We start from the raw sequence: 72,089 nt of genomic DNA, 5'->3' as shown, positions 1-72,089 counted from the left end.
TTTGTGAAGGTCGGAGAGACTTGCAAGTAGGCTCTACCCCCACTAAATGGGGTAGCGCGCATCGATCGGTACCATCCCCGAGCTTCTCCGACTTTCGGAAGGGTTAGGGTTAGGGTTAGGGATGAAAGCACATAGGAGAAAGAGATATTCTTGAATAACTTTTTTTGTGAAGGTCGGAGAGACTTGGAAAGTGGTTGCATCTGGACTAATTTGGGTCCTGCGGATCGATTGGTACCATCCCCGAGCTTGTACGACCTTCGGAAGAGGTCGACCGACGAAATTCCCCCAAATCTGAGGAGATATTCTTGAATAACTTTTTTTGTGAAGGTCGGAGAGACTTGCAAGTAGGCTCTACCCCCACTAAATGGGGTAGCGCGCATCGATCGGTACCATCCTTGAGCTTCTCCGACTTTCGGAAGGGTTAGGGTTAGGGTTAGGGATGAAAGCACATAGGAGAAAGAGATATTCTTGAATAACTTTTTTTGTGAAGGTCGGAGAGACTTGCAAGTAGGCTCTACCCCCACTAAATGGGGTAGCGCGCATCGATCGGTACCATCCTTGAGCTTCTCCGACTTTCGGAAGGGTTAGGGTTAGGGTTAGGGATGAAAGCACATAGGAGAAAGAGATATTCTTGAATAACTTTTTTTGTGAAGGTCGGAGAGACTTGCAAGTAGGCTGTACCCCCACTAAATGGGGTAGCGCGCATCGATCGGTACCATCCCCGAGCTTCTCCGACTTTCGGAAGGGTTAGGGTTAGGGTTAGGGATGAAAGCACATAGGAGAAAGAGATATTCTTGAATAACTTTTTTTGTGAAGGTCGGAGAGACTTGCAAGTAGGCTCTACCCCCACTAAATGGGGTAGCGCGCATCGATCGGTACCATCCTTGAGCTTCTCCGACTTTCGGAAGGGTTAGGGTTAGGGTTAGGGATGAAAGCACATAGGAGAAAGAGATATTCTTGAATAACTTTTTTTGTGAAGGTCGGAGAGACTTGCAAGTAGGCTCTACCCCCACTAAATGGGGTAGCGCGCATCGATCGGTACCATCCTTGAGCTTCTCCGACTTTCGGAAGGGTTAGGGTTAGGGTTAGGGATGAAAGCACATAGGAGAAAGAGATATTCTTGAATAACTTTTTTTGTGAAGGTCGGAGAGACTTGCAAGTAGGCTCTACCCCCACTAAATGGGGTAGCGCGCATCGATCGGTACCATCCCCGAGCTTCTCCGACTTTCGGAAGGGTTAGGGTTAGGGTTAGGGATGAAAGCACATAGGAGAAAGAGATATTCTTGAATAACTTTTTTTGTGAAGGTCGGAGAGACTTGGAAAGTGGTTGCATCTGGACTAATTTGGGTCCTGCGGATCGATTGGTACCATCCCCGAGCTTGTACGACCTTCGGAAGAGGTCGACCGACGAAATTCCCCCAAATCTGAGGAGATATTCTTGAATAACTTTTTTTGTGAAGGTCGGAGAGACTTGCAAGTAGGCTCTACCCCCACTAAATGGGGTAGCGCGCATCGATCGGTACCATCCTTGAGCTTCTCCGACTTTCGGAAGGGTTAGGGTTAGGGATGAAAGCACATAGGAGAAAGAGATATTCTTGAATAACTTTTTTTGTGAAGGTCGGAGAGACTTGCAAGTAGGCTCTACCCCCACTAAATGGGGTAGCGCGCATCGATCGGTACCATCCCCGAGCTTCTCCGACTTTCGGAAGGGTTAGGGTTAGGGTTAGGGATGAAAGCACATAGGAGAAAGAGATATTCTTGAATAACTTTTTTTGTGAAGGTCGGAGAGACTTGCAAGTAGGCTCTACCCCCACTAAATGGGGTAGCGCGCATCGATCGGTACCATCCCCGAGCTTCTCCGACTTTCGGAAGGGTTAGGGTTAGGGTTAGGGATGAAAGCACATAGGAGAAAGAGATATTCTTGAATAACTTTTTTTGTGAAGGTCGGAGAGACTTGCAAGTAGGCTCTACCCCCACTAAATGGGGTAGCGCGCATCGATCGGTACCATCCTTGAGCTTCTCCGACTTTCGGAAGGGTTAGGGTTAGGGTTAGGGATGAAAGCACATAGGAGAAAGAGATATTCTTGAATAACTTTTTTTGTGAAGGTCGGAGAGACTTGCAAGTAGGCTCTACCCCCACTAAATGGGGTAACGCGCATCGATCAGTACCATCCCCGAGCTTCTCCGACTTTCGGAAGGGTTAGGGTTAGGGTTAGGGATGAAAGCACATAGGAGAAAGAGATATTCTTGAATAACTTTTTTTGTGAAGGTCGGAGAGACTTGGAAAGTGGTTGCATCTGGACTAATTTGGGTCCTGCGGATCGATTGGTACCATCCCCGAGCTTGTACGACCTTCGGAAGAGGTCGACCGACGAAATTCCCCCAAATCTGAGGAGATATTCTTGAATAACTTTTTTTGTGAAGGTCGGAGAGACTTGCAAGTAGGCTCTACCCCCACTAAATGGGGTAGCGCGCATCGATCGGTACCATCCTTGAGCTTCTCCGACTTTCGGAAGGGTTAGGGTTAGGGTTAGGGATGAAAGCACATAGGAGAAAGAGATATTCTTGAATAACTTTTTTTGTGAAGGTCGGAGAGACTTGCAAGTAGGCTCTACCCCCACTAAATGGGGTAGCGCGCATCGATCGGTACCATCCTTGAGCTTCTCCGACTTTCGGAAGGGTTAGGGTTAGGGTTAGGGATGAAAGCACATAGGAGAAAGAGATATTCTTGAATAACTTTTTTTGTGAAGGTCGGAGAGACTTGCAAGTAGGCTGTACCCCCACTAAATGGGGTAGCGCGCATCGATCGGTACCATCCCCGAGCTTCTCCGACTTTCGGAAGGGTTAGGGTTAGGGTTAGGGATGAAAGCACATAGGAGAAAGAGATATTCTTGAATAACTTTTTTTGTGAAGGTCGGAGAGACTTGCAAGTAGGCTCTACCCCCACTAAATGGGGTAGCGCGCATCGATCGGTACCATCCTTGAGCTTCTCCGACTTTCGGAAGGGTTAGGGTTAGGGTTAGGGATGAAAGCACATAGGAGAAAGAGATATTCTTGAATAACTTTTTTTGTGAAGGTCGGAGAGACTTGCAAGTAGGCTCTACCCCCACTAAATGGGGTAGCGCGCATCGATCGGTACCATCCTTGAGCTTCTCCGACTTTCGGAAGGGTTAGGGTTAGGGTTAGGGATGAAAGCACATAGGAGAAAGAGATATTCTTGAATAACTTTTTTTGTGAAGGTCGGAGAGACTTGCAAGTAGGCTCTACCCCCACTAAATGGGGTAGCGCGCATCGATCGGTACCATCCCCGAGCTTCTCCGACTTTCGGAAGGGTTAGGGTTAGGGTTAGGGATGAAAGCACATAGGAGAAAGAGATATTCTTGAATAACTTTTTTTGTGAAGGTCGGAGAGACTTGGAAAGTGGTTGCATCTGGACTAATTTGGGTCCTGCGGATCGATTGGTACCATCCCCGAGCTTGTACGACCTTCGGAAAAGGTCGACCGACGAAATTCCCCCAAATCTGAGGAGATATTCTTGAATAACTTTTTTTGTGAAGGTCGGAGAGACTTGCAAGTAGGCTCTACCCCCACTAAATGGGGTAGCGCGCATCGATCGGTACCATCCTTGAGCTTCTCCGACTTTCGGAAGGGTTAGGGTTAGGGTTAGGGATGAAAGCACATAGGAGAAAGAGATATTCTTGAATAACTTTTTTTGTGAAGGTCGGAGAGACTTGCAAGTAGGCTCTACCCCCACTAAATGGGGTAGCGCGCATCGATCGGTACCATCCCCGAGCTTCTCCGACTTTCGGAAGGGTTAGGGTTAGGGTTAGGGATGAAAGCACATAGGAGAAAGAGATATTCTTGAATAACTTTTTTTGTGAAGGTCGGAGAGACTTGGAAAGTGGTTGCATCTGGACTAATTTGGGTCCTGCGGATCGATTGGTACCATCTCCGAGCTTGTACGACCTTCGGAAGAGGTCGACCGACGAAATTCCCCCAAATCTGAGGAGATATTCTTGAATAACTTTTTTTGTGAAGGTCGGAGAGACTTGCAAGTAGGCTCTACCCCCACTAAATGGGGTAGCGCGCATCGATCGGTACCATCCTTGAGCTTCTCCGACTTTCGGAAGGGTTAGGGTTAGGGTTAGGGATGAAAGCACATAGGAGAAAGAGATATTCTTGAATAACTTTTTTTGTGAAGGTCGGAGAGACTTGCAAGTAGGCTCTACCCCCACTAAATGGGGTAGCGCGCATCGATCGGTACCATCCTTGAGCTTCTCCGACTTTCGGAAGGGTTAGGGTTACGGTTAGGGATGAAAGCACATAGGAGAAAGAGATATTCTTGAATAACTTTTTTTGTGAAGGTCGGAGAGACTTGCAAGTAGGCTCTACCCCCACTAAATGGGGTAGCGCGCATCGATCGGTACCATCCTTGAGCTTCTCCGACTTTCGGAAGGGTTAGGGTTAGGGTTAGGGATGAAAGCACATAGGAGAAAGAGATATTCTTGAATAACTTTTTTTGTGAAGGTCGGAGAGACTTGCAAGTAGGCTCTACCCCCACTAAATGGGGTAGCGCGCATCGATCGGTACCATCCTTGAGCTTCTCCGACTTTCGGAAGGGTTAGGGTTAGGGTTAGGGATGAAAGCACATAGGAGAAAGAGATATTCTTGAATAACTTTTTTTGTGAAGGTCGGAGAGACTTGCAAGTAGGCTCTACCCCCACTAAATGGGGTAGCGCGCATCGATCGGTACCATCCCCGAGCTTCTCCGACTTTCGGAAGGGTTAGGGTTAGGGATGAAAGCACATAGGAGAAAGAGATATTCTTGAATAACTTTTTTTGTGAAGGTCGGAGAGACTTGCAAGTAGGCTCTACCCCCACTAAATGGGGTAGCGCACATCGATCGGTACCATCCTTGAGCTTCTCCGACTTTCGGAAGGGTTAGGGTTAGGGTTAGGGATGAAAGCACATAGGAGAAAGAGATATTCTTGAATAACTTTTTTTGTGAAGGTCGGAGAGACTTGCAAGTAGGCTCCACCCCCACTAAATGGGGTAGCGCGCATCGATCGGTACCATCCTTGAGCTTCTCCGACTTTCGGAAGGGTTAGGGTTAGGGTTAGGGATGAAAGCACATAGGAGAAAGAGATATTCTTGAATAACTTTTTTTGTGAAGGTCGGAGAGACTTGCAAGTAGGCTCTACCCCCACTAAATGGGGTAGCGCGCATCGATCGGTACCATCCCCGAGCTTCTCCGACTTTCGGAAGGGTTAGGGTTAGGGTTAGGGATGAAAGCACATAGGAGAAAGAGATATTCTTGAATAACTTTTTTTGTGAAGGTCGGAGAGACTTGGAAAGTGGTTGCATCTGGACTAATTTGGGTCCTGCAGATCGATTGGTACCATCCCCGAGCTTGTACGACCTTCGGAAGAGGTCGACCAACGAAATTCCCCCAAATCTGAGGAGATATTCTTGAATAACTTTTTTTGTGAAGGTCGGAGAGACTTGCAAGTAGGCTCTACCCCCACTAAATGGGGTAGCGCGAATCGATCGGTACCATCCTTGAGCTTCTCCGACTTTCGGAAGGGTTAGGGTTAGGGTTAGGGATGAAAGCACATAGGAGAAAGAGATATTCTTGAATAACTTTTTTTGTGAAGGTCGGAGAGACTTGCAAGTAGGCTCTACCCCCACTAAATGGGGTAGCGCGCATCGATCGGTACCATCCTTGAGCTTCTCCGACTTTCGGAAGGGTTAGGGTTAGGGTTAGGGATGAAAGCACATAGGAGAAAGAGATATTCTTGAATAACTTTTTTTGTGAAGGTCGGAGAGACTTGCAAGTAGGCTGTACCCCCACTAAATGGGGTAGCGCGCATCGATCGGTACCATCCCCGAGCTTCTCCGACTTTCGGAAGGGTTAGGGTTAGGGTTAGGGATGAAAGCACATAGGAGAAAGAGATATTCTTGAATAACTTTTTTTGTGAAGGTCGGAGAGACTTGCAAGTAGGCTCTACCCCCACTAAATGGGGTAGCGCGCATCGATCGGTACCATCCTTGAGCTTCTCCGACTTTCGGAAGGGTTAGGGTTAGGGTTAGGGATGAAAGCACATAGGAGAAAGAGATATTCTTGAATAACTTTTTTTGTGAAGGTCGGAGAGACTTGCAAGTAGGCTCTACCCCCACTAAATGGGGTAGCGCGCATCGATCGGTACCATCCCCGAGCTTCTCCGACTTTCGGAAGGGTTAGGGTTAGGGTTAGGGATGAAAGCACATAGGAGAAAGAGATATTCTTGAATAACTTTTTTTGTGAAGGTCGGAGAGACTTGGAAAGTGGTTGCATCTGGACTAATTTGGGTCCTGCAGATCGATTGGTACCATCCCCGAGCTTGTACGACCTTCGGAAGAGGTCGACCGACGAAATTCCCCCAAATCTGAGGAGATATTCTTGAATAACTTTTTTTGTGAAGGTCGGAGAGACTTGCAAGTAGGCTCTACCCCCACTAAATGGGGTAGCGCGAATCGATCGGTACCATCCTTGAGCTTCTCCGACTTTCGGAAGGGTTAGGGTTAGGGTTAGGGATGAAAGCACATAGGAGAAAGAGATATTCTTGAATAACTTTTTTTGTGAAGGTCGGAGAGACTTGCAAGTAGGCTCTACCCCCACTAAATGGGGTAGCGCGCATCGATCGGTACCATCCTTGAGCTTCTCCGACTTTCGGAAGGGTTAGGGTTAGGGTTAGGGATGAAAGCACATAGGAGAAAGAGATATTCTTGAATAACTTTTTTTGTGAAGGTCGGAGAGACTTGCAAGTAGGCTGTACCCCCACTAAATGGGGTAGCGCGCATCGATCGGTACCATCCCCGAGCTTCTCCGACTTTCGGAAGGGTTAGGGTTAGGGTTAGGGATGAAAGCACATAGGAGAAAGAGATATTCTTGAATAACTTTTTTTGTGAAGGTCGGAGAGACTTGCAAGTAGGCTCTACCCCCACTAAATGGGGTAGCGCGCATCGATCGGTACCATCCTTGAGCTTCTCCGACTTTCGGAAGGGTTAGGGTTAGGGTTAGGGATGAAAGCACATAGGAGAAAGAGATATTCTTGAATAACTTTTTTTGTGAAGGTCGGAGAGACTTGCAAGTAGGCTCTACCCCCACTAAATGGGGTAGCGCGCATCGATCGGTACCATCCTTGAGCTTCTCCGACTTTCGGAAGGGTTAGGGTTAGGGTTAGGGATGAAAGCACATAGGAGAAAGAGATATTCTTGAATAACTTTTTTTGTGAAGGTCGGAGAGACTTGCAAGTAGGCTCTACCCCCACTAAATGGGGTAGCGCGCATCGATCGGTACCATCCCCGAGCTTCTCCGACTTTCGGAAGGGTTAGGGTTAGGGTTAGGGATGAAAGCACATAGGAGAAAGAGATATTCTTGAATAACTTTTTTTGTGAAGGTCGGAGAGACTTGGAAAGTGGTTGCATCTGGACTAATTTGGGTCCTGCGGATCGATTGGTACCATCCCCGAGCTTGTACGACCTTCGGAAGAGGTCGACCGACGAAATTCCCCCAAATCTGAGGAGATATTCTTGAATAACTTTTTTTGTGAAGGTCGGAGAGACTTGCAAGTAGGCTCTACCCCCACTAAATGGGGTAGCGCGCATCGATCGGTACCATCCTTGAGCTTCTCCGACTTTCGGAAGGGTTAGGGTTAGGGTTAGGGATGAAAGCACATAGGAGAAAGAGATATTCTTGAATAACTTTTTTTGTGAAGGTCGGAGAGACTTGCAAGTAGGCTCTACCCCCACTAAATGGGGTAGCGCGCATCGATCGGTACCATCCCCGAGCTTCTCCGACTTTCGGAAGGGTTAGGGTTAGGGTTAGGGATGAAAGCACATAGGAGAAAGAGATATTCTTGAATAACTTTTTTTGTGAAGGTCGGAGAGACTTGGAAAGTGGTTGCATCTGGACTAATTTGGGTCCTGCGGATCGATTGGTACCATCCCCGAGCTTGTACGACCTTCGGAAGAGGTCGACCGACGAAATTCCCCCAAATCTGAGGAGATATTCTTGAATAACTTTTTTTGTGAAGGTCGGAGAGACTTGCAAGTAGGCTCTACCCCCACTAAATGGGGTAGCGCGCATCGATCGGTACCATCCTTGAGCTTCTCCGACTTTCGGAAGGGTTAGGGTTAGGGTTAGGGATGAAAGCACATAGGAGAAAGAGATATTCTTGAATAACTTTTTTTGTGAAGGTCGGAGAGACTTGCAAGTAGGCTCTACCCCCACTAAATGGGGTAGCGCGCATCGATCGGTACCATCCTTGAGCTTCTCCGACTTTCGGAAGGGTTAGGGTTAGGGTTAGGGATGAAAGCACATAGGAGAAAGAGATATTCTTGAATAACTTTTTTTGTGAAGGTCGGAGAGACTTGCAAGTAGGCTCTACCCCCACTAAATGGGGTAGCGCGCATCGATCGGTACCATCCCCGAGCTTCTCCGACTTTCGGAAGGGTTAGGGTTAGGGTTAGGGATGAAAGCACATAGGAGAAAGAGATATTCTTGAATAACTTTTTTTGTGAAGGTCGGAGAGACTTGGAAAGTGGTTGCATCTGGACTAATTTGGGTCCTGCGGATCGATTGGTACCATCCCCGAGCTTGTACGACCTTCGGAAGAGGTCGACCGACGAAATTCCCCCAAATCTGAGGAGATATTCTTGAATAACTTTTTTTGTGAAGGTCGGAGAGACTTGCAAGTAGGCGCTTCCCCCACTAAATGGGGTAGCGCACATCGATCAGTACCATCCTTGAGCTTCTCCGAATTTCGGAAGGGTTAGGGTTAGGGATGAAAGCACATAGGAGAAAGAGATATTCTTGAATAACTTTTTTTGTGAAGGTCGGAGAGACTTGCAAGTAGGCTCTACCCCCACTAAATGGGGTAGCGCGCATCGATCGGTACCATCCTTGAGCTTCTCCGACTTTCGGAAGGGTTAGGGTTAGGGTTAGGGATGAAAGCACATAGGAGAAAGAGATATTCTTGAATAACTTTTTTTGTGAAGGTCGGAGAGACTTGCAAGTAGGCTCTACCCCCACTAAATGGGGTAGCGCGCATCGATCGGTACCATCCCCGAGCTTCTCCGACTTTCGGAAGGGTTAGGGTTAGGGTTAGGGATGAAAGCACATAGGAGAAAGAGATATTCTTGAATAACTTTTTTTGTGAAGGTCGGAGAGACTTGGAAAGTGGTTGCATCTGGACTAATTTGGGTCCTGCGAATCGATTGGTACCATCCCCGAGCTTGTACGACCTTTGGAAGAGGTCGACCGACGAAATTCCCCCAAATCTGAGGAGATATTCTTGAATAACTTTTTTTGTGAAGGTCGGAGAGACTTGCAAGTAGGCTCTACCCCCACTAAATGGGGTAGCGCAAATCGATCGGTACCATCCTTGAGCTTCTCCGACTTTCGGAAGGGTTAGGGTTAGGGTTAGGGATGAAAGCACATAGGAGAAAGAGATATTCTTGAATAACTTTTTTTGTGAAGGTCGGAGAGACTTGCAAGTAGGCTCTACCCCCACTAAATGGGGTAGCGCGCATCGATCGGTACCATCCTTGAGCTTCTCCGACTTTCGGAAGGGTTAGGGTTAGGGTTAGGGATGAAAGCACATAGGAGAAAGAGATATTCTTGAATAACTTTTTTTGTGAAGGTCGGAGAGACTTGCAAGTAGGCTCTACCCCCACTAAATGGGGTAGCGCGCATCGATCGGTACCATCCCCGAGCTTCTCCGACTTTCGGAAGGGTTAGGGTTAGGGTTAGGGATGAAAGCACATAGGAGAAAGAGATATTCTTGAATAACTTTTTTTGTGAAGGTCGGAGAGACTTGGAAAGTGGTTGCATCTGGACTAATTTGGGTCCTGCGGATCGATTGGTACCATCCCCGAGCTTGTACGACCTTCGGAAGAGGTCGACCGACGAAATTCCCCCAAATCTGAGGAGATATTCTTGAATAACTTTTTTTGTGAAGGTCGGAGAGACTTGCAAGTAGGCTCTACCCCCACTAAATGGGGTAGCGCGCATCGATCGGTACCATCCTTGAGCTTCTCCGACTTTCGGAAGGGTTAGGGTTAGGGTTAGGGATGAAAGCACATAGGAGAAAGAGATATTCTTGAATAACTTTTTTTGTGAAGGTCGGAGAGACTTGGAAAGTGGTTGCATCTGGACTAATTTGGGTCCTGCAGATCGATTGGTACCATCCCCGAGCTTTTACGACCTTCGGAAGAGGTCGACCGACAGAATTCCCCCAAATCTGAGGAGATATTCTTGAATAACTTTTTTTGTGAAGGTCGGAGAGACTTGCAAGTAGGCTCTACCCCCACTAAATGGGGTAGCGCGCATCGATCGGTACCATCATTGAGCTTCTCCGACTTTCGGAAGGGTTAGGGTTAGGGTTAGGGATGAAAGCACATAGGAGAAAAAGATATTCTTGAATAACTTTTTTTGTGAAGGTCGGAGAGACTTGCAAGTAGGCTCTACCCCCACTAAATGGGGTAGCGCGCATCGATCGGTACACTCCCCGAGCTTCTCCGACTTTCGGAAGGGTTAGGGTTAGGGTTAGGGATGAAAGCACATAGGAGAAAGAGATATTCTTGAATAACTTTTTTTGTGAAGGTCGGAGAGACTTGGAAAGTGGTTGCATCTGGACTAATTTGGGTCCTGCAGATCGATTGGTACCATCCCCGAGCTTGTACGACCTTTGGAAGAGGTCGACCGACGAAATTCCCCCAAATCTGAGGAGATATTCTTGAATAACTTTTTTTGTGAAGGTCGGAGAGACTTGCAAGTAGGCTCTACCCCCACTAAATGGGGTAGCGCGCATCGATCGGTACCATCCTTGAGCTTCTCCGACTTTCGGAAGGGTTAGGGTTAGGGTTAGGGATGAAAGCACATAGGAGAAAGAGATATTCTTGAATAACTTTTTTTGTGAAGGTCGGAGAGACTTGCAAGTAGGCTCTACCCCCACTAAATGGGGTAGCGCGCATCGATCGGTACCATCCTTGAGCTTCTCCGACTTTCGGAAGGGTTAGGGTTAGGGATGAAAGCACATAGGAGAAAGAGATATTCTTGAATAACTTTTTTTGTGAAGGTCGGAGAGACTTGCAAGTAGGCTCTACCCCCACTAAATGGGGTAGCGCGCATCGATCGGTACCATCCCCGAGCTTCTCCGACTTTCGGAAGGGTTAGGGTTAGGGATGAAAGCACATAGGAGAAAGAGATATTCTTGAATAACTTTTTTTGTGAAGGTCGGAGAGACTTGGAAAGTGGTTGCATCTGGACTAATTTGGGTCCTGCAGATCGATTGGTACCATCCCCGAGCTTGTACGACCTTCGGAAGAGGTCGACCGACAGAATTCCCCCAAATCTGAGGAGATATTCTTGAATAACTTTTTTTGTGAAGGTCGGAGAGACTTGCAAGTAGGCTCTACCCCCACTAAATGGGGTAGCGCGCATCGATCGGTACCATCCTTGAGCTTCTCCGACTTTCGGAAGGGTTAGGGTTAGGGATGAAAGCACATAGGAGAAAGAGATATTCTTGAATAACTTTTTTTGTGAAGGTCGGAGAGACTTGCAAGTAGGCTCTACCCCCACTAAATGGAGTAGCGCGCATCGATCGGTACCATCCCCGAGCTTCTCCGACTTTCGGAAGGGTTAGGGTTAGGGTTAGGGATGAAAGCACATAGGAGAAAGAGATATTCTTGAATAACTTTTTTTGTGAAGGTCGGAGAGACTTGGAAAGTGGTTGCATCTGGACTAATTTGGGTCCTGCGGATCGATTGGTACCATCCCCGAGCTTGTACGACCTTCGGAAGAGGTCGACCGACGAAATTCCCCCAAATCTGAGGAGATATTCTTGAATAACTTTTTTTGTGAAGGTCGGAGAGACTTGCAAGTAGGCTCTACCCTTACTAAATGGGGTAGCGCGCATCGATCGGTACCATCCTTGAGCTTCTCCGACTTTCGGAAGGGTTAGGGTTAGGGTTAGGGATGAAAGCACATAGGAGAAAGAGATATTCTTGAATAACTTTTTTTGTGAAGGTCGGAGAGACTTGGAAAGTGGTTGCATCTGGACTAATTTGGGTCCTGCGGATCGATTGGTACCATCCCCGAGCTTGTACGACCTTCGGAAGAGGTCGACCGACGAAATTCCCCCAAATCTGAGGAGATATTCTTGAATAACTTTTTTTGTGAAGGTCGGAGAGACTTGCAAGTAGGCGCTTCCCCCACTAAATGGGGTAGCGCACATCGATCAGTACCATCCTTGAGCTTCTCCGAATTTCGGAAGGGTTAGGGTTAGGGATGAAAGCACATAGGAGAAAGAGATATTCTTGAATAACTTTTTTTGTGAAGGTCGGAGAGACTTGCAAGTAGGCTCTACCCCCACTAAATGGGGTAGCGCGCATCGATCGGTACCATCCTTGAGCTTCTCCGACTTTCGGAAGGGTTAGGGTTAGGGTTAGGGATGAAAGCACATAGGAGAAAGAGATATTCTTGAATAACTTTTTTTGTGAAGGTCGGAGAGACTTGCAAGTAGGCTCTACCCCCACTAAATGGGGTAACGCGCATCGATCGGTACCATCCCCGAGCTTCTCCGACTTTCGGAAGGGTTAGGGTTAGGGTTAGGGATGAAAGCACATAGGAGAAAGAGATATTCTTGAATAACTTTTTTTGTGAAGGTCGGAGAGACTTGGAAAGTGGTTGCATCTGGACTAATTTGGGTCCTGCGAATCGATTGGTACCATCCCCGAGCTTGTACGACCTTTGGAAGAGGTCGACCGACGAAATTCCCCCAAATCTGAGGAGATATTCTTGAATAACTTTTTTTGTGAAGGTCGGAGAGACTTGCAAGTAGGCTCTACCCCCACTAAATGGGGTAGCGCGCATCGATCGGTACCATCCTTGAGCTTCTCCGACTTTCGGAAGGGTTAGGGTTAGGGTTAGGGATGAAAGCACATAGGAGAAAGAGATATTCTTGAATAACTTTTTTTGTGAAGGTCGGAGAGACTTGCAAGTAGGCTCTACCCCCACTAAATGGGGTAGCGCGCATCGATCGGTACCATCCTTGAGCTTCTCCGACTTTCGGAAGGGTTAGGGTTAGGGTTAGGGATGAAAGCACATAGGAGAAAGAGATATTCTTGAATAACTTTTTTTGTGAAGGTCGGAGAGACTTGCAAGTAGGCTCTACCCCCACTAAATGGGGTAGCGCGCATCGATCGGTACCATCCCCGAGCTTCTCCGACTTTCGGAAGGGTTAGGGTTAGGGTTAGGGATGAAAGCACATAGGAGAAAGAGATATTCTTGAATAACTTTTTTTGTGAAGGTCGGAGAGACTTGGAAAGTGGTTGCATCTGGACTAATTTGGGTCCTGCGGATCGATTGGTACCATCCCCGAGCTTGTACGACCTTCGGAAGAGGTCGACCGACGAAATTCCCCCAAATCTGAGGAGATATTCTTGAATAACTTTTTTTGTGAAGGTCGGAGAGACTTGCAAGTAGGCTCTACCCCCACTAAATGGGGTAGCGCGCATCGATCGGTACCATCCTTGAGCTTCTCCGACTTTCGGAAGGGTTAGGGTTAGGGTTAGGGATGAAAGCACATAGGAGAAAGAGATATTCTTGAATAACTTTTTTTGTGAAGGTCGGAGAGACTTGGAAAGTGGTTGCATCTGGACTAATTTGGGTCCTGCAGATCGATTGGTACCATCCCCGAGCTTTTACGACCTTCGGAAGAGGTCGACCGACAGAATTCCCCCAAATCTGAGGAGATATTCTTGAATAACTTTTTTTGTGAAGGTCGGAGAGACTTGCAAGTAGGCTCTACCCCCGCTAAATGGGGTAGCGCGCATCGATCGGTACCATCCTTGAGCTTCTCCGACTTTCGGAAGGGTTAGGGTTAGGGTTAGGGATGAAAGCACATAGGAGAAAGAGATATTCTTGAATAACTTTTTTTGTGAAGGTCGGAGAGACTTGCAAGTAGGCTCTACCCCCACTAAATGGGGTAGCGCGCATCGATCGGTACCATCCCCGAGCTTCTCCGACTTTCGGAAGGGTTAGGGTTAGGGTTAGGGATGAAAGCACATAGGAGAAAGAGATATTCTTGAATAACTTTTTTTGTGAAGGTCGGAGAGACTTGGAAAGTGGTTGCATCTGGACTAATTTGGGTCCTGCGAATCGATTGGTACCATCCCCGAGCTTGTACGACCTTTGGAAGAGGTCGACCGACGAAATTCCCCCAAATCTGAGGAGATATTCTTGAATAACTTTTTTTGTGAAGGTCGGAGAGACTTGCAAGTAGGCTCTACCCCCACTAAATGGGGTAGCGCGCATCGATCGGTACCATCCTTGAGCTTCTCCGACTTTCGGAAGGGTTAGGGTTAGGGTTAGGGATGAAAGCACATAGGAGAAAGAGATATTCTTGAATAACTTTTTTTGTGAAGGTCGGAGAGACTTGCAAGTAGGCTCTACCCCCACTAAATGGGGTAGCGCGCATCGATCGGTACCATCCTTGAGCTTCTCCGACTTTCGGAAGGGTTAGGGTTAGGGTTAGGGATGAAAGCACATAGGAGAAAGAGATATTCTTGAATAACTTTTTTTGTGAAGGTCGGAGAGACTTGCAAGTAGGCTCTACCCCCACTAAATGGGGTAGCGCGCATCGATCGGTACCATCCCCGAGCTTCTCCGACTTTCGGAAGGGTTAGGGTTAGGGTTAGGGATGAAAGCACATAGGAGAAAGAGATATTCTTGAATAACTTTTTTTGTGAAGGTCGGAGAGACTTGGAAAGTGGTTGCATCTGGACTAATTTGGGTCCTGCGGATCGATTGGTACCATCCCCGAGCTTGTACGACCTTCGGAAGAGGTCGACCGACGAAATTCCCCCAAATCTGAGGAGATATTCTTGAATAACTTTTTTTGTGAAGGTCGGAGAGACTTGCAAGTAGGCTCTACCCCCACTAAATGGGGTAGCGCGCATCGATCGGTACCATCCTTGAGCTTCTCCGACTTTCGGAAGGGTTAGGGTTAGGGTTAGGGATGAAAGCACATAGGAGAAAGAGATATTCTTGAATAACTTTTTTTGTGAAGGTCGGAGAGACTTGGAAAGTGGTTGCATCTGGACTAATTTGGGTCCTGCAGATCGATTGGTACCATCCCCGAGCTTTTACGACCTTCGGAAGAGGTCGACCGACAGAATTCCCCCAAATCTGAGGAGATATTCTTGAATAACTTTTTTTGTGAAGGTCGGAGAGACTTGCAAGTAGGCTCTACCCCCACTAAATGGGGTAGCGCGCATCGATCAGTACCATCATTGAGCTTCTCCGACTTTCGGAAGGGTTAGGGTTAGGGTTAGGGATGAAAGCACATAGGAGAAAAAGATATTCTTGAATAACTTTTTTTGTGAAGGTCGGAGAGACTTGCAAGTAGGCTCTACCCCCACTAAATGGGGTAGCGCACATCGATCGGTACCATCCCCGAGCTTCTCCGACTTTCGGAAGGGTTAGGGTTAGGGTTAGGGATGAAAGCACATAGGAGAAAGAGATATTCTTGAATAACTTTTTTTGTGAAGGTCGGAGAGACTTGGAAAGTGGTTGCATCTGGACTAATTTGGGTCCTGCAGATCGATTGGTACCATCCCCGAGCTTGTACGACCTTTGGAAGAGGTCGACCGACGAAATTCCCCCAAATCTGAGGAGATATTCTTGAATAACTTTTTTTGTGAAGGTCGGAGAGACTTGCAAGTAGGCTCTACCCCCACTAAATGGGGTAGCGCGCATCGATCGGTACCATCCTTGAGCTTCTCCGACTTTCGGAAGGGTTAGGGTTAGGGTTAGGGATGAAAGCACATAGGAGAAAGAGATATTCTTGAATAACTTTTTTTGTGAAGGTCGGAGAGACTTGCAAGTAGGCTCTACCCCCACTAAATGGGGTAGCGCGCATCGATCGGTACCATCCTTGAGCTTCTCCGACTTTCGGAAGGGTTAGGGTTAGGGATGAAAGCACATAGGAGAAAGAGATATTCTTGAATAACTTTTTTTGTGAAGGTCGGAGAGACTTGCAAGTAGGCTCTACCCCCACTAAATGGGGTAGCGCGCATCGATCGGTACCATCCCCGAGCTTCTCCGACTTTCGGAAGGGTTAGGGTTAGGGATGAAAGCACATAGGAGAAAGAGATATTCTTGAATAACTTTTTTTGTGAAGGTCGGAGAGACTTGGAAAGTGGTTGCATCTGGACTAATTTGGGTCCTGCAGATCGATTGGTACCATCCCCGAGCTTGTACGACCTTCGGAAGAGGTCGACCGACAGAATTCCCCCAAATCTGAGGAGATATTCTTGAATAACTTTTTTTGTGAAGGTCGGAGAGACTTGCAAGTAGGCTCTACCCCCACTAAATGGGGTAGCGCGCATCGATCGGTACCATCCTTGAGCTTCTCCGACTTTCGGAAGGGTTAGGGTTAGGGATGAAAGCACATAGGAGAAAGAGATATTCTTGAATAACTTTTTTTGTGAAGGTCGGAGAGACTTGCAAGTAGGCTCTACCCCCACTAAATGGGGTAGCGCGCATCGATCGGTACCATCCCCGAGCTTCTCCGACTTTCGGAAGGGTTAGGGTTAGGGTTAGGGATGAAAGCACATAGGAGAAAGAGATATTCTTGAATAACTTTTTTTGTGAAGGTCGGAGAGACTTGGAAAGTGGTTGCATCTGGACTAATTTGGGTCCTGCGGATCGATTGGTACCATCCCCGAGCTTGTACGACCTTCGGAAGAGGTCGACCGACGAAATTCCCCCAAATCTGAGGAGATATTCTTGAATAACTTTTTTTGTGAAGGTCGGAGAGACTTGCAAGTAGGCTCTACCCTTACTAAATGGGGTAGCGCGCATCGATCGGTACCATCCTTGAGCTTCTCCGACTTTCGGAAGGGTTAGGGTTAGGGTTAGGGATGAAAGCACATAGGAGAAAGAGATATTCTTGAATAACTTTTTTTGTGAAGGTCGGAGAGACTTGGAAAGTGGTTGCATCTGGACTAATTTGGGTCCTGCGGATCGATTGGTACCATCCCCGAGCTTGTACGACCTTCGGAAGAGGTCGACCGACGAAATTCCCCCAAATCTGAGGAGATATTCTTGAATAACTTTTTTTGTGAAGGTCGGAGAGACTTGCAAGTAGGCGCTTCCCCCACTAAATGGGGTAGCGCACATCGATCAGTACCATCCTTGAGCTTCTCCGAATTTCGGAAGGGTTAGGGTTAGGGATGAAAGCACATAGGAGAAAGAGATATTCTTGAATAACTTTTTTTGTGAAGGTCGGAGAGACTTGCAAGTAGGCTCTACCCCCACTAAATGGGGTAGCGCGCATCGATCGGTACCATCCTTGAGCTTCTCCGACTTTCGGAAGGGTTAGGGTTAGGGTTAGGGATGAAAGCACATAGGAGAAAGAGATATTCTTGAATAACTTTTTTTGTGAAGGTCGGAGAGACTTGCAAGTAGGCTCTACCCCCACAAAATGGGGTAGCGCGCATCGATCGGTACCATCCCCGAGCTTCTCCGACTTTCGGAAGGGTTAGGGTTAGGGTTAGGGATGAAAGCACATAGGAGAAAGAGATATTCTTGAATAACTTTTTTTGTGAAGGTCGGAGAGACTTGGAAAGTGGTTGCATCTGGACTAATTTGGGTCCTGCGAATCGATTGGTACTATCCCCGAGCTTGTACGACCTTTGGAAGAGGTCGACCGACGAAATTCCCCCAAATCTGAGGAGATATTCTTGAATAACTTTTTTTGTGAAGGTCGGAGAGACTTGCAAGTAGGCTCTACCCCCACTAAATGGGGTAGCGCGCATCGATCGGTACCATCCTTGAGCTTCTCCGACTTTCGGAAGGGTTAGGGTTAGGGTTAGGGATGAAAGCACATAGGAGAAAGAGATATTCTTGAATAACTTTTTTTGTGAAGGTCGGAGAGACTTGCAAGTAGGCTCTACCCCCACTAAATGGGGTAGCGCGCATCGATCGGTACCATCCTTGAGCTTCTCCGACTTTCGGAAGGGTTAGGGTTAGGGTTAGGGATGAAAGCACATAGGAGAAAGAGATATTCTTGAATAACTTTTTTTGTGAAGGTCGGAGAGACTTGCAAGTAGGCTCTACCCCCACTAAATGGGGTAGCGCGCATCGATCGGTACCATCCCCGAGCTTCTCCGACTTTCGGAAGGGTTAGGGTTAGGGTTAGGGATGAAAGCACATAGGAGAAAGAGATATTCTTGAATAACTTTTTTTGTGAAGGTCGGAGAGACTTGGAAAGTGGTTGCATCTGGACTAATTTGGGTCCTGCGGATCGATTGGTACCATCCCCGAGCTTGTACGACCTTCGGAAGAGGTCGACCGACGAAATTCCCCCAAATCTGAGGAGATATTCTTGAATAACTTTTTTTGTGAAGGTCGGAGAGACTTGCAAGTAGGCTCTACCCTTACTAAATGGGGTAGCGCGCATCGATCGGTACCATCCTTGAGCTTCTCCGACTTTCGGAAGGGTTAGGGTTAGGGTTAGGGATGAAAGCACATAGGAGAAAGAGATATTCTTGAATAACTTTTTTTGTGAAGGTCGGAGAGACTTGGAAAGTGGTTGCATCTGGACTAATTTGGGTCCTGCGGATCGATTGGTACCATCCCCGAGCTTGTACGACCTTCGGAAGAGGTCGACCGACGAAATTCCCCCAAATCTGAGGAGATATTCTTGAATAACTTTTTTTGTGAAGGTCGGAGAGACTTGCAAGTAGGCGCTTCCCCCACTAAATGGGGTAGCGCACATCGATCAGTACCATCCTTGAGCTTCTCCGAATTTCGGAAGGGTTAGGGTTAGGGATGAAAGCACATAGGAGAAAGAGATATTCTTGAATAACTTTTTTTGTGAAGGTCGGAGAGACTTGCAAGTAGGCTCTACCCCCACTAAATGGGGTAGCGCGCATCGATCGGTACCATCCTTGAGCTTCTCCGACTTTCGGAAGGGTTAGGGTTAGGGTTAGGGATGAAAGCACATAGGAGAAAGAGATATTCTTGAATAACTTTTTTTGTGAAGGTCGGAGAGACTTGCAAGTAGGCTCTACCCCCACTAAATGGGGTAGCGCGCATCGATCGGTACCATCCCCGAGCTTCTCCGACTTTCGGAAGGGTTAGGGTTAGGGTTAGGGATGAAAGCACATAGGAGAAAGAGATATTCTTGAATAACTTTTTTTGTGAAGGTCGGAGAGACTTGGAAAGTGGTTGCATCTGGACTAATTTGGGTCCTGCGAATCGATTGGTACCATCCCCGAGCTTGTACGACCTTTGGAAGAGGTCGACCGACGAAATTCCCCCAAATCTGAGGAGATATTCTTGAATAACTTTTTTTGTGAAGGTCGGAGAGACTTGCAAGTAGGCTCTACCCCCACTAAATGGGGTAGCGCGCATCGATCAGTACCATCCTTGAGCTTCTCCGACTTTCGGAAGGGTTAGGGTTAGGGTTAGGGATGAAAGCACATAGGAGAAAGAGATATTCTTGAATAACTTTTTTTGTGAAGGTCGGAGAGACTTGCAAGTAGGCTCTACCCCCACTAAATGGGGTAGCGCGCATCGATCGGTACCATCCTTGAGCTTCTCCGACTTTCGGAAGGGTTAGGGTTAGGGTTAGGGATGAAAGCACATAGGAGAAAGAGATATTCTTGAATAACTTTTTTTGTGAAGGTCGGAGAGACTTGCAAGTAGGCTCTACCCCCACTAAATGGGGTAGCGCGCATCGATCGGTACCATCCCCGAGCTTCTCCGACTTTCGGAAGGGTTAGGGTTAGGGTTAGGGATGAAAGCACATAGGAGAAAGAGATATTCTTGAATAACTTTTTTTGTGAAGGTCGGAGAGACTTGGAAAGTGGTTGCATCTGGACTAATTTGGGTCCTGCGGATCGATTGGTACCATCCCCGAGCTTGTACGACCTTCGGAAGAGGTCGACCGACGAAATTCCCCCAAATCTGAGGAGATATTCTTGAATAACTTTTTTTGTGAAGGTCGGAGAGACTTGCAAGTAGGCTCTACCCCCACTAAATGGGGTAGCGCGCATCGATCGGTACCATCCTTGAGCTTCTCCGACTTTCGGAAGGGTTAGGGTTAGGGTTAGGGATGAAAGCACATAGGAGAAAGAGATATTCTTGAATAACTTTTTTTGTGAAGGTCGGAGAGACTTGGAAAGTGGTTGCATCTGGACTAATTTGGGTCCTGCAGATCGATTGGTACCATCCCCGAGCTTTTACGACCTTCGGAAGAGGTCGACCGACAGAATTCCCCCAAATCTGAGGAGATATTCTTGAATAACTTTTTTTGTGAAGGTCGGAGAGACTTGCAAGTAGGCTCTACCCCCGCTAAATGGGGTAGCGCGCATCGATCGGTACCATCCTTGAGCTTCTCCGACTTTCGGAAGGGTTAGGGTTAGGGTTAGGGATGAAAGCACATAGGAGAAAGAGATATTCTTGAATAACTTTTTTTGTGAAGGTCGGAGAGACTTGCAAGTAGGCTCTACCCCCACTAAATGGGGTAGCGCGCATCGATCGGTACCATCCCCGAGCTTCTCCGACTTTCGGAAGGGTTAGGGTTAGGGTTAGGGATGAAAGCACATAGGAGAAAGAGATATTCTTGAATAACTTTTTTTGTGAAGGTCGGAGAGACTTGGAAAGTGGTTGCATCTGGACTAATTTGGGTCCTGCGAATCGATTGGTACCATCCCCGAGCTTGTACGACCTTTGGAAGAGGTCGACCGACGAAATTCCCCCAAATCTGAGGAGATATTCTTGAATAACTTTTTTTGTGAAGGTCGGAGAGACTTGCAAGTAGGCTCTACCCCCACTAAATGGGGTAGCGCGCATCGATCGGTACCATCCTTGAGCTTCTCCGACTTTCGGAAGGGTTAGGGTTAGGGTTAGGGATGAAAGCACATAGGAGAAAGAGATATTCTTGAATAACTTTTTTTGTGAAGGTCGGAGAGACTTGCAAGTAGGCTCTACCCCCACTAAATGGGGTAGCGCGCATCGATCGGTACCATCCTTGAGCTTCTCCGACTTTCGGAAGGGTTAGGGTTAGGGTTAGGGATGAAAGCACATAGGAGAAAGAGATATTCTTGAATAACTTTTTTTGTGAAGGTCGGAGAGACTTGCAAGTAGGCTCTACCCCCACTAAATGGGGTAGCGCGCATCGATCGGTACCATCCCCGAGCTTCTCCGACTTTCGGAAGGGTTAGGGTTAGGGTTAGGGATGAAAGCACATAGGAGAAAGAGATATTCTTGAATAACTTTTTTTGTGAAGGTCGGAGAGACTTGGAAAGTGGTTGCATCTGGACTAATTTGGGTCCTGCGGATCGATTGGTACCATCCCCGAGCTTGTACGACCTTCGGAAGAGGTCGACCGACGAAATTCCCCCAAATCTGAGGAGATATTCTTGAATAACTTTTTTTGTGAAGGTCGGAGAGACTTGCAAGTAGGCTCTACCCCCACTAAATGGGGTAGCGCGCATCGATCGGTACCATCCTTGAGCTTCTCCGACTTTCGGAAGGGTTAGGGTTAGGGTTAGGGATGAAAGCACATAGGAGAAAGAGATATTCTTGAATAACTTTTTTTGTGAAGGTCGGAGAGACTTGGAAAGTGGTTGCATCTGGACTAATTTGGGTCCTGCAGATCGATTGGTACCATCCCCGAGCTTTTACGACCTTCGGAAGAGGTCGACCGACAGAATTCCCCCAAATCTGAGGAGATATTCTTGAATAACTTTTTTTGTGAAGGTCGGAGAGACTTGCAAGTAGGCTCTACCCCCACTAAATGGGGTAGCGCGCATCGATCAGTACCATCATTGAGCTTCTCCGACTTTCGGAAGGGTTAGGGTTAGGGTTAGGGATGAAAGCACATAGGAGAAAAAGATATTCTTGAATAACTTTTTTTGTGAAGGTCGGAGAGACTTGCAAGTAGGCTCTACCCCCACTAAATGGGGTAGCGCACATCGATCGGTACCATCCCCGAGCTTCTCCGACTTTCGGAAGGGTTAGGGTTAGGGTTAGGGATGAAAGCACATAGGAGAAAGAGATATTCTTGAATAACTTTTTTTGTGAAGGTCGGAGAGACTTGGAAAGTGGTTGCATCTGGACTAATTTGGGTCCTGCAGATCGATTGGTACCATCCCCGAGCTTGTACGACCTTTGGAAGAGGTCGACCGACGAAATTCCCCCAAATCTGAGGAGATATTCTTGAATAACTTTTTTTGTGAAGGTCGGAGAGACTTGCAAGTAGGCTCTACCCCCACTAAATGGGGTAGCGCGCATCGATCGGTACCATCCTTGAGCTTCTCCGACTTTCGGAAGGGTTAGGGTTAGGGTTAGGGATGAAAGCACATAGGAGAAAGAGATATTCTTGAATAACTTTTTTTGTGAAGGTCGGAGAGACTTGCAAGTAGGCTCTACCCCCACTAAATGGGGTAGCGCGCATCGATCGGTACCATCCTTGAGCTTCTCCGACTTTCGGAAGGGTTAGGGTTAGGGATGAAAGCACATAGGAGAAAGAGATATTCTTGAATAACTTTTTTTGTGAAGGTCGGAGAGACTTGCAAGTAGGCTCTACCCCCACTAAATGGGGTAGCGCGCATCGATCGGTACCATCCCCGAGCTTCTCCGACTTTCGGAAGGGTTAGGGTTAGGGATGAAAGCACATAGGAGAAAGAGATATTCTTGAATAACTTTTTTTGTGAAGGTCGGAGAGACTTGGAAAGTGGTTGCATCTGGACTAATTTGGGTCCTGCAGATCGATTGGTACCATCCCCGAGCTTGTACGACCTTCGGAAGAGGTCGACCGACAGAATTCCCCCAAATCTGAGGAGATATTCTTGAATAACTTTTTTTGTGAAGGTCGGAGAGACTTGCAAGTAGGCTCTACCCCCACTAAATGGGGTAGCGCGCATCGATCGGTACCATCCTTGAGCTTCTCCGACTTTCGGAAGGGTTAGGGTTAGGGATGAAAGCACATAGGAGAAAGAGATATTCTTGAATAACTTTTTTTGTGAAGGTCGGAGAGACTTGCAAGTAGGCTCTACCCCCACTAAATGGGGTAGCGCGCATCGATCGGTACCATCCCCGAGCTTCTCCGACTTTCGGAAGGGTTAGGGTTAGGGTTAGGGATGAAAGCACATAGGAGAAAGAGATATTCTTGAATAACTTTTTTTGTGAAGGTCGGAGAGACTTGGAAAGTGGTTGCATCTGGACTAATTTGGGTCCTGCGGATCGATTGGTACCATCCCCGAGCTTGTACGACCTTCGGAAGAGGTCGACCGACGAAATTCCCCCAAATCTGAGGAGATATTCTTGAATAACTTTTTTTGTGAAGGTCGGAGAGACTTGCAAGTAGGCTCTACCCTTACTAAATGGGGTAGCGCGCATCGATCGGTACCATCCTTGAGCTTCTCCGACTTTCGGAAGGGTTAGGGTTAGGGTTAGGGATGAAAGCACATAGGAGAAAGAGATATTCTTGAATAACTTTTTTTGTGAAGGTCGGAGAGACTTGGAAAGTGGTTGCATCTGGACTAATTTGGGTCCTGCGGATCGATTGGTACCATCCCCGAGCTTGTACGACCTTCGGAAGAGGTCGACCGACGAAATTCCCCCAAATCTGAGGAGATATTCTTGAATAACTTTTTTTGTGAAGGTCGGAGAGACTTGCAAGTAGGCGCTTCCCCCACTAAATGGGGTAGCGCACATCGATCAGTACCATCCTTGAGCTTCTCCGAATTTCGGAAGGGTTAGGGTTAGGGATGAAAGCACATAGGAGAAAGAGATATTCTTGAATAACTTTTTTTGTGAAGGTCGGAGAGACTTGCAAGTAGGCTCTACCCCCACTAAATGGGGTAGCGCGCATCGATCGGTACCATCCTTGAGCTTCTCCGACTTTCGGAAGGGTTAGGGTTAGGGTTAGGGATGAAAGCACATAGGAGAAAGAGATATTCTTGAATAACTTTTTTTGTGAAGGTCGGAGAGACTTGCAAGTAGGCTCTACCCCCACTAAATGGGGTAGCGCGCATCGATCGGTACCATCCCCGAGCTTCTCCGACTTTCGGAAGGGTTAGGGTTAGGGTTAGGGATGAAAGCACATAGGAGAAAGAGATATTCTTGAATAACTTTTTTTGTGAAGGTCGGAGAGACTTGGAAAGTGGTTGCATCTGGACTAATTTGGGTCCTGCGAATCGATTGGTACTATCCCCGAGCTTGTACGACCTTTGGAAGAGGTCGACCGACGAAATTCCCCCAAATCTGAGGAGATATTCTTGAATAACTTTTTTTGTGAAGGTCGGAGAGACTTGCAAGTAGGCTCTACCCCCACTAAATGGGGTAGCGCGCATCGATCGGTACCATCCTTGAGCTTCTCCGACTTTCGGAAGGGTTAGGGTTAGGGTTAGGGATGAAAGCACATAGGAGAAAGAGATATTCTTGAATAACTTTTTTTGTGAAGGTCGGAGAGACTTGCAAGTAGGCTCTACCCCCACTAAATGGGGAAGCGCGCATCGATCGGTACCATCCTTGAGCTTCTCCGACTTTCGGAAGGGTTAGGGTTAGGGTTAGGGATGAAAGCACATAGGAGAAAGAGATATTCTTGAATAACTTTTTTTGTGAAGGTCGGAGAGACTTGCAAGTAGGCTCTACCCCCACTAAATGGGGTAACGCGCATCGATCGGTACCATCCCCGAGCTTCTCCGACTTTCGGAAGGGTTAGGGTTAGGGTTAGGGATGAAAGCACATAGGAGAAAGAGATATTCTTGAATAACTTTTTTTGTGAAGGTCGGAGAGACTTGGAAAGTGGTTGCATCTGGACTAATTTGGGTCCTGCGGATCGATTGGTACCATCCCCGAGCTTGTACGACCTTCGGAAGAGGTCGACCGACGAAATTCCCCCAAATCTGAGGAGATATTCTTGAATAACTTTTTTTGTGAAGGTCGGAGAGACTTGCAAGTAGGCTCTACCCCCACTAAATGGGGTAGCGCGCATCGATCGGTACCATCCTTGAGCTTCTCCGACTTTCGGAAGGGTTAGGGTTAGGGTTAGGGATGAAAGCACATAGGAGAAAGAGATATTCTTGAATAACTTTTTTTGTGAAGGTCGGAGAGACTTGCAAGTAGGCTCTACCCCCACTAAATGGGGTAGCGCGCATCGATCGGTACCATCCTTGAGCTTCTCCGACTTTCGGAAGGGTTAGGGTTAGGGATGAAAGCACATAGGAGAAAGAGATATTCTTGAATAACTTTTTTTGTGAAGGTCGGAGAGACTTGGAAAGTGGTTGCATCTGGACTAATTTGGGTCCTGCAGATCGATTGGTACCATCCCCGAGCTTTTACGACCTTCGGAAGAGGTCGACCGACAGAATTCCCCCAAATCTGAGGAGATATTCTTGAATAACTTTTTTTGTGAAGGTCGTAGAGACTTGCAAGTAGGCTCTACCCCCACTAAATGGGGTAGCGCGCATCGATCGGTACCATCATTGAGCTTCTCCGACTTTCGGAAGGGTTAGGGTTAGGGTTAGGGATGAAAGCACATAGGAGAAAAAGATATTCTTGAATAACTTTTTTTGTGAAGGTCGGAGAGACTTGCAAGTAGGCTCTACCCCCACTAAATGGGGTAGCGCGCATCGATCGGTACCATCCCCGAGCTTCTCCGACTTTCGGAAGGGTTAGGGATGAAAGCACATAGGAGAAAGAGATATTCTTGAATAACTTTTTTTGTGAAGGTCGGAGAGACTTGGAAAGTGGTTGCATCTGGACTAATTTGGGTCCTGCAGATCGATTGGTACCATCCCCGAGCTTGTACGACCTTTGGAAGAGGTCGACCGACGAAATTCCCCCAAATCTGAGGAGATATTCTTGAATAACTTTTTTTGTGAAGGTCGGAGAGACTTGCAAGTAGGCTCTACCCCCACTAAATGGGGTAGCGCGCATCGATCGGTACCATCCTTGAGCTTCTCCGACTTTCGGAAGGGTTAGGGTTAGGGTTAGGGATGAAAGCACATAGGAGAAAGAGATATTCTTGAATAACTTTTTTTGTGAAGGTCGGAGAGACTTGCAAGTAGGCTCTACCCCCACTAAATGGGGTAGCGCGCATCGATCGGTACCATCCTTGAGCTTCTCCGACTTTCGGAAGGGTTAGGGTTAGGGATGAAAGCACATAGGAGAAAGAGATATTCTTGAATAACTTTTTTTGTGAAGGTCGGAGAGACTTGCAAGTAGGCTCTACCCCCACTAAATGGGGTAGCGCGCATCGATCGGTACCATCCCCGAGCTTCTCCGACTTTCGGAAGGGTTAGGGTTAGGGATGAAAGCACATAGGAGAAAGAGATATTCTTGAATAACTTTTTTTGTGAAGGTCGGAGAGACTTGGAAAGTGGTTGCATCTGGACTAATTTGGGTCCTGCAGATCGATTGGTACCATCCCCGAGCTTGTACGACCTTCGGAAGAGGTCGACCGACAGAATTCCCCCAAATCTGAGGAGATATTCTTGAATAACTTTTTTTGTGAAGGTCGGAGAGACTTGCAAGTAGGCTCTACCCCCACTAAATGGGGTAGCGCGCATCGATCGGTACCATCCTTGAGCTTCTCCGACTTTCGGAAGGGTTAGGGTTAGGGATGAAAGCACATAGGAGAAAGAGATATTCTTGAATAACTTTTTTTGTGAAGGTCGGAGAGACTTGCAAGTAGGCTCTACCCCCACTAAATGGGGTAGCGCGCATCGATCGGTACCATCCCCGAGCTTCTCCGACTTTCGGAAGGGTTAGGGTTAGGGTTAGGGATGAAAGCACATAGGAGAAAGAGATATTCTTGAATAACTTTTTTTGTGAAGGTCGGAGAGACTTGGAAAGTGGTTGCATCTGGACTAATTTGGGTCCTGCGGATCGATTGGTACCATCCCCGAGCTTGTACGACCTTCGGAAGAGGTCGACCGACGAAATTCCCCCAAATCTGAGGAGATATTCTTGAATAACTTTTTTTGTGAAGGTCGGAGAGACTTGCAAGTAGGCTCTACCCTTACTAAATGGGGTAGCGCGCATCGATCGGTACCATCCTTGAGCTTCTCCGACTTTCGGAAGGGTTAGGGTTAGGGTTAGGGATGAAAGCACATAGGAGAAAGAGATATTCTTGAATAACTTTTTTTGTGAAGGTCGGAGAGACTTGGAAAGTGGTTGCATCTGGACTAATTTGGGTAGCGCGCATCGATCGGTACCATCCCCGAGCTTCTCCGACTTTCGGAAGGGTTAGGGTTAGGGTTAGGGATGAAAGCACATAGGAGAAAGAGATATTCTTGAATAACTTTTTTTGTGAAGGTCGGAGAGACTTGGAAAGTGGTTGCATCTGGACTAATTTGGGTCCTGCAGATCGATTGGTACCATCCCCGAGCTTGTACGACCTTTGGAAGAGGTCGACCGACGAAATTCCCCCAAATCTGAGGAGATATTCTTGAATAACTTTTTTTGTGAAGGTCGGAGAGACTTGCAAGTAGGCTCTACCCCCACTAAATGGGGTAGCGCGCATCGATCGGTACCATCCTTGAGCTTCTCCGACTTTCGGAAGGGTTAGGGTTAGGGTTAGGGATGAAAGCACATAGGAGAAAGAGATATTCTTGAATAACTTTTTTTGTGAAGGTCGGAGAGACTTGCAAGTAGGCTCTACCCCCACTAAATGGGGTAGCGCGCATCGATCGGTACCATCCTTGAGCTTCTCCGACTTTCGGAAGGGTTAGGGTTAGGGATGAAAGCACATAGGAGAAAGAGATATTCTTGAATAACTTTTTTTGTGAAGGTCGGAGAGACTTGCAAGTAGGCTCTACCCCCACTAAATGGGGTAGCGCGCATCGATCGGTACCATCCCCGAGCTTCTCCGACTTTCGGAAGGGTTAGGGTTAGGGATGAAAGCACATAGGAGAAAGAGATATTCTTGAATAACTTTTTTTGTGAAGGTCGGAGAGACTTGGAAAGTGGTTGCATCTGGACTAATTTGGGTCCTGCAGATCGATTGGTACCATCCCCGAGCTTGTACGACCTTCGGAAGAGGTCGACCGACAGAATTCCCCCAAATCTGAGGAGATATTCTTGAATAACTTTTTTTGTGAAGGTCGGAGAGACTTGCAAGTAGGCTCTACCCCCACTAAATGGGGTAGCGCGCATCGATCGGTACCATCTTTGAGCTTCTCCGACTTTCGGAAGGGTTAGGGTTAGGGATGAAAGCACATAGGAGAAAGAGATATTCTTGAATAACTTTTTTTGTGAAGGTCGGAGAGACTTGCAAGTAGGCTCTACCCCCACTAAATGGGGTAGCGCGCATCGATCGGTACCATCCCCGAGCTTCTCCGACTTTCGGAAGGGTTAGGGTTAGGGTTAGGGACGAAAGCACATAGGAGAAAGAGATATTCTTGAATAACTTTTTTTGTGAAGGTCGGAGAGACTTGGAAAGTGGTTGCATCTGGACTAATTTGGGTCCTGCGGATCGATTGGTACCATCCCCGAGCTTGTACGACCTTCGGAAGAGGTCGACCGACGAAATTCCCCCAAATCTGAGGAGATATTCTTGAATAACTTTTTTTGTGAAGGTCGGAGAGACTTGCAAGTAGGCTCTACCCTTACTAAATGGGGTAGCGCGCATCGATCGGTACCATCCTTGAGCTTCTCCGACTTTCGGAAGGGTTAGGGTTAGGGTTAGGGATGAAAGCACATAGGAGAAAGAGATATTCTTGAATAACTTTTTTTGTGAAGGTCGGAGAGACTTGGAAAGTGGTTGCATCTGGACTAATTTGGGTCCTGCGGATCGATTGGTACCATCCCCGAGCTTGTACGACCTTCGGAAGAGGTCGACCGACGAAATTCCCCCAAATCTGAGGAGATATTCTTGAATAACTTTTTTTGTGAAGGTCGGAGAGACTTGCAAGTAGGCGCTTCCCCCACTAAATGGGGTAGCGCACATCGATCAGTACCATCCTTGAGCTTCTCCGAATTTCGGAAGGGTTAGGGTTAGGGATGAAAGCACATAGGAGAAAGAGATATTCTTGAATAACTTTTTTTGTGAAGGTCGGAGAGACTTGCAAGTAGGCTCTACCCCCACTAAATGGGGTAGCGCGCATCGATCGGTACCATCCTTGAGCTTCTCCGACTTTCGGAAGGGTTAGGGTTAGGGTTAGGGATGAAAGCACATAGGAGAAAGAGATATTCTTGAATAACTTTTTTTGTGAAGGTCGGAGAGACTTGCAAGTAGGCTCTACCCCCACTAAATGGGGTAGCGCGCATCGATCGGTACCATCCCCGAGCTTCTCCGACTTTCGGAAGGGTTAGGGTTAGGGTTAGGGATGAAAGCACATAGGAGAAAGAGATATTCTTGAATAACTTTTTTTGTGAAGGTCGGAGAGACTTGGAAAGTGGTTGCATCTGGACTAATTTGGGTCCTGCGAATCGATTGGTACTATCCCCGAGCTTGTACGACCTTTGGAAGAGGTCGACCGACGAAATTCCCCCAAATCTGAGGAGATATTCTTGAATAACTTTTTTTGTGAAGGTCGGAGAGACTTGCAAGTAGGCTCTACCCCCACTAAATGGGGTAGCGCGCATCGATCGGTACCATCCTTGAGCTTCTCCGACTTTCGGAAGGGTTAGGGTTAGGGTTAGGGATGAAAGCACATAGGAGAAAGAGATATTCTTGAATAACTTTTTTTGTGAAGGTCGGAGAGACTTGCAAGTAGGCTCTACCCCCACTAAATGGGGTAGCGCGCATCGATCGGTACCATCCTTGAGCTTCTCCGACTTTCGGAAGGGTTAGGGTTAGGGTTAGGGATGAAAGCACATAGGAGAAAGAGATATTCTTGAATAACTTTTTTTGTGAAGGTCGGAGAGACTTGCAAGTAGGCTCTACCCCCACTAAATGGGGTAGCGCGCATCGATCGGTACCATCCCCGAGCTTCTCCGACTTTCGGAAGGGTTAGGGTTAGGGTTAGGGATGAAAGCACATAGGAGAAAGAGATATTCTTGAATAACTTTTTTTGTGAAGGTCGGAGAGACTTGGAAAGTGGTTGCATCTGGACTAATTTGGGTCCTGCGGATCGATTGGTACCATCCCCGAGCTTGTACGACCTTCGGAAGAGGTCGACCGACGAAATTCCCCCAAATCTGAGGAGATATTCTTGAATAACTTTTTTTGTGAAGGTCGGAGAGACTTGCAAGTAGGCTCTACCCCCACTAAATGGGGTAGCGCGCATCGATCGGTACCATCCTTGAGCTTCTCCGACTTTCGGAAGGGTTAGGGTTAGGGTTAGGGATGAAAGCACATAGGAGAAAGAGATATTCTTGAATAACTTTTTTTGTGAAGGTCGGAGAGACTTGCAAGTAGGCTCTACCCCCACTAAATGGGGTAGCGCGCATCGATCGGTACCATCCTTGAGCTTCTCCGACTTTCGGAAGGGTTAGGGTTAGGGATGAAAGCACATAGGAGAAAGAGATATTCTTGAATAACTTTTTTTGTGAAGGTCGGAGAGACTTGGAAAGTGGTTGCATCTGGACTAATTTGGGTCCTGCAGATCGATTGGTACCATCCCCGAGCTTTTACGACCTTCGGAAGAGGTCGACCGACAGAATTCCCCCAAATCTGAGGAGATATTCTTGAATAACTTTTTTTGTGAAGGTCGTAGAGACTTGCAAGTAGGCTCTACCCCCACTAAATGGGGTTGCGCGCATCGATCGGTACCATCCTTGAGCTTCTCCGACTTTCGGAAGGGTTAGGGTTAGGGTTAGGGATGAAAGCACATAGGAGAAAAAGATATTCTTGAATAACTTTTTTTGTGAAGGTCGGAGAGACTTGGAAAGTGGTTGCATCTGGACTAATTTGGGTCCTGCGAATCGATTGGTACTATCCCCGAGCTTGTACGACCTTTGGAAGAGGTCGACCGACGAAATTCCCCCAAATCTGAGGAGATATTCTTGAATAACTTTTTTTGTGAAGGTCGGAGAGACTTGCAAGTAGGCTCTACCCCCACTAAATGGGGTAGCGCGCATCGATCGGTACCATCCTTGAGCTTCTCCGACTTTCGGAAGGGTTAGGGTTAGGGTTAGGGATGAAAGCACATAGGAGAAAGAGATATTCTTGAATAACTTTTTTTGTGAAGGTCGGAGAGACTTGCAAGTAGGCTCTACCCCCACTAAATGGGGTAGCGCGCATCGATCGGTACCATCCTTGAGCTTCTCCGACTTTCGGAAGGGTTAGGGTTAGGGTTAGGGATGAAAGCACATAGGAGAAAGAGATATTCTTGAATAACTTTTTTTGTGAAGGTCGGAGAGACTTGCAAGTAGGCTCTACCCCCACTAAATGGGGTAGCGCGCATCGATCGGTACCATCCCCGAGCTTCTCCGACTTTCGGAAGGGTTAGGGTTAGGGTTAGGGATGAAAGCACATAGGAGAAAGAGATATTCTTGAATAACTTTTTTTGTGAAGGTCGGAGAGACTTGGAAAGTGGTTGCATCTGGACTAATTTGGGTCCTGCGGATCGATTGGTACCATCCCCGAGCTTGTACGACCTTCGGAAGAGGTCGACCGACGAAATTCCCCCAAATCTGAGGAGATATTCTTGAATAACTTTTTTTGTGAAGGTCGGAGAGACTTGCAAGTAGGCTCTACCCCCACTAAATGGGGTAGCGCGCATCGATCGGTACCATCCTTGAGCTTCTCCGACTTTCGGAAGGGTTAGGGTTAGGGTTAGGGATGAAAGCACATAGGAGAAAGAGATATTCTTGAATAACTTTTTTTGTGAAGGTCGGAGAGACTTGCAAGTAGGCTCTACCCCCACTAAATGGGGTAGCGCGCATCGATCGGTACCATCCTTGAGCTTCTCCGACTTTCGGAAGGGTTAGGGTTAGGGATGAAAGCACATAGGAGAAAGAGATATTCTTGAATAACTTTTTTTGTGAAGGTCGGAGAGACTTGGAAAGTGGTTGCATCTGGACTAATTTGGGTCCTGCAGATCGATTGGTACCATCCCCGAGCTTTTACGACCTTCGGAAGAGGTCGACCGACAGAATTCCCCCAAATCTGAGGAGATATTCTTGAATAACTTTTTTTGTGAAGGTCGTAGAGACTTGCAAGTAGGCTCTACCCCCACTAAATGGGGTTGCGCGCATCGATCGGTACCATCCTTGAGCTTCTCCGACTTTCGGAAGGGTTAGGGTTAGGGTTAGGGATGAAAGCACATAGGAGAAAAAGATATTCTTGAATAACTTTTTTTGTGAAGGTCGGAGAGACTTGCAAGTAGGCTCTACCCCCACTAAATGGGGTAGCGCGCATCGATCGGTACCATCCCCGAGCTTCTCCGACTTTCGGAAGGGTTAGGGTTAGGGTTAGGGATGAAAGCACATAGGAGAAAGAGATATTCTTGAATAACTTTTTTTGTGAAGGTCGGAGAGACTTGGAAAGTGGTTGCATCTGGACTAATTTGGGTCCTGCAGATCGATTGGTACCATCCCCGAGCTTGTACGACCTTTGGAAGAGGTCGACCGACGAAATTCCCCCAAATCTGAGGAGATATTCTTGAATAACTTTTTTTGTGAAGGTCGGAGAGACTTGCAAGTAGGCTCTACCCCCACTAAATGGGGTAGCGCGCATCGATCGGTACCATCCTTGAGCTTCTCCGACTTTCGGAAGGGTTAGGGTTAGGGTTAGGGATGAAAGCACATAGGAGAAAGAGATATTCTTGAATAACTTTTTTTGTGAAGGTCGGAGAGACTTGCAAGTAGGCTCTACCCCCACTAAATGGGGTAGCGCGCATCGATCGGTACCATCCTTGAGCTTCTCCGACTTTCGGAAGGGTTAGGGTTAGGGATGAAAGCACATAGGAGAAAGAGATATTCTTGAATAACTTTTTTTGTGAAGGTCGGAGAGACTTGCAAGTAGGCTCTACCCCCACTAAATGGGGTAGCGCGCATCGATCGGTACCATCCCCGAGCTTCTCCGACTTTCGGAAGGGTTAGGGTTAGGGATGAAAGCACATAGGAGAAAGAGATATTCTTGAATAACTTTTTTTGTGAAGGTCGGAGAGACTTGGAAAGTGGTTGCATCTGGACTAATTTGGGTCCTGCAGATCGATTGGTACCATCCCCGAGCTTGTACGACCTTCGGAAGAGGTCGACCGACAGAATTCCCCCAAATCTGAGGAGATATTCTTGAATAACTTTTTTTGTGAAGGTCGGAGAGACTTGCAAGTAGGCTCTACCCCCACTAAATGGGGTAGCGCGCATCGATCGGTACCATCCTTGAGCTTCTCCGACTTTCGGAAGGGTTAGGGTTAGGGATGAAAGCACATAGGAGAAAGAGATATTCTTGAATAACTTTTTTTGTGAAGGTCGGAGAGACTTGCAAGTAGGCTCTACCCCCACTAAATGGGGTAGCGCGCATCGATCGGTACCATCCCCGAGCTTCTCCGACTTTCGGAAGGGTTAGGGTTAGGGTTAGGGATGAAAGCACATAGGAGAAAGAGATATTCTTGAATAACTTTTTTTGTGAAGGTCGGAGAGACTTGGAAAGTGGTTGCATCTGGACTAATTTGGGTCCTGCGGATCGATTGGTACCATCCCCGAGCTTGTACGACCTTCGGAAGAGGTCGACCGACGAAATTCCCCCAAATCTGAGGAGATATTCTTGAATAACTTTTTTTGTGAAGGTCGGAGAGACTTGCAAGTAGGCTCTACCCTTACTAAATGGGGTAGCGCGCATCGATCGGTACCATCCTTGAGCTTCTCCGACTTTCGGAAGGGTTAGGGTTAGGGTTAGGGATGAAAGCACATAGGAGAAAGAGATATTCTTGAATAACTTTTTTTGTGAAGGTCGGAGAGACTTGGAAAGTGGTTGCATCTGGACTAATTTGGGTAGCGCGCATCGATCGGTACCATCCCCGAGCTTCTCCGACTTTCGGAAGGGTTAGGGTTAGGGTTAGGGATGAAAGCACATAGGAGAAAGAGATATTCTTGAATAACTTTTTTTGTGAAGGTCGGAGAGACTTGGAAAGTGGTTGCATCTGGACTAATTTGGGTCCTGCAGATCGATTGGTACCATCCCCGAGCTTGTACGACCTTTGGAAGAGGTCGACCGACGAAATTCCCCCAAATCTGAGGAGATATTCTTGAATAACTTTTTTTGTGAAGGTCGGAGAGACTTGCAAGTAGGCTCTACCCCCACTAAATGGGGTAGCGCGCATCGATCGGTACCATCCTTGAGCTTCTCCGACTTTCGGAAGGGTTAGGGTTAGGGTTAGGGATGAAAGCACATAGGAGAAAGAGATATTCTTGAATAACTTTTTTTGTGAAGGTCGGAGAGACTTGCAAGTAGGCTCTACCCCCACTAAATGGGGTAGCGCGCATCGATCGGTACCATCCTTGAGCTTCTCCGACTTTCGGAAGGGTTAGGGTTAGGGATGAAAGCACATAGGAGAAAGAGATATTCTTGAATAACTTTTTTTGTGAAGGTCGGAGAGACTTGCAAGTAGGCTCTACCCCCACTAAATGGGGTAGCGCGCATCGATCGGTACCATCCCCGAGCTTCTCCGACTTTCGGAAGGGTTAGGGTTAGGGATGAAAGCACATAGGAGAAAGAGATATTCTTGAATAACTTTTTTTGTGAAGGTCGGAGAGACTTGGAAAGTGGTTGCATCTGGACTAATTTGGGTCCTGCAGATCGATTGGTACCATCCCCGAGCTTGTACGACCTTCGGAAGAGGTCGACCGACAGAATTCCCCCAAATCTGAGGAGATATTCTTGAATAACTTTTTTTGTGAAGGTCGGAGAGACTTGCAAGTAGGCTCTACCCCCACTAAATGGGGTAGCGCGCATCGATCGGTACCATCTTTGAGCTTCTCCGACTTTCGGAAGGGTTAGGGTTAGGGATGAAAGCACATAGGAGAAAGAGATATTCTTGAATAACTTTTTTTGTGAAGGTCGGAGAGACTTGGAAAGTGGTTGCATCTGGACTAATTTGGGTCCTGCGGATCGATTGGTACCATCCCCGAGCTTGTACGACCTTCGGAAGAGGTCGACCGACGAAATTCCCCCAAATCTGAGGAGATATTCTTGAATAACTTTTTTTGTGAAGGTCGGAGAGACTTGCAAGTAGGCTCTACCCCCACTAAATGGGGTAGCGCGCATCGATCGGTACCATCCTTGAGCTTCTCCGACTTTCGGAAGGGTTAGGGTTAGGGTTAGGGATGAAAGCACATAGGAGAAAGAGATATTCTTGAATAACTTTTTTTGTGAAGGTCGGAGAGACTTGGAAAGTGGTTGCATCTGGACTAATTTGGGTCCTGCAGATCGATTGGTACCATCCCCGAGCTTTTACGACCTTCGGAAGAGGTCGACCGACAGAATTCCCCCAAATCTGAGGAGATATTCTTGAATAACTTTTTTTGTGAAGGTCGGAGAGACTTGCAAGTAGGCTCTACCCCCACTAAATGGGGTAGCGCGCATCGATCAGTACCATCATTGAGCTTCTCCGACTTTCGGAAGGGTTAGGGTTAGGGTTAGGGATGAAAGCACATAGGAGAAAAAGATATTCTTGAATAACTTTTTTTGTGAAGGTCGGAGAGACTTGCAAGTAGGCTCTACCCCCACTAAATGGGGTAGCGCACATCGATCGGTACCATCCCCGAGCTTCTCCGACTTTCGGAAGGGTTAGGGTTAGGGTTAGGGATGAAAGCACATAGGAGAAAGAGATATTCTTGAATAACTTTTTTTGTAAAGGTCGGAGAGACTTGCAAGTAGGCTCTACCCCCACTAAATGGGGTAGCGCGCATCGATCGGTACCATCCCCGAGCTTCTCCGACTTTCGGAAGGGTTAGGGTTAGGGTTAGGGATGAAAGCACATAGGAGAAAGAGATATTCTTGAATAACTTTTTTTGTGAAGGTCGGAGAGACTTGGAAAGTGGTTGCATCTGGACTAATTTGGGTCCTGCGGATCGATTGGTACCATCCCCGAGCTTGTACGACCTTCGGAAGAGGTCGACCGACGAAATTCCCCCAAATCTGAGGAGATATTCTTGAATAACTTTTTTTGTGAAGGTCGGAGAGACTTGCAAGTAGGCTCTACCCCCACTAAATGGGGTAGCGCGCATCGATCGGTACCATCCTTGAGCTTCTCCGACTTTCGGAAGGGTTAGGGTTAGGGTTAGGGATGAAAGCACATAGGAGAAAGAGATATTCTTGAATAACTTTTTTTGTGAAGGTCGGAGAGACTTGCAAGTAGGCTCTACCCCCACTAAATGGGGTAGCGCGCATCGATCGGTACCATCCTTGAGCTTCTCCGACTTTCGGAAGGGTTAGGGTTAGGGATGAAAGCACATAGGAGAAAGAGATATTCTTGAATAACTTTTTTTGTGAAGGTCGGAGAGACTTGGAAAGTGGTTGCATCTGGACTAATTTGGGTCCTGCAGATCGATTGGTACCATCCCCGAGCTTTTACGACCTTCGGAAGAGGTCGACCGACAGAATTCCCCCAAATCTGAGGAGATATTCTTGAATAACTTTTTTTGTGAAGGTCGTAGAGACTTGCAAGTAGGCTCTACCCCCACTAAATGGGGTTGCGCGCATCGATCGGTACCATCCTTGAGCTTCTCCGACTTTCGGAAGGGTTAGGGTTAGGGTTAGGGATGAAAGCACATAGGAGAAAAAGATATTCTTGAATAACTTTTTTTGTGAAGGTCGGAGAGACTTGCAAGTAGGCTCTACCCCCACTAAATGGGGTAGCGCGCATCGATCGGTACCATCCCCGAGCTTCTCCGACTTTCGGAAGGGTTAGGGTTAGGGTTAGGGATGAAAGCACATAGGAGAAAGAGATATTCTTGAATAACTTTTTTTGTGAAGGTCGGAGAGACTTGGAAAGTGGTTGCATCTGGACTAATTTGGGTCCTGCAGATCGATTGGTACCATCCCCGAGCTTGTACGACCTTTGGAAGAGGTCGACCGACGAAATTCCCCCAAATCTGAGGAGATATTCTTGAATAACTTTTTTTGTGAAGGTCGGAGAGACTTGCAAGTAGGCTCTACCCCCACTAAATGGGGTAGCGCGCATCGATCGGTACCATCCTTGAGCTTCTCCGACTTTCGGAAGGGTTAGGGTTAGGGTTAGGGATGAAAGCACATAGGAGAAAGAGATATTCTTGAATAACTTTTTTTGTGAAGGTCGGAGAGACTTGCAAGTAGGCTCTACCCCCACTAAATGGGGTAGCGCGCATCGATCGGTACCATCCTTGAGCTTCTCCGACTTTCGGAAGGGTTAGGGTTAGGGATGAAAGCACATAGGAGAAAGAGATATTCTTGAATAACTTTTTTTGTGAAGGTCGGAGAGACTTGCAAGTAGGCTCTACCCCCACTAAATGGGGTAGCGCGCATCGATCGGTACCATCCCCGAGCTTCTCCGACTTTCGGAAGGGTTAGGGTTAGGGATGAAAGCACATAGGAGAAAGAGATATTCTTGAATAACTTTTTTTGTGAAGGTCGGAGAGACTTGGAAAGTGGTTGCATCTGGACTAATTTGGGTCCTGCAGATCGATTGGTACCATCCCCGAGCTTGTACGACCTTCGGAAGAGGTCGACCGACAGAATTCCCCCAAATCTGAGGAGATATTCTTGAATAACTTTTTTTGTGAAGGTCGGAGAGACTTGCAAGTAGGCTCTACCCCCACTAAATGGGGTAGCGCGCATCGATCGGTACCATCCTTGAGCTTCTCCGACTTTCGGAAGGGTTAGGGTTAGGGATGAAAGCACATAGGAGAAAGAGATATTCTTGAATAACTTTTTTTGTGAAGGTCGGAGAGACTTGCAAGTAGGCTCTACCCCCACTAAATGGGGTAGCGCGCATCGATCGGTACCATCCCCGAGCTTCTCCGACTTTCGGAAGGGTTAGGGTTAGGGTTAGGGATGAAAGCACATAGGAGAAAGAGATATTCTTGAATAACTTTTTTTGTGAAGGTCGGAGAGACTTGGAAAGTGGTTGCATCTGGACTAATTTGGGTCCTGCGGATCGATTGGTACCATCCCCGAGCTTGTACGACCTTCGGAAGAGGTCGACCGACGAAATTCCCCCAAATCTGAGGAGATATTCTTGAATAACTTTTTTTGTGAAGGTCGGAGAGACTTGCAAGTAGGCTCTACCCTTACTAAATGGGGTAGCGCGCATCGATCGGTACCATCCTTGAGCTTCTCCGACTTTCGGAAGGGTTAGGGTTAGGGTTAGGGATGAAAGCACATAGGAGAAAGAGATATTCTTGAATAACTTTTTTTGTGAAGGTCGGAGAGACTTGGAAAGTGGTTGCATCTGGACTAATTTGGGTAGCGCGCATCGATCGGTACCATCCCCGAGCTTCTCCGACTTTCGGAAGGGTTAGGGTTAGGGTTAGGGATGAAAGCACATAGGAGAAAGAGATATTCTTGAATAACTTTTTTTGTGAAGGTCGGAGAGACTTGGAAAGTGGTTGCATCTGGACTAATTTGGGTCCTGCAGATCGATTGGTACCATCCCCGAGCTTGTACGACCTTTGGAAGAGGTCGACCGACGAAATTCCCCCAAATCTGAGGAGATATTCTTGAATAACTTTTTTTGTGAAGGTCGGAGAGACTTGCAAGTAGGCTCTACCCCCACTAAATGGGGTAGCGCGCATCGATCGGTACCATCCTTGAGCTTCTCCGACTTTCGGAAGGGTTAGGGTTAGGGTTAGGGATGAAAGCACATAGGAGAAAGAGATATTCTTGAATAACTTTTTTTGTGAAGGTCGGAGAGACTTGCAAGTAGGCTCTACCCCCACTAAATGGGGTAGCGCGCATCGATCGGTACCATCCTTGAGCTTCTCCGACTTTCGGAAGGGTTAGGGTTAGGGATGAAAGCACATAGGAGAAAGAGATATTCTTGAATAACTTTTTTTGTGAAGGTCGGAGAGACTTGCAAGTAGGCTCTACCCCCACTAAATGGGGTAGCGCGCATCGATCGGTACCATCCCCGAGCTTCTCCGACTTTCGGAAGGGTTAGGGTTAGGGATGAAAGCACATAGGAGAAAGAGATATTCTTGAATAACTTTTTTTGTGAAGGTCGGAGAGACTTGGAAAGTGGTTGCATCTGGACTAATTTGGGTCCTGCAGATCGATTGGTACCATCCCCGAGCTTGTACGACCTTCGGAAGAGGTCGACCGACAGAATTCCCCCAAATCTGAGGAGATATTCTTGAATAACTTTTTTTGTGAAGGTCGGAGAGACTTGCAAGTAGGCTCTACCCCCACTAAATGGGGTAGCGCGCATCGATCGGTACCATCTTTGAGCTTCTCCGACTTTCGGAAGGGTTAGGGTTAGGGATGAAAGCACATAGGAGAAAGAGATATTCTTGAATAACTTTTTTTGTGAAGGTCGGAGAGACTTGGAAAGTGGTTGCATCTGGACTAATTTGGGTCCTGCGGATCGATTGGTACCATCCCCGAGCTTGTACGACCTTCGGAAGAGGTCGACCGACGAAATTCCCCCAAATCTGAGGAGATATTCTTGAATAACTTTTTTTGTGAAGGTCGGAGAGACTTGCAAGTAGGCTCTACCCCCACTAAATGGGGTAGCGCGCATCGATCGGTACCATCCTTGAGCTTCTCCGACTTTCGGAAGGGTTAGGGTTAGGGTTAGGGATGAAAGCACATAGGAGAAAGAGATATTCTTGAATAACTTTTTTTGTGAAGGTCGGAGAGACTTGGAAAGTGGTTGCATCTGGACTAATTTGGGTCCTGCAGATCGATTGGTACCATCCCCGAGCTTTTACGACCTTCGGAAGAGGTCGACCGACAGAATTCCCCCAAATCTGAGGAGATATTCTTGAATAACTTTTTTTGTGAAGGTCGGAGAGACTTGCAAGTAGGCTCTACCCCCACTAAATGGGGTAGCGCGCATCGATCAGTACCATCATTGAGCTTCTCCGACTTTCGGAAGGGTTAGGGTTAGGGTTAGGGATGAAAGCACATAGGAGAAAAACATATTCTTGAATAACTTTTTTTGTGAAGGTCGGAGAGACTTGCAAGTAGGCTCTACCCCCACTAAATGGGGTAGCGCACATCGATCGGTACCATCCCCGAGCTTCTCCGACTTTCGGAAGGGTTAGGGTTAGGGTTAGGGATGAAAGCACATAGGAGAAAGAGATATTCTTGAATAACTTTTTTTGTGAAGGTCGGAGAGACTTGGAAAGTGGTTGCATCTGGACTAATTTGGGTCCTGCAGATCGATTGGTACCATCCCCGAGCTTGTACGACCTTTGGAAGAGGTCGACCGACGAAATTCCCCCAAATCTGAGGAGATATTCTTGAATAACTTTTTTTGTGAAAGTCGGAGAGACTTGCAAGTAGGCTCTACCCCCACTAAATGGGGTAGCGCGCATCGATCGGTACCATCCTTGAGCTTCTCCGACTTTCGGAAGGGTTAGGGTTAGGGTTAGGGATGAAAGCACATAGGAGAAAGAGATATTCTTGAATAACTTTTTTTGTGAAGGTCGGAGAGACTTGCAAGTAGGCTCTACCCCCACTAAATGGGGTAGCGCGCATCGATCGGTACCATCTTTGAGCTTCTCCGACTTTCGGAAGGGTTAGGGTTAGGGATGAAAGCACATAGGAGAAAGAGATATTCTTGAATAACTTTTTTTGTGAAGGTCGGAGAGACTTGCAAGTAGGCTCTACCCCCACTAAATGGGGTAGCGCGCATCGATCGATACCATCCCCGAGCTTCTCCGACTTTCGGAAGGGTTAGGGTTAGGGATGAAAGCACATAGGAGAAAGAGATATTCTTGAATAACTTTTTTTGTGAAGGTCGGAGAGACTTGGAAAGTGGTTGCATCTGGACTAATTTGGGTCCTGCAGATCGATTGGTACCATCCCCGAGCTTGTACGACCTTCGGAAGAGGTCGACCGACAGAATTCCCCCAAATCTGAGGAGATATTCTTGAATAACTTTTTTTGTGAAGGTCGGAGAGACTTGCAAGTAGGCTCTACCCCCACTAAATGGGGTAGCGCGCATCGATCGGTACCATCCTTGAGCTTCTCCGACTTTCGGAAGGGTTAGGGTTAGGGATGAAAGCACATAGGAGAAAGAGATATTCTTGAATAACTTTTTTTGTGAAGGTCGGAGAGACTTGCAAGTAGGCTCTACCCCCACTAAATGGGGTAGCGCGCATCGATCGGTACCATCCCCGAGCTTCTCCGACTTTCGGAAGGGTTAGGGTTAGGGTTAGGGATGAAAGCACATAGGAGAAAGAGATATTCTTGAATAACTTTTTTTGTGAAGGTCGGAGAGACTTGGAAAGTGGTTGCATCTGGACTAATTTGGGTCCTGCGGATCGATTGGTACCATCCCCGAGCTTGTACGACCTTCGGAAGAGGTCGACCGACGAAATTCCCCCAAATCTGAGGAGATATTCTTGAATAACTTTTTTTGTGAAGGTCGGAGAGACTTGCAAGTAGGCTCTACCCTTACTAAATGGGGTAGCGCGCATCGATCGGTACCATCCTTGAGCTTCTCCGACTTTCGGAAGGGTTAGGGTTAGGGTTAGGGATGAAAGCACATAGGAGAAAGAGATATTCTTGAATAACTTTTTTTGTGAAGGTCGGAGAGACTTGGAAAGTGGTTGCATCTGGACTAATTTGGGTCCTGCGGATCGATTGGTACCATCCCCGAGCTTGTACGACCTTCGGAAGAGGTCGACCGACGAAATTCCCCCAAATCTGAGGAGATATTCTTGAATAACTTTTTTTGTGAAGGTCGGAGAGACTTGCAAGTAGGCGCTTCCCCCACTAAATGGGGTAGCGCACATCGATCAGTACCATCCTTGAGCTTCTCCGAATTTCGGAAGGGTTAGGGTTAGGGATGAAAGCACATAGGAGAAAGAGATATTCTTGAATAACTTTTTTTGTGAAGGTCGGAGAGACTTGCAAGTAGGCTCTACCCCCACTAAATGGGGTAGCGCGCATCGATCGGTACCATCCTTGAGCTTCTCCGACTTTCGGAAGGGTTAGGGTTAGGGTTAGGGATGAAAGCACATAGGAGAAAGAGATATTCTTGAATAACTTTTTTTGTGAAGGTCGGAGAGACTTGCAAGTAGGCTCTACCCCCACTAAATGGGGTAGCGCGCATCGATCGGTACCATCCCCGAGCTTCTCCGACTTTCGGAAGGGTTAGGGTTAGGGTTAGGGATGAAAGCACATAGGAGAAAGAGATATTCTTGAATAACTTTTTTTGTGAAGGTCGGAGAGACTTGGAAAGTGGTTGCATCTGGACTAATTTGGGTCCTGCGAATCGATTGGTACTATCCCCGAGCTTGTACGACCTTTGGAAGAGGTCGACCGACGAAATTCCCCCAAATCTGAGGAGATATTCTTGAATAACTTTTTTTGTGAAGGTCGGAGAGACTTGCAAGTAGGCTCTACCCCCACTAAATGGGGTAGCGCGCATCGATCGGTACCATCCTTGAGCTTCTCCGACTTTCGGAAGGGTTAGGGTTAGGGTTAGGGATGAAAGCACATAGGAGAAAGAGATATTCTTGAATAACTTTTTTTGTGAAGGTCGGAGAGACTTGCAAGTAGGCTCTACCCCCACTAAATGGGGTAGCGCGCATCGATCGGTACCATCCTTGAGCTTCTCCGACTTTCGGAAGGGTTAGGGTTAGGGTTAGGGATGAAAGCACATAGGAGAAAGAGATATTCTTGAATAACTTTTTTTGTGAAGGTCGGAGAGACTTGCAAGTAGGCTCTACCCCCACTAAATGGGGTAGCGCGCATCGATCGGTACCATCCCCGAGCTTCTCCGACTTTCGGAAGGGTTAGGGTTAGGGTTAGGGATGAAAGCACATAGGAGAAAGAGATATTCTTGAATAACTTTTTTTGTGAAGGTCGGAGAGACTTGGAAAGTGGTTGCATCTGGACTAATTTGGGTCCTGCGGATCGATTGGTACCATCCCCGAGCTTGTACGACCTTCGGAAGAGGTCGACCGACGAAATTCCCCCAAATCTGAGGAGATATTCTTGAATAACTTTTTTTGTGAAGGTCGGAGAGACTTGCAAGTAGGCTCTACCCTTACTAAATGGGGTAGCGCGCATCGATCGGTACCATCCTTGAGCTTCTCCGACTTTCGGAAGGGTTAGGGTTAGGGTTAGGGATGAAAGCACATAGGAGAAAGAGATATTCTTGAATAACTTTTTTTGTGAAGGTCGGAGAGACTTGGAAAGTGGTTGCATCTGGACTAATTTGGGTCCTGCGGATCGATTGGTACCATCCCCGAGCTTGTACGACCTTCGGAAGAGGTCGACCGACGAAATTCCCCCAAATCTGAGGAGATATTCTTGAATAACTTTTTTTGTGAAGGTCGGAGAGACTTGCAAGTAGGCGCTTCCCCCACTAAATGGGGTAGCGCACATCGATCAGTACCATCCTTGAGCTTCTCCGAATTTCGGAAGGGTTAGGGTTAGGGATGAAAGCACATAGGAGAAAGAGATATTCTTGAATAACTTTTTTTGTGAAGGTCGGAGAGACTTGCAAGTAGGCTCTACCCCCACTAAATGGGGTAGCGCGCATCGATCGGTACCATCCTTGAGCTTCTCCGACTTTCGGAAGGGTTAGGGTTAGGGTTAGGGATGAAAGCACATAGGAGAAAGAGATATTCTTGAATAACTTTTTTTGTGAAGGTCGGAGAGACTTGCAAGTAGGCTCTACCCCCACTAAATGGGGTAGCGCGCATCGATCGGTACCATCCCCGAGCTTCTCCGACTTTCGGAAGGGTTAGGGTTAGGGTTAGGGATGAAAGCACATAGGAGAAAGAGATATTCTTGAATAACTTTTTTTGTGAAGGTCGGAGAGACTTGGAAAGTGGTTGCATCTGGACTAATTTGGGTCCTGCGAATCGATTGGTACCATCCCCGAGCTTGTACGACCTTTGGAAGAGGTCGACCGACGAAATTCCCCCAAATCTGAGGAGATATTCTTGAATAACTTTTTTTGTGAAGGTCGGAGAGACTTGCAAGTAGGCTCTACCCCCACTAAATGGGGTAGCGCGCATCGATCAGTACCATCCTTGAGCTTCTCCGACTTTCGGAAGGGTTAGGGTTAGGGTTAGGGATGAAAGCACATAGGAGAAAGAGATATTCTTGAATAACTTTTTTTGTGAAGGTCGGAGAGACTTGCAAGTAGGCTCTACCCCCACTAAATGGGGTAGCGCGCATCGATCGGTACCATCCTTGAGCTTCTCCGACTTTCGGAAGGGTTAGGGTTAGGGTTAGGGATGAAAGCACATAGGAGAAAGAGATATTCTTGAATAACTTTTTTTGTGAAGGTCGGAGAGACTTGCAAGTAGGCTCTACCCCCACTAAATGGGGTAGCGCGCATCGATCGGTACCATCCCCGAGCTTCTCCGACTTTCGGAAGGGTTAGGGTTAGGGTTAGGGATGAAAGCACATAGGAGAAAGAGATATTCTTGAATAACTTTTTTTGTGAAGGTCGGAGAGACTTGGAAAGTGGTTGCATCTGGACTAATTTGGGTCCTGCGGATCGATTGGTACCATCCCCGAGCTTGTACGACCTTCGGAAGAGGTCGACCGACGAAATTCCCCCAAATCTGAGGAGATATTCTTGAATAACTTTTTTTGTGAAGGTCGGAGAGACTTGCAAGTAGGCTCTACCCCCACTAAATGGGGTAGCGCGCATCGATCGGTACCATCCTTGAGCTTCTCCGACTTTCGGAAGGGTTAGGGTTAGGGTTAGGGATGAAAGCACATAGGAGAAAGAGATATTCTTGAATAACTTTTTTTGTGAAGGTCGGAGAGACTTGGAAAGTGGTTGCATCTGGACTAATTTGGGTCCTGCAGATCGATTGGTACCATCCCCGAGCTTTTACGACCTTCGGAAGAGGTCGACCGACAGAATTCCCCCAAATCTGAGGAGATATTCTTGAATAACTTTTTTTGTGAAGGTCGGAGAGACTTGCAAGTAGGCTCTACCCCCGCTAAATGGGGTAGCGCGCATCGATCGGTACCATCCTTGAGCTTCTCCGACTTTCGGAAGGGTTAGGGTTAGGGTTAGGGATGAAAGCACATAGGAGAAAGAGATATTCTTGAATAACTTTTTTTGTGAAGGTCGGAGAGACTTGCAAGTAGGCTCTACCCCCACTAAATGGGGTAGCGCGCATCGATCGGTACCATCCCCGAGCTTCTCCGACTTTCGGAAGGGTTAGGGTTAGGGTTAGGGATGAAAGCACATAGGAGAAAGAGATATTCTTGAATAACTTTTTTTGTGAAGGTCGGAGAGACTTGGAAAGTGGTTGCATCTGGACTAATTTGGGTCCTGCGAATCGATTGGTACCATCCCCGAGCTTGTACGACCTTTGGAAGAGGTCGACCGACGAAATTCCCCCAAATCTGAGGAGATATTCTTGAATAACTTTTTTTGTGAAGGTCGGAGAGACTTGCAAGTAGGCTCTACCCCCACTAAATGGGGTAGCGCGCATCGATCGGTACCATCCTTGAGCTTCTCCGACTTTCGGAAGGGTTAGGGTTAGGGTTAGGGATGAAAGCACATAGGAGAAAGAGATATTCTTGAATAACTTTTTTTGTGAAGGTCGGAGAGACTTGCAAGTAGGCTCTACCCCCACTAAATGGGGTAGCGCGCATCGATCGGTACCATCCTTGAGCTTCTCCGACTTTCGGAAGGGTTAGGGTTAGGGTTAGGGATGAAAGCACATAGGAGAAAGAGATATTCTTGAATAACTTTTTTTGTGAAGGTCGGAGAGACTTGCAAGTAGGCTCTACCCCCACTAAATGGGGTAGCGCGCATCGATCGGTACCATCCCCGAGCTTCTCCGACTTTCGGAAGGGTTAGGGTTAGGGTTAGGGATGAAAGCACATAGGAGAAAGAGATATTCTTGAATAACTTTTTTTGTGAAGGTCGGAGAGACTTGGAAAGTGGTTGCATCTGGACTAATTTGGGTCCTGCGGATCGATTGGTACCATCCCCGAGCTTGTACGACCTTCGGAAGAGGTCGACCGACGAAATTCCCCCAAATCTGAGGAGATATTCTTGAATAACTTTTTTTGTGAAGGTCGGAGAGACTTGCAAGTAGGCTCTACCCCCACTAAATGGGGTAGCGCGCATCGATCGGTACCATCCTTGAGCTTCTCCGACTTTCGGAAGGGTTAGGGTTAGGGTTAGGGATGAAAGCACATAGGAGAAAGAGATATTCTTGAATAACTTTTTTTGTGAAGGTCGGAGAGACTTGGAAAGTGGTTGCATCTGGACTAATTTGGGTCCTGCAGATCGATTGGTACCATCCCCGAGCTTTTACGACCTTCGGAAGAGGTCGACCGACAGAATTCCCCCAAATCTGAGGAGATATTCTTGAATAACTTTTTTTGTGAAGGTCGGAGAGACTTGCAAGTAGGCTCTACCCCCACTAAATGGGGTAGCGCGCATCGATCAGTACCATCATTGAGCTTCTCCGACTTTCGGAAGGGTTAGGGTTAGGGTTAGGGATGAAAGCACATAGGAGAAAAAGATATTCTTGAATAACTTTTTTTGTGAAGGTCGGAGAGACTTGCAAGTAGGCTCTACCCCCACTAAATGGGGTAGCGCACATCGATCGGTACCATCCCCGAGCTTCTCCGACTTTCGGAAGGGTTAGGGTTAGGGTTAGGGATGAAAGCACATAGGAGAAAGAGATATTCTTGAATAACTTTTTTTGTGAAGGTCGGAGAGACTTGGAAAGTGGTTGCATCTGGACTAATTTGGGTCCTGCAGATCGATTGGTACCATCCCCGAGCTTGTACGACCTTTGGAAGAGGTCGACCGACGAAATTCCCCCAAATCTGAGGAGATATTCTTGAATAACTTTTTTTGTGAAGGTCGGAGAGACTTGCAAGTAGGCTCTACCCCCACTAAATGGGGTAGCGCGCATCGATCGGTACCATCCTTGAGCTTCTCCGACTTTCGGAAGGGTTAGGGTTAGGGTTAGGGATGAAAGCACATAGGAGAAAGAGATATTCTTGAATAACTTTTTTTGTGAAGGTCGGAGAGACTTGCAAGTAGGCTCTACCCCCACTAAATGGGGTAGCGCGCATCGATCGGTACAATCCTTGAGCTTCTCCGACTTTCGGAAGGGTTAGGGTTAGGGATGAAAGCACATAGGAGAAAGAGATATTCTTGAATAACTTTTTTTGTGAAGGTCGGAGAGACTTGCAAGTAGGCTCTACCCCCACTAAATGGGGTAGCGCGCATCGATCGGTACCATCCCCGAGCTTCTCCGACTTTCGGAAGGGTTAGGGTTAGGGATGAAAGCACATAGGAGAAAGAGATATTCTTGAATAACTTTTTTTGTGAAGGTCGGAGAGACTTGGAAAGTGGTTGCATCTGGACTAATTTGGGTCCTGCAGATCGATTGGTACCATCCCCGAGCTTGTACGACCTTCGGAAGAGGTCGACCGACAGAATTCCCCCAAATCTGAGGAGATATTCTTGAAAAACTTTTTTTGTGAAGGTCGGAGAGACTTGCAAGTAGGCTCTACCCCCACTAAATGGGGTAGCGCGCATCGATCGGTACCATCCTTGAGCTTCTCCGACTTTCGGAAGGGTTAGGGTTAGGGATGAAAGCACATAGGAGAAAGAGATATTCTTGAATAACTTTTTTTGTGAAGGTCGGAGAGACTTGCAAGTAGGCTCTACCCCCACTAAATGGGGTAGCGCGCATCGATCGGTACCATCCCCGAGCTTCTCCGACTTTCGGAAGGGTTAGGGTTAGGGTTAGGGATGAAAGCACATAGGAGAAAGAGATATTCTTGAATAACTTTTTTTGTGAAGGTCGGAGAGACTTGGAAAGTGGTTGCATCTGGACTAATTTGGGTCCTGCGGATCGATTGGTACCATCCCCGAGCTTGTACGACCTTCGGAAGAGGTCGACCGACGAAATTCCCCCAAATCTGAGGAGATATTCTTGAATAACTTTTTTTGTGAAGGTCGGAGAGACTTGCAAGTAGGCTCTACCCTTACTAAATGGGGTAGCGCGCATCGATCGGTACCATCCTTGAGCTTCTCCGACTTTCGGAAGGGTTAGGGTTAGGGTTAGGGATGAAAGCACATAGGAGAAAGAGATATTCTTGAATAACTTTTTTTGTGAAGGTCGGAGAGACTTGGAAAGTGGTTGCATCTGGACTAATTTGGGTCCTGCGGATCGATTGGTACCATCCCCGAGCTTGTACGACCTTCGGAAGAGGTCGACCGACGAAATTCCCCCAAATCTGAGGAGATATTCTTGAATAACTTTTTTTGTGAAGGTCGGAGAGACTTGCAAGTAGGCGCTTCCCCCACTAAATGGGGTAGCGCACATCGATCAGTACCATCCTTGAGCTTCTCCGAATTTCGGAAGGGTTAGGGTTAGGGATGAAAGCACATAGGAGAAAGAGATATTCTTGAATAACTTTTTTTGTGAAGGTCGGAGAGACTTGCAAGTAGGCTCTACCCCCACTAAATGGGGTAGCGCGCATCGATCGGTACCATCCTTGAGCTTCTCCGACTTTCGGAAGGGTTAGGGTTAGGGTTAGGGATGAAAGCACATAGGAGAAAGAGATATTCTTGAATAACTTTTTTTGTGAAGGTCGGAGAGACTTGCAAGTAGGCTCTACCCCCACTAAATGGGGTAGCGCGCATCGATCGGTACCATCCCCGAGCTTCTCCGACTTTCGGAAGGGTTAGGGTTAGGGATGAAAGCACATAGGAGAAAGAGATATTCTTGAATAACTTTTTTTGTGAAGGTCGGAGAGACTTGGAAAGTGGTTGCATCTGGACTAATTTGGGTCCTGCGAATCGATTGGTACTATCCCCGAGCTTGTACGACCTTTGGAAGAGGTCGACCGACGAAATTCCCCCAAATCTGAGGAGATATTCTTGAATAACTTTTTTTGTGAAGGTCGGAGAGACTTGCAAGTAGGCTCTACCCCCACTAAATGGGGTAGCGCGCATCGATCGGTACCATCCTTGAGCTTCTCCGACTTTCGGAAGGGTTAGGGTTAGGGTTAGGGATGAAAGCACATAGGAGAAAGAGATATTCTTGAATAACTTTTTTTGTGAAGGTCGGAGAGACTTGCAAGTAGGCTCTACCCCCACTAAATGGGGTAGCGCGCATCGATCGGTACCATCCTTGAGCTTCTCCGACTTTCGGAAGGGTTAGGGTTAGGGTTAGGGATGAAAGCACATAGGAGAAAGAGATATTCTTGAATAACTTTTTTTGTGAAGGTCGGAGAGACTTGCAAGTAGGCTCTACCCCCACTAAATGGGGTAGCGCGCATCGATCGGTACCATCCCCGAGCTTCTCCGACTTTCGGAAGGGTTAGGGTTAGGGTTAGGGATGAAAGCACATAGGAGAAAGAGATATTCTTGAATAACTTTTTTTGTGAAGGTCGGAGAGACTTGGAAAGTGGTTGCATCTGGACTAATTTGGGTCCTGCGGATCGATTGGTACCATCCCCGAGCTTGTACGACCTTCGGAAGAGGTCGACCGACGAAATTCCCCCAAATCTGAGGAGATATTCTTGAATAACTTTTTTTGTGAAGGTCGGAGAGACTTGCAAGTAGGCTCTACCCCCACTAAATGGGGTAGCGCGCATCGATCGGTACCATCCTTGAGCTTCTCCGACTTTCGGAAGGGTTAGGGTTAGGGTTAGGGATGAAAGCACATAGGAGAAAGAGATATTCTTGAATAACTTTTTTTGTGAAGGTCGGAGAGACTTGCAAGTAGGCTCTACCCCCACTAAATGGGGTAGCGCGCATCGATCGGTACCATCCTTGAGCTTCTCCGACTTTCGGAAGGGTTAGGGTTAGGGATGAAAGCACATAGGAGAAAGAGATATTCTTGAATAACTTTTTTTGTGAAGGTCGGAGAGACTTGGAAAGTGGTTGCATCTGGACTAATTTGGGTCCTGCAGATCGATTGGTACCATCCCCGAGCTTTTACGACCTTCGGAAGAGGTCGACCGACAGAATTCCCCCAAATCTGAGGAGATATTCTTGAATAACTTTTTTTGTGAAGGTCGTAGAGACTTGCAAGTAGGCTCTACCCCCACTAAATGGGGTAGCGCGCATCGATCGGTACCATCATTGAGCTTCTCCGACTTTCGGAAGGGTTAGGGTTAGGGTTAGGGATGAAAGCACATAGGAGAAAAAGATATTCTTGAATTACTTTTTTTGTGAAGGTCGGAGAGACTTGCAAGTAGGCTCTACCCCCACTAAATGGGGTAGCGCGCATCGATCGGTACCATCCCCGAGCTTCTCCGACTTTCGGAAGGGTTAGGGTTAGGGTTAGGGATGAAAGCACATAGGAGAAAGAGATATTCTTGAATAACTTTTTTTGTGAAGGTCGGAGAGACTTGGAAAGTGGTTGCATCTGGACTAATTTGGGTCCTGCAGATCGATTGGTACCATCCCCGAGCTTGTACGACCTTTGGAAGAGGTCGACCGACGAAATTCCCCCAAATCTGAGGAGATATTCTTGAATAACTTTTTTTGTGAAGGTCGGAGAGACTTGCAAGTAGGCTCTACCCCCACTAAATGGGGTAGCGCGCATCGATCGGTACCATCCTTGAGCTTCTCCGACTTTCGGAAGGGTTAGGGTTAGGGTTAGGGATGAAAGCACATAGGAGAAAGAGATATTCTTGAATAACTTTTTTTGTGAAGGTCGGAGAGACTTGCAAGTAGGCTCTACCCCCACTAAATGGGGTAGCGCGCATCGATCGGTACCATCCTTGAGCTTCTCCGACTTTCGGAAGGGTTAGGGTTAGGGATGAAAGCACATAGGAGAAAGAGATATTCTTGAATAACTTTTTTTGTGAAGGTCGGAGAGACTTGCAAGTAGGCTCTACCCCCACTAAATGGGGTAGCGCGCATCGATCGGTACCATCCCCGAGCTTCTCCGACTTTCGGAAGGGTTAGGGTTAGGGATGAAAGCACATAGGAGAAAGAGATATTCTTGAATAACTTTTTTTGTGAAGGTCGGAGAGACTTGGAAAGTGGTTGCATCTGGACTAATTTGGGTCCTGCAGATCGATTGGTACCATCCCCGAGCTTGTACGACCTTCGGAAGAGGTCGACCGACAGAATTCCCCCAAATCTGAGGAGATATTCTTGAATAACTTTTTTTGTGAAGGTCGGAGAGACTTGCAAGTAGGCTCTACCCCCACTAAATGGGGTAGCGCGCATCGATCGGTACCATCCTTGAGCTTCTCCGACTTTCGGAAGGGTTAGGGTTAGGGATGAAAGCACATAGGAGAAAGAGATATTCTTGAATAACTTTTTTTGTGAAGGTCGGAGAGACTTGCAAGTAGGCTCTACCCCCACTAAATGGGGTAGCGCGCATCGATCGGTACCATCCCCGAGCTTCTCCGACTTTCGGAAGGGTTAGGGTTAGGGTTAGGGATGAAAGCACATAGGAGAAAGAGATATTCTTGAATAACTTTTTTTGTGAAGGTCGGAGAGACTTGGAAAGTGGTTGCATCTGGACTAATTTGGGTCCTGCGGATCGATTGGTACCATCCCCGAGCTTGTACGACCTTCGGAAGAGGTCGACCGACGAAATTCCCCCAAATCTGAGGAGATATTCTTGAATAACTTTTTTTGTGAAGGTCGGAGAGACTTGCAAGTAGGCTCTACCCTTACTAAATGGGGTAGCGCGCATCGATCGGTACCATCCTTGAGCTTCTCCGACTTTCGGAAGGGTTAGGGTTAGGGTTAGGGATGAAAGCACATAGGAGAAAGAGATATTCTTGAATAACTTTTTTTGTGAAGGTCGGAGAGACTTGGAAAGTGGTTGCATCTGGACTAATTTGGGTAGCGCGCATCGATCGGTACCATCCCCGAGCTTCTCCGACTTTCGGAAGGGTTAGGGTTAGGGTTAGGGATGAAAGCACATAGGAGAAAGAGATATTCTTGAATAACTTTTTTTGTGAAGGTCGGAGAGACTTGGAAAGTGGTTGCATCTGGACTAATTTGGGTCCTGCAGATCGATTGGTACCATCCCCGAGCTTGTACGACCTTTGGAAGAGGTCGACCGACGAAATTCCCCCAAATCTGAGGAGATATTCTTGAATAACTTTTTTTGTGAAGGTCGGAGAGACTTGCAAGTAGGCTCTACCCCCACTAAATGGGGTAGCGCGCATCGATCGGTACCATCCTTGAGCTTCTCCGACTTTCGGAAGGGTTAGGGTTAGGGTTAGGGATGAAAGCACATAGGAGAAAGAGATATTCTTGAATAACTTTTTTTGTGAAGGTCGGAGAGACTTGCAAGTAGGCTCTACCCCCACTAAATGGGGTAGCGCGCATCGATCGGTACCATCCTTGAGCTTCTCCGACTTTCGGAAGGGTTAGGGTTAGGGATGAAAGCACATAGGAGAAAGAGATATTCTTGAATAACTTTTTTTGTGAAGGTCGGAGAGACTTGCAAGTAGGCTCTACCCCCACTAAATGGGGTAGCGCGCATCGATCGGTACCATCCCCGAGCTTCTCCGACTTTCGGAAGGGTTAGGGTTAGGGATGAAAGCACATAGGAGAAAGAGATATTCTTGAATAACTTTTTTTGTGAAGGTCGGAGAGACTTGGAAAGTGGTTGCATCTGGACTAATTTGGGTCCTGCAGATCGATTGGTACCATCCCCGAGCTTGTACGACCTTCGGAAGAGGTCGACCGACAGAATTCCCCCAAATCTGAGGAGATATTCTTGAATAACTTTTTTTGTGAAGGTCGGAGAGACTTGCAAGTAGGCTCTACCCCCACTAAATGGGGTAGCGCGCATCGATCGGTACCATCTTTGAGCTTCTCCGACTTTCGGAAGGGTTAGGGTTAGGGATGAAAGCACATAGGAGAAAGAGATATTCTTGAATAACTTTTTTTGTGAAGGTCGGAGAGACTTGCAAGTAGGCTCTACCCCCACTAAATGGGGTAGCGCGCATCGATCGGTACCATCCCCGAGCTTCTCCGACTTTCGGAAGGGTTAGGGTTAGGGTTAGGGACGAAAGCACATAGGAGAAAGAGATATTCTTGAATAACTTTTTTTGTGAAGGTCGGAGAGACTTGGAAAGTGGTTGCATCTGGACTAATTTGGGTCCTGCGGATCGATTGGTACCATCCCCGAGCTTGTACGACCTTCGGAAGAGGTCGACCGACGAAATTCCCCCAAATCTGAGGAGATATTCTTGAATAACTTTTTTTGTGAAGGTCGGAGAGACTTGCAAGTAGGCTCTACCCTTACTAAATGGGGTAGCGCGCATCGATCGGTACCATCCTTGAGCTTCTCCGACTTTCGGAAGGGTTAGGGTTAGGGTTAGGGATGAAAGCACATAGGAGAAAGAGATATTCTTGAATAACTTTTTTTGTGAAGGTCGGAGAGACTTGGAAAGTGGTTGCATCTGGACTAATTTGGGTCCTGCGGATCGATTGGTACCATCCCCGAGCTTGTACGACCTTCGGAAGAGGTCGACCGACGAAATTCCCCCAAATCTGAGGAGATATTCTTGAATAACTTTTTTTGTGAAGGTCGGAGAGACTTGCAAGTAGGCGCTTCCCCCACTAAATGGGGTAGCGCACATCGATCAGTACCATCCTTGAGCTTCTCCGAATTTCGGAAGGGTTAGGGTTAGGGATGAAAGCACATAGGAGAAAGAGATATTCTTGAATAACTTTTTTTGTGAAGGTCGGAGAGACTTGCAAGTAGGCTCTACCCCCACTAAATGGGGTAGCGCGCATCGATCGGTACCATCCTTGAGCTTCTCCGACTTTCGGAAGGGTTAGGGTTAGGGTTAGGGATGAAAGCACATAGGAGAAAGAGATATTCTTGAATAACTTTTTTTGTGAAGGTCGGAGAGACTTGCAAGTAGGCTCTACCCCCACTAAATGGGGTAGCGCGCATCGATCGGTACCATCCCCGAGCTTCTCCGACTTTCGGAAGGGTTAGGGTTAGGGTTAGGGATGAAAGCACATAGGAGAAAGAGATATTCTTGAATAACTTTTTTTGTGAAGGTCGGAGAGACTTGGAAAGTGGTTGCATCTGGACTAATTTGGGTCCTGCGAATCGATTGGTACTATCCCCGAGCTTGTACGACCTTTGGAAGAGGTCGACCGACGAAATTCCCCCAAATCTGAGGAGATATTCTTGAATAACTTTTTTTGTGAAGGTCGGAGAGACTTGCAAGTAGGCTCTACCCCCACTAAATGGGGTAGCGCGCATCGATCGGTACCATCCTTGAGCTTCTCCGACTTTCGGAAGGGTTAGGGTTAGGGTTAGGGATGAAAGCACATAGGAGAAAGAGATATTCTTGAATAACTTTTTTTGTGAAGGTCGGAGAGACTTGCAAGTAGGCTCTACCCCCACTAAATGGGGTAGCGCGCATCGATCGGTACCATCCTTGAGCTTCTCCGACTTTCGGAAGGGTTAGGGTTAGGGTTAGGGATGAAAGCACATAGGAGAAAGAGATATTCTTGAATAACTTTTTTTGTGAAGGTCGGAGAGACTTGCAAGTAGGCTCTACCCCCACTAAATGGGGTAGCGCGCATCGATCGGTACCATCCCCGAGCTTCTCCGACTTTCGGAAGGGTTAGGGTTAGGGTTAGGGATGAAAGCACATAGGAGAAAGAGATATTCTTGAATAACTTTTTTTGTGAAGGTCGGAGAGACTTGGAAAGTGGTTGCATCTGGACTAATTTGGGTCCTGCGGATCGATTGGTACCATCCCCGAGCTTGTACGACCTTCGGAAGAGGTCGACCGACGAAATTCCCCCAAATCTGAGGAGATATTCTTGAATAACTTTTTTTGTGAAGGTCGGAGAGACTTGCAAGTAGGCTCTACCCCCACTAAATGGGGTAGCGCGCATCGATCGGTACCATCCTTGAGCTTCTCCGACTTTCGGAAGGGTTAGGGTTAGGGTTAGGGATGAAAGCACATAGGAGAAAGAGATATTCTTGAATAACTTTTTTTGTGAAGGTCGGAGAGACTTGCAAGTAGGCTCTACCCCCACTAAATGGGGTAGCGCGCATCGATCGGTACCATCCTTGAGCTTCTCCGACTTTCGGAAGGGTTAGGGTTAGGGATGAAAGCACATAGGAGAAAGAGATATTCTTGAATAACTTTTTTTGTGAAGGTCGGAGAGACTTGGAAAGTGGTTGCATCTGGACTAATTTGGGTCCTGCAGATCGATTGGTACCATCCCCGAGCTTTTACGACCTTTGGAAGAGGTCGACCGACAGAATTCCCCCAAATCTGAGGAGATATTCTTGAATAACTTTTTTTGTGAAGGTCGTAGAGACTTGCAAGTAGGCTCTACCCCCACTAAATGGGGTTGCGCGCATCGATCGGTACCATCCTTGAGCTTCTCCGACTTTCGGAAGGGTTAGGGTTAGGGTTAGGGATGAAAGCACATAGGAGAAAAAGATATTCTTGAATAACTTTTTTTGTGAAGGTCGGAGAGACTTGCAAGTAGGCTCTACCCCCACTAAATGGGGTAGCGCGCATCGATCGGTACCATCCCCGAGCTTCTCCGACTTTCGGAAGGGTTAGGGTTAGGGTTAGGGATGAAAGCACATAGGAGAAAGAGATATTCTTGAATAACTTTTTTTGTGAAGGTCGGAGAGACTTGGAAAGTGGTTGCATCTGGACTAATTTGGGTCCTGCAGATCGATTGGTACCATCCCCGAGCTTGTACGACCTTTGGAAGAGGTCGACCGACGAAATTCCCCCAAATCTGAGGAGATATTCTTGAATAACTTTTTTTGTGAAGGTCGGAGAGACTTGCAAGTAGGCTCTACCCCCACTAAATGGGGTAGCGCGCATCGATCGGTACCATCCTTGAGCTTCTCCGACTTTCGGAAGGGTTAGGGTTAGGGTTAGGGATGAAAGCACATAGGAGAAAGAGATATTCTTGAATAACTTTTTTTGTGAAGGTCGGAGAGACTTGCAAGTAGGCTCTACCCCCACTAAATGGGGTAGCGCGCATCGATCGGTACCATCCTTGAGCTTCTCCGACTTTCGGAAGGGTTAGGGTTAGGGATGAAAGCACATAGGAGAAAGAGATATTCTTGAATAACTTTTTTTGTGAAGGTCGGAGAGACTTGCAAGTAGGCTCTACCCCCACTAAATGGGGTAGCGCGCATCGATCGGTACCATCCCCGAGCTTCTCCGACTTTCGGAAGGGTTAGGGTTAGGGATGAAAGCACATAGGAGAAAGAGATATTCTTGAATAACTTTTTTTGTGAAGGTCGGAGAGACTTGGAAAGTGGTTGCATCTGGACTAATTTGGGTCCTGCAGATCGATTGGTACCATCCCCGAGCTTGTACGACCTTCGGAAGAGGTCGACCGACAGAATTCCCCCAAATCTGAGGAGATATTCTTGAATAACTTTTTTTGTGAAGGTCGGAGAGACTTGCAAGTAGGCTCTACCCCCACTAAATGGGGTAGCGCGCATCGATCGGTACCATCCTTGAGCTTCTCCGACTTTCGGAAGGGTTAGGGTTAGGGATGAAAGCACATAGGAGAAAGAGATATTCTTGAATAACTTTTTTTGTGAAGGTCGGAGAGACTTGCAAGTAGGCTCTACCCCCACTAAATGGGGTAGCGCGCATCGATCGGTACCATCCCCGAGCTTCTCCGACTTTCGGAAGGGTTAGGGTTAGGGATGAAAGCACATAGGAGAAAGAGATATTCTTGAATAACTTTTTTTGTGAAGGTCGGAGAGACTTGGAAAGTGGTTGCATCTGGACTAATTTGGGTCCTGCGGATCGATTGGTACCATCCCCGAGCTTGTACGACCTTCGGAAGAGGTCGACCGACGAAATTCCCCCAAATCTGAGGAGATATTCTTGAATAACTTTTTTTGTGAAGGTCGGAGAGACTTGCAAGTAGGCTCTACCCTTACTAAATGGGGTAGCGCGCATCGATCGGTACCATCCTTGAGCTTCTCCGACTTTCGGAAGGGTTAGGGTTAGGGATGAAAGCACATAGGAGAAAGAGATATTCTTGAATAACTTTTTTTGTGAAGGTCGGAGAGACTTGGAAAGTGGTTGCATCTGGACTAATTTGGGTAGCGCGCATCGATCGGTACCATCCCCGAGCTTCTCCGACTTTCGGAAGGGTTAGGGTTAGGGTTAGGGATGAAAGCACATAGGAGAAAGAGATATTCTTGAATAACTTTTTTTGTGAAGGTCGGAGAGACTTGGAAAGTGGTTGCATCTGGACTAATTTGGGTCCTGCAGATCGATTGGTACCATCCCCGAGCTTGTACGACCTTTGGAAGAGGTCGACCGACGAAATTCCCCCAAATCTGAGGAGATATTCTTGAATAACTTTTTTTGTGAAGGTCGGAGAGACTTGCAAGTAGGCTCTACCCCCACTAAATGGGGTAGCGCGCATCGATCGGTACCATCCTTGAGCTTCTCCGACTTTCGGAAGGGTTAGGGTTAGGGTTAGGGATGAAAGCACATAGGAGAAAGAGATATTCTTGAATAACTTTTTTTGTGAAGGTCGGAGAGACTTGCAAGTAGGCTCTACCCCCACTAAATGGGGTAGCGCGCATCGATCGGTACCATCCTTGAGCTTCTCCGACTTTCGGAAGGGTTAGGGTTAGGGATGAAAGCACATAGGAGAAAGAGATATTCTTGAATAACTTTTTTTGTGAAGGTCGGAGAGACTTGCAAGTAGGCTCTACCCCCACTAAATGGGGTAGCGCGCATCGATCGGTACCATCCCCGAGCTTCTCCGACTTTCGGAAGGGTTAGGGTTAGGGATGAAAGCACATAGGAGAAAGAGATATTCTTGAATAACTTTTTTTGTGAAGGTCGGAGAGACTTGGAAAGTGGTTGCATCTGGACTAATTTGGGTCCTGCAGATCGATTGGTACCATCCCCGAGCTTGTACGACCTTCGGAAGAGGTCGACCGACAGAATTCCCCCAAATCTGAGGAGATATTCTTGAATAACTTTTTTTGTGAAGGTCGGAGAGACTTGCAAGTAGGCTCTACCCCCACTAAATGGGGTAGCGCGCATCGATCGGTACCATCTTTGAGCTTCTCCGACTTTCGGAAGGGTTAGGGTTAGGGATGAAAGCACATAGGAGAAAGAGATATTCTTGAATAACTTTTTTTGTGAAGGTCGGAGAGACTTGCAAGTAGGCTCTACCCCCACTAAATGGGGTAGCGCGCATCGATCGGTACCATCCCCGAGCTTCTCCGACTTTCGGAAGGGTTAGGGTTAGGGTTAGGGACGAAAGCACATAGGAGAAAGAGATATTCTTGAATAACTTTTTTTGTGAAGGTCGGAGAGACTTGGAAAGTGGTTGCATCTGGACTAATTTGGGTCCTGCGGATCGATTGGTACCATCCCCGAGCTTGTACGACCTTCGGAAGAGGTCGACCGACGAAATTCCCCCAAATCTGAGGAGATATTCTTGAATAACTTTTTTTGTGAAGGTCGGAGAGACTTGCAAGTAGGCTCTACCCTTACTAAATGGGGTAGCGCGCATCGATCGGTACCATCCTTGAGCTTCTCCGACTTTCGGAAGGGTTAGGGTTAGGGTTAGGGATGAAAGCACATAGGAGAAAGAGATATTCTTGAATAACTTTTTTTGTGAAGGTCGGAGAGACTTGGAAAGTGGTTGCATCTGGACTAATTTGGGTCCTGCGGATCGATTGGTACCATCCCCGAGCTTGTACGACCTTCGGAAGAGGTCGACCGACGAAATTCCCCCAAATCTGAGGAGATATTCTTGAATAACTTTTTTTGTGAAGGTCGGAGAGACTTGCAAGTAGGCGCTTCCCCCACTAAATGGGGTAGCGCACATCGATCAGTACCATCCTTGAGCTTCTCCGAATTTCGGAAGGGTTAGGGTTAGGGATGAAAGCACATAGGAGAAAGAGATATTCTTGAATAACTTTTTTTGTGAAGGTCGGAGAGACTTGCAAGTAGGCTCTACCCCCACTAAATGGGGTAGCGCGCATCGATCGGTACCATCCTTGAGCTTCTCCGACTTTCGGAAGGGTTAGGGTTAGGGTTAGGGATGAAAGCACATAGGAGAAAGAGATATTCTTGAATAACTTTTTTTGTGAAGGTCGGAGAGACTTGCAAGTAGGCTCTACCCCCACTAAATGGGGTAGCGCGCATCGATCGGTACCATCCCCGAGCTTCTCCGACTTTCGGAAGGGTTAGGGTTAGGGTTAGGGATGAAAGCACATAGGAGAAAGAGATATTCTTGAATAACTTTTTTTGTGAAGGTCGGAGAGACTTGGAAAGTGGTTGCATCTGGACTAATTTGGGTCCTGCGAATCGATTGGTACTATCCCCGAGCTTGTACGACCTTTGGAAGAGGTCGACCGACGAAATTCCCCCAAATCTGAGGAGATATTCTTGAATAACTTTTTTTGTGAAGGTCGGAGAGACTTGCAAGTAGGCTCTACCCCCACTAAATGGGGTAGCGCGCATCGATCGGTACCATCCTTGAGCTTCTCCGACTTTCGGAAGGGTTAGGGTTAGGGTTAGGGATGAAAGCACATAGGAGAAAGAGATATTCTTGAATAACTTTTTTTGTGAAGGTCGGAGAGACTTGCAAGTAGGCTCTACCCCCACTAAATGGGGTAGCGCGCATCGATCGGTACCATCCTTGAGCTTCTCCGACTTTCGGAAGGGTTAGGGTTAGGGTTAGGGATGAAAGCACATAGGAGAAAGAGATATTCTTGAATAACTTTTTTTGTGAAGGTCGGAGAGACTTGCAAGTAGGCTCTACCCCCACTAAATGGGGTAGCGCGCATCGATCGGTACCATCCCCGAGCTTCTCCGACTTTCGGAAGGGTTAGGGTTAGGGTTAGGGATGAAAGCACATAGGAGAAAGAGATATTCTTGAATAACTTTTTTTGTGAAGGTCGGAGAGACTTGGAAAGTGGTTGCATCTGGACTAATTTGGGTCCTGCGGATCGATTGGTACCATCCCCGAGCTTGTACGACCTTCGGAAGAGGTCGACCGACGAAATTCCCCCAAATCTGAGGAGATATTCTTGAATAACTTTTTTTGTGAAGGTCGGAGAGACTTGCAAGTAGGCTCTACCCCCACTAAATGGGGTAGCGCGCATCGATCGGTACCATCCTTGAGCTTCTCCGACTTTCGGAAGGGTTAGGGTTAGGGTTAGGGATGAAAGCACATAGGAGAAAGAGATATTCTTGAATAACTTTTTTTGTGAAGGTCGGAGAGACTTGCAAGTAGGCTCTACCCCCACTAAATGGGGTAGCGCGCATCGATCGGTACCATCCTTGAGCTTCTCCGACTTTCGGAAGGGTTAGGGTTAGGGATGAAAGCACATAGGAGAAAGAGATATTCTTGAATAACTTTTTTTGTGAAGGTCGGAGAGACTTGGAAAGTGGTTGCATCTGGACTAATTTGGGTCCTGCAGATCGATTGGTACCATCCCCGAGCTTTTACGACCTTCGGAAGAGGTCGACCGACAGAATTCCCCCAAATCTGAGGAGATATTCTTGAATAACTTTTTTTGTGAAGGTCGTAGAGACTTGCAAGTAGGCTCTACCCCCACTAAATGGGGTTGCGCGCATCGATCGGTACCATCCTTGAGCTTCTCCGACTTTCGGAAGGGTTAGGGTTAGGGTTAGGGATGAAAGCACATAGGAGAAAAAGATATTCTTGAATAACTTTTTTTGTGAAGGTCGGAGAGACTTGCAAGTAGGCTCTACCCCCACTAAATGGGGTAGCGCGCATCGATCGGTACCATCCCCGAGCTTCTCCGACTTTCGGAAGGGTTAGGGTTAGGGTTAGGGATGAAAGCACATAGGAGAAAGAGATATTCTTGAATAACTTTTTTTGTGAAGGTCGGAGAGACTTGGAAAGTGGTTGCATCTGGACTAATTTGGGTCCTGCAGATCGATTGGTACCATCCCCGAGCTTGTACGACCTTTGGAAGAGGTCGACCGACGAAATTCCCCCAAATCTGAGGAGATATTCTTGAATAACTTTTTTTGTGAAGGTCGGAGAGACTTGCAAGTAGGCTCTACCCCCACTAAATGGGGTAGCGCGCATCGATCGGTACCATCCTTGAGCTTCTCCGACTTTCGGAAGGGTTAGGGTTAGGGTTAGGGATGAAAGCACATAGGAGAAAGAGATATTCTTGAATAACTTTTTTTGTGAAGGTCGGAGAGACTTGCAAGTAGGCTCTACCCCCACTAAATGGGGTAGCGCGCATCGATCGGTACCATCCTTGAGCTTCTCCGACTTTCGGAAGGGTTAGGGTTAGGGATGAAAGCACATAGGAGAAAGAGATATTCTTGAATAACTTTTTTTGTGAAGGTCGGAGAGACTTGCAAGTAGGCTCTACCCCCACTAAATGGGGTAGCGCGCATCGATCGGTACCATCCCCGAGCTTCTCCGACTTTCGGAAGGGTTAGGGTTAGGGATGAAAGCACATAGGAGAAAGAGATATTCTTGAATAACTTTTTTTGTGAAGGTCGGAGAGACTTGGAAAGTGGTTGCATCTGGACTAATTTGGGTCCTGCAGATCGATTGGTACCATCCCCGAGCTTGTACGACCTTCGGAAGAGGTCGACCGACAGAATTCCCCCAAATCTGAGGAGATATTCTTGAATAACTTTTTTTGTGAAGGTCGGAGAGACTTGCAAGTAGGCTCTACCCCCACTAAATGGGGTAGCGCGCATCGATCGGTACCATCCTTGAGCTTCTCCGACTTTCGGAAGGGTTAGGGTTAGGGATGAAAGCACATAGGAGAAAGAGATATTCTTGAATAACTTTTTTTGTGAAGGTCGGAGAGACTTGCAAGTAGGCTCTACTCCCACTAAATGGGGTAGCGCGCATCGATCGGTACCATCCCCGAGCTTCTCCGACTTTCGGAAGGGTTAGGGTTAGGGTTAGGGATGAAAGCACATAGGAGAAAGAGATATTCTTGAATAACTTTTTTTGTGAAGGTCGGAGAGACTTGGAAAGTGGTTGCATCTGGACTAATTTGGGTCCTGCGGATCGATTGGTACCATCCCCGAGCTTGTACGACCTTCGGAAGAGGTCGACCGACGAAATTCCCCCAAATCTGAGGAGATATTCTTGAATAACTTTTTTTGTGAAGGTCGGAGAGACTTGCAAGTAGGCTCTACCCTTACTAAATGGGGTAGCGCGCATCGATCGGTACCATCCTTGAGCTTCTCCGACTTTCGGAAGGGTTAGGGTTAGGGTTAGGGATGAAAGCACATAGGAGAAAGAGATATTCTTGAATAACTTTTTTTGTGAAGGTCGGAGAGACTTGGAAAGTGGTTGCATCTGGACTAATTTGGGTAGCGCGCATCGATCGGTACCATCCCCGAGCTTCTCCGACTTTCGGAAGGGTTAGGGTTAGGGTTAGGGATGAAAGCACATAGGAGAAAGAGATATTCTTGAATAACTTTTTTTGTGAAGGTCGGAGAGACTTGGAAAGTGGTTGCATCTGGACTAATTTGGGTCCTGCAGATCGATTGGTACCATCCCCGAGCTTGTACGACCTTTGGAAGAGGTCGACCGACGAAATTCCCCCAAATCTGAGGAGATATTCTTGAATAACTTTTTTTGTGAAGGTCGGAGAGACTTGCAAGTAGGCTCTACCCCCACTAAATGGGGTAGCGCGCATCGATCGGTACCATCCTTGAGCTTCTCCGACTTTCGGAAGGGTTAGGGTTAGGGTTAGGGATGAAAGCACATAGGAGAAAGAGATATTCTTGAATAACTTTTTTTGTGAAGGTCGGAGAGACTTGCAAGTAGGCTCTACCCCCACTAAATGGGGTAGCGCGCATCGATCGGTACCATCCTTGAGCTTCTCCGACTTTCGGAAGGGTTAGGGTTAGGGATGAAAGCACATAGGAGAAAGAGATATTCTTGAATAACTTTTTTTGTGAAGGTCGGAGAGACTTGCAAGTAGGCTCTACCCCCACTAAATGGGGTAGCGCGCATCGATCGGTACCATCCCCGAGCTTCTCCGACTTTCGGAAGGGTTAGGGTTAGGGATGAAAGCACATAGGAGAAAGAGATATTCTTGAATAACTTTTTTTGTGAAGGTCGGAGAGACTTGGAAAGTGGTTGCATCTGGACTAATTTGGGTCCTGCAGATCGATTGGTACCATCCCCGAGCTTGTACGACCTTCGGAAGAGGTCGACCGACAGAATTCCCCCAAATCTGAGGAGATATTCTTGAATAACTTTTTTTGTGAAGGTCGGAGAGACTTGCAAGTAGGCTCTACCCCCACTAAATGGGGTAGCGCGCATCGATCGGTACCATCTTTGAGCTTCTCCGACTTTCGGAAGGGTTAGGGTTAGGGATGAAAGCACATAGGAGAAAGAGATATTCTTGAATAACTTTTTTTGTGAAGGTCGGAGAGACTTGCAAGTAGGCTCTACCCCCACTAAATGGGGTAGCGCGCATCGATCGGTACCATCCCCGAGCTTCTCCGACTTTCGGAAGGGTTAGGGTTAGGGTTAGGGACGAAAGCACATAGGAGAAAGAGATATTCTTGAATAACTTTTTTTGTGAAGGTCGGAGAGACTTGGAAAGTGGTTGCATCTGGACTAATTTGGGTCCTGCGGATCGATTGGTACCATCCCCGAGCTTGTACGACCTTCGGAAGAGGTCGACCGACGAAATTCCCCCAAATCTGAGGAGATATTCTTGAATAACTTTTTTTGTGAAGGTCGGAGAGACTTGCAAGTAGGCTCTACCCTTACTAAATGGGGTAGCGCGCATCGATCGGTACCATCCTTGAGCTTCTCCGACTTTCGGAAGGGTTAGGGTTAGGGTTAGGGATGAAAGCACATAGGAGAAAGAGATATTCTTGAATAACTTTTTTTGTGAAGGTCGGAGAGACTTGGAAAGTGGTTGCATCTGGACTAATTTGGGTCCTGCGGATCGATTGGTACCATCCCCGAGCTTGTACGACCTTCGGAAGAGGTCGACCGACGAAATTCCCCCAAATCTGAGGAGATATTCTTGAATAACTTTTTTTGTGAAGGTCGGAGAGACTTGCAAGTAGGCGCTTCCCCCACTAAATGGGGTAGCGCACATCGATCAGTACCATCCTTGAGCTTCTCCGAATTTCGGAAGGGTTAGGGTTAGGGATGAAAGCACATAGGAGAAAGAGATATTCTTGAATAACTTTTTTTGTGAAGGTCGGAGAGACTTGCAAGTAGGCTCTACCCCCACTAAATGGGGTAGCGCGCATCGATCGGTACCATCCTTGAGCTTCTCCGACTTTCGGAAGGGTTAGGGTTAGGGTTAGGGATGAAAGCACATAGGAGAAAGAGATATTCTTGAATAACTTTTTTTGTGAAGGTCGGAGAGACTTGCAAGTAGGCTCTACCCCCACTAAATGGGGTAGCGCGCATCGATCGGTACCATCCCCGAGCTTCTCCGACTTTCGGAAGGGTTAGGGTTAGGGTTAGGGATGAAAGCACATAGGAGAAAGAGATATTCTTGAATAACTTTTTTTGTGAAGGTCGGAGAGACTTGGAAAGTGGTTGCATCTGGACTAATTTGGGTCCTGCGAATCGATTGGTACCATCCCCGAGCTTGTACGACCTTTGGAAGAGGTCGACCGACGAAATTCCCCCAAATCTGAGGAGATATTCTTGAATAACTTTTTTTGTGAAGGTCGGAGAGACTTGCAAGTAGGCTCTACCCCCACTAAATGGGGTAGCGCGCATCGATCGGTACCATCCCCGAGCTTCTCCGACTTTCGGAAGGGTTAGGGTTAGGGATGAAAGCACATAGGAGAAAGAGATATTCTTGAATAACTTTTTTTGTGAAGGTCGGAGAGACTTGGAAAGTGGTTGCATCTGGACTAATTTGGGTCCTGCAGATCGATTGGTACCATCCCCGAGCTTGTACGACCTTCGGAAGAGGTCGACCGACAGAATTCCCCCAAATCTGAGGAGATATTCTTGAATAACTTTTTTTGTGAAGGTCGGAGAGACTTGCAAGTAGGCTCTACCCCCACTAAATGGGGTAGCGCGCATCGATCGGTACCATCTTTGAGCTTCTCCGACTTTCGGAAGGGTTAGGGTTAGGGATGAAAGCACATAGGAGAAAGAGATATTCTTGAATAACTTTTTTTGTGAAGGTCGGAGAGACTTGCAAGTAGGCTCTACCCCCACTAAATGGGGTAGCGCGCATCGATCGGTACCATCCCCGAGCTTCTCCGACTTTCGGAAGGGTTAGGGTTAGGGTTAGGGACGAAAGCACATAGGAGAAAGAGATATTCTTGAATAACTTTTTTTGTGAAGGTCGGAGAGACTTGGAAAGTGGTTGCATCTGGACTAATTTGGGTCCTGCGGATCGATTGGTACCATCCCCGAGCTTGTACGACCTTCGGAAGAGGTCGACCGACGAAATTCCCCCAAATCTGAGGAGATATTCTTGAATAACTTTTTTTGTGAAGGTCGGAGAGACTTGCAAGTAGGCTCTACCCTTACTAAATGGGGTAGCGCGCATCGATCGGTACCATCCTTGAGCTTCTCCGACTTTCGGAAGGGTTAGGGTTAGGGTTAGGGATGAAAGCACATAGGAGAAAGAGATATTCTTGAATAACTTTTTTTGTGAAGGTCGGAGAGACTTGGAAAGTGGTTGCATCTGGACTAATTTGGGTCCTGCGGATCGATTGGTACCATCCCCGAGCTTGTACGACCTTCGGAAGAGGTCGACCGACGAAATTCCCCCAAATCTGAGGAGATATTCTTGAATAACTTTTTTTGTGAAGGTCGGAGAGACTTGCAAGTAGGCGCTTCCCCCACTAAATGGGGTAGCGCACATCGATCAGTACCATCCTTGAGCTTCTCCGAATTTCGGAAGGGTTAGGGTTAGGGATGAAAGCACATAGGAGAAAGAGATATTCTTGAATAACTTTTTTTGTGAAGGTCGGAGAGACTTGCAAGTAGGCTCTACCCCCACTAAATGGGGTAGCGCGCATCGATCGGTACCATCCTTGAGCTTCTCCGACTTTCGGAAGGGTTAGGGTTAGGGTTAGGGATGAAAGCACATAGGAGAAAGAGATATTCTTGAATAACTTTTTTTGTGAAGGTCGGAGAGACTTGCAAGTAGGCTCTACCCCCACTAAATGGGGTAGCGCGCATCGATCGGTACCATCCCCGAGCTTCTCCGACTTTCGGAAGGGTTAGGGTTAGGGTTAGGGATGAAAGCACATAGGAGAAAGAGATATTCTTGAATAACTTTTTTTGTGAAGGTCGGAGAGACTTGGAAAGTGGTTGCATCTGGACTAATTTGGGTCCTGCGAATCGATTGGTACCATCCCCGAGCTTGTACGACCTTTGGAAGAGGTCGACCGACGAAATTCCCCCAAATCTGAGGAGATATTCTTGAATAACTTTTTTTGTGAAGGTCGGAGAGACTTGCAAGTAGGCTCTACCCCCACTAAATGGGGTAGCGCGCATCGATCGGTACCATCCTTGAGCTTCTCCGACTTTCGGAAGGGTTAGGGTTAGGGTTAGGGATGAAAGCACATAGGAGAAAGAGATATTCTTGAATAACTTTTTTTGTGAAGGTCGGAGAGACTTGCAAGTAGGCTCTACCCCCACTAAATGGGGTAGCGCGCATCGATCAGTACCATCCTTGAGCTTCTCCGACTTTCGGAAGGGTTAGGGTTAGGGTTAGGGATGAAAGCACATAGGAGAAAGAGATATTCTTGAATAACTTTTTTTGTGAAGGTCGGAGAGACTTGCAAGTAGGCTCTACCCCCACTAAATGGGGTAGCGCGCATCGATCGGTACCATCCCCGAGCTTCTCCGACTTTCGGAAGGGTTAGGGTTAGGGTTAGGGATGAAAGCACATAGGAGAAAGAGATATTCTTGAATAACTTTTTTTGTGAAGGTCGGAGAGACTTGGAAAGTGGTTGCATCTGGACTAATTTGGGTCCTGCGGATCGATTGGTACCATCCCCGAGCTTGTACGACCTTCGGAAGAGGTCGACCGACGAAATTCCCCCAAATCTGAGGAGATATTCTTGAATAACTTTTTTTGTGAAGGTCGGAGAGACTTGCAAGTAGGCTCTACCCCCACTAAATGGGGTAGCGCGCATCGATCGGTACCATCCTTGAGATTCTCCGACTTTCGGAAGGGTTAGGGTTAGGGTTAGGGATGAAAGCACATAGGAGAAAGAGATATTCTTGAATAACTTTTTTTGTGAAGGTCGGAGAGACTTGCAAGTAGGCTCTACCCCCACTAAATGGGGTAGCGCGCATCGATCGGTACCATCCTTGAGCTTCTCCGACTTTCGGAAGGGTTAGGGTTAGGGATGAAAGCACATAGGAGAAAGAGATATTCTTGAATAACTTTTTTTGTGAAGGTCGGAGAGACTTGCAAGTAGGCTCTACCCCCACTAAATGGGGTAGCGCGCATCGATCGGTACCATCCCCGAGCTTCTCCGACTTTCGGAAGGGTTAGGGTTAGGGATGAAAGCACATAGGAGAAAGAGATATTCTTGAATAACTTTTTTTGTGAAAGTCGGAGAGACTTGGAAAGTGGTTGCATCTGGACTAATTTGGGTCCTGCAGATCGATTGGTACCATCCCCGAGCTTGTACGACCTTCGGAAGAGGTCGACCGACAGAATTCCCCCAAATCTGAGGAGATATTCTTGAATAACTTTTTTTGTGAAGGTCGGAGAGACTTGCAAGTAGGCTCTACCCCCACTAAATGGGGTAGCGCGCATCGATCGGTACCATCCTTGAGCTTCTCCGACTTTCGGAAGGGTTAGGGTTAGGGATGAAAGCACATAGGAGAAAGAGATATTCTTGAATAACTTTTTTTGTGAAGGTCGGAGAGACTTGCAAGTAGGCTCTACCCCCACTAAATGGGGTAGCGCGCATCGATCGGTACCATCCCCGAGCTTCTCCGACTTTCGGAAGGGTTAGGGTTAGGGTTAGGGATGAAAGCACATAGGAGAAAGAGATATTCTTGAATAACTTTTTTTGTGAAAGTCGGAGAGACTTGGAAAGTGGTTGCATCTGGACTAATTTGGGTCCTGCGGATCGATTGGTACCATCCCCGAGCTTGTACGACCTTCGGAAGAGGTCGACCGACGAAATTCCCCCAAATCTGAGGAGATATTCTTGAATAACTTTTTTTGTGAAGGTCGGAGAGACTTGCAAGTAGGCGCTTCCCCCACTAAATGGGGTAGCGCACATCGATCAGTACCATCCTTGAGCTTCTCCGAATTTCGGAAGGGTTAGGGTTAGGGATGAAAGCACATAGGAGAAAGAGATATTCTTGAATAACTTTTTTTGTGAAGGTCGGAGAGACTTGCAAGTAGGCTCTACCCCCACTAAATGGGGTAGCGCGCATCGATCGGTACCATCCTTGAGCTTCTCCGACTTTCGGAAGGGTTAGGGTTAGGGTTAGGGATGAAAGCACATAGGAGAAAGAGATATTCTTGAATAACTTTTTTTGTGAAGGTCGGAGAGACTTGCAAGTAGGCTCTACCCCCACTAAATGGGGTAGCGCGCATCGATCGGTACCATCCCCGAGCTTCTCCGACTTTCGGAAGGGTTAGGGTTAGGGTTAGGGATGAAAGCACATAGGAGAAAGAGATATTCTTGAATAACTTTTTTTGTGAAGGTCGGAGAGACTTGGAAAGTGGTTGCATCTGGACTAATTTGGGTCCTGCGAATCGATTGGTACCATCCCCGAGCTTGTACGACCTTTGGAAGAGGTCGACCGACGAAATTCCCCCAAATCTGAGGAGATATTCTTGAATAACTTTTTTTGTGAAGGTCGGAGAGACTTGCAAGTAGGCTCTACCCCCACTAAATGGGGTAGCGCGCATCGATCGGTACCATCCTTGAGCTTCTCCGACTTTCGGAAGGGTTAGGGTTAGGGTTAGGGATGAAAGCACATAGGAGAAAGAGATATTCTTGAATAACTTTTTTTGTGAAGGTCGGAGAGACTTGCAAGTAGGCTCTACCCCCACTAAATGGGGTAGCGCGCATCGATCGGTACCATCCTTGAGCTTCTCCGACTTTCGGAAGGGTTAGGGTTAGGGTTAGGGATGAAAGCACATAGGAGAAAGAGATATTCTTGAATAACTTTTTTTGTGAAGGTCGGAGAGACTTGCAAGTAGGCTCTACCCCCACTAAATGGGGTAGCGCGCATCGATCGGTACCATCCCCGAGCTTCTCCGACTTTCGGAAGGGTTAGGGTTAGGGTTAGGGATGAAAGCACATAGGAGAAAGAGATATTCTTGAATAACTTTTTTTGTGAAGGTCGGAGAGACTTGGAAAGTGGTTGCATCTGGACTAATTTGGGTCCTGCGGATCGATTGGTACCATCCCCGAGCTTGTACGACCTTCGGAAGAGGTCGACCGACGAAATTCCCCCAAATCTGAGGAGATATTCTTGAATAACCTTTTTTGTGAAGGTCGGAGAGACTTGCAAGTAGGCTCTACCCCCACTAAATGGGGTAGCGCGCATCGATCGGTACCATCCTTGAGCTTCTCCGACTTTCGGAAGGGTTAGGGTTAGGGTTAGGGATGAAAGCACATAGGAGAAAGAGATATTCTTGAATAACTTTTTTTGTGAAGGTCGGAGAGACTTGGAAAGTGGTTGCATCTGGACTAATTTGGGTCCTGCAGATCGATTGGTACCATCCCCGAGCTTTTACGACCTTCGGAAGAGGTCGACCGACAGAATTCCCCCAAATCTGAGGAGATATTCTTGAATAACTTTTTTTGTGAAGGTCGGAGAGACTTGCAAGTAGGCTCTACCCCCACTAAATGGGGTAGCGCGCATCGATCGGTACCATCATTGAGCTTCTCCGACTTTCGGAAGGGTTAGGGTTAGGGTTAGGGATGAAAGCACATAGGAGAAAAAGATATTCTTGAATAACTTTTTTTGTGAAGGTCGGAGAGACTTGCAAGTAGGCTCTACCCCCACTAAATGGGGTAGCGCGCATCGATCGGTACCATCCCCGAGCTTCTCCGACTTTCGGAAGGGTTAGGGTTAGGGTTAGGGATGAAAGCACATAGGAGAAAGAGATATTCTTGAATAACTTTTTTTGTGAAGGTCGGAGAGACTTGGAAAGTGGTTGCATCTGGACTAATTTGGGTCCTGCAGATCGATTGGTACCATCCCCGAGCTTGTACGACCTTTGGAAGAGGTCGACCGACGAAATTCCCCCAAATCTGAGGAGATATTCTTGAATAACTTTTTTTGTGAAGGTCGGAGAGACTTGCAAGTAGGCTCTACCCCCACTAAATGGGGTAGCGCGCATCGATCGGTACCATCCTTGAGCTTCTCCGACTTTCGGAAGGGTTAGGGTTAGGGTTAGGGATGAAAGCACATAGGAGAAAGAGATATTCTTGAATAACTTTTTTTGTGAAGGTCGGAGAGACTTGGAAAGTGGTTGCATCTGGACTAATTTGGGTCCTGCGGATCGATTGGTACCATCCCCGAGCTTGTACGACCTTCGGAAGAGGTCGACCGACGAAATTCCCCCAAATCTGAGGAGATATTCTTGAATAACTTTTTTTGTGAAGGTCGGAGAGACTTGCAAGTAGGCTCTACCCCCACTAAATGGGGTAGCGCGCATCGATCAGTACCATCCTTGAGCTTCTCCGACTTTCGGAAGGGTTAGGGTTAGGGTTAGGGATGAAAGCACATAGGAGAAAGAGATATTCTTGAATAACTTTTTTTGTGAAGGTCGGAGAGACTTGCAAGTAGGCTCTACCCCCACTAAATGGGGTAGCGCGCATCGATCGGTACCATCCTTGAGCTTCTCCGACTTTCGGAAGGGTTAGGGTTAGGGTTAGGGATGAAAGCACATAGGAGAAAGAGATATTCTTGAATAACTTTTTTTGTGAAGGTCGGAGAGACTTGGAAAGTGGTTGCATCTGGACTAATTTGGGTCCTGCGGATCGATTGGTACCATCCCCGAGCTTGTACGACCTTCGGAAGAGGTCGACCGACGAAATTCCCCCAAATCTGAGGAGATATTCTTGAATAACTTTTTTTGTGAAGGTCGGAGAGACTTGCAAGTAGGCTCTACCCCCACTAAATGGGGTAGCGCGCATCGATCAGTACCATCCTTGAGCTTCTCCGACTTTCGGAAGGGTTAGGGTTAGGGTTAGGGATGAAAGCACATAGGAGAAAGAGATATTCTTGAATAACTTTTTTTGTGAAGGTCGGAGAGACTTGCAAGTAGGCTCTACCCCCACTAAATGGGGTAGCGCGCATCGATCGGTACCATCCTTGAGCTTCTCCGACTTTCGGAAGGGTTAGGGTTAGGGTTAGGGATGAAAGCACATAGGAGAAAGAGATATTCTTGAATAACTTTTTTTGTGAAGGTCGGAGAGACTTGCAAGTAGGCTTTACCCCCACTAAATGGGGTAGCGCGCATCGATCGGTACCATCCCCGAGCTTCTCCGACTTTCGGAAGGGTTAGGGTTAGGGTTAGGGATGAAAGCACATAGGAGAAAGAGATATTCTTGAATAACTTTTTTTGTGAAGGTCGGAGAGACTTGGAAAGTGGTTGCATCTGGACTAATTTGGGTCCTGCGGATCGATTGGTACCATCCCCGAGCTTGTACGACCTTCGGAAGAGGTCGACCGACGAAATTCCCCCAAATCTGAGGAGATATTCTTGAATAACTTTTTTTGTGAAGGTCGGAGAGACTTGCAAGTAGGCGCTTCCCCCACTAAATGGGGTAGCGCGCATCGATCAGTACCATCCTTGAGCTTCTCCGACTTTCGGAAGGGTTAGGGTTAGGGATGAAAGCACATAGGAGAAAGAGATATTCTTGAATAACTTTTTTTGTGAAGGTCGGAGAGACTTGCAAGTAGGCTCTACCCCCACTAAATGGGGTAGCGCGCATCGATCGGTACCATCTTTGAGCTTCTCCGACTTTCGGAAGGGTTAGGGTTAGGGTTAGGGATGAAAGCACATAGGAGAAAGAGATATTCTTGAATAA

This window comes from Limanda limanda, unplaced genomic scaffold (assembly GCF_963576545.1).
Source record: "Limanda limanda unplaced genomic scaffold, fLimLim1.1 SCAFFOLD_34, whole genome shotgun sequence".
In the NCBI taxonomy this organism is placed as follows: Eukaryota; Metazoa; Chordata; class Actinopteri; order Pleuronectiformes; family Pleuronectidae; genus Limanda; species Limanda limanda.
The sequence above is the reverse complement of the archived record's forward strand: the minus strand, read 5'-3'. Positions refer to the sequence as shown.